We start from the raw sequence: 72089 nt of genomic DNA, 5'->3' as shown, positions 1-72089 counted from the left end.
GGAAAATGCTGGGAAGATAGGAGAGGGCAAACAATAAAAATATATCAAGCAACAGAAACAAACAAAAATCAAATCAAGCCAAGTTCAACCACTTAGAGCTTTCTCATACGGTGTGGTAAATGGCTAGGTGAGAGAATAATGAATGAACTTATTTCTCTGAAGAGCAGGTAACAAGAAGAGCTCATATGGGGAGCTCCATGGAGGTCGAATTGGGTTAGGTGTTTACATCGAGTATTTTATTAACCCTTATTAATTTGCTGATCAATACAATGTTTTCAATGCAATTAAATGTGGGACCAAGTAAAGAAAACAAGGGCTCCACATGCTTCAAGTCAGCAGGTGAAGCCAGAAATCCTGATTTGTCCTAAAGGTTATTAGCTTCAGTTTCTATGCAGTTATTCGCCAGATGACTTTATTGGACACAGCTGGGGATTGGTAAGCCAGTGGGTGAACGGCTCTGAGGAGTGCAAAATAGCCCTCTTGGGAAAGAAAAACAAACACGATTGGAACATCTAGTGCTGTTTGATATTGTCACCGGTGACGTGGAGGGCAGAGCCATGAACACTCCCATCAAAATTATAAGGGAAATTGATGTCAGTCAGTTAACATTTGACTCCCCTGTTTGCGTAGTTCATTATATAAGGCATCTTGTAGAAGGTGGCTTCCCTGTCTCAAGGGAGCTTACAATCTATACACGGGGGGAAAAGAGTATTAATTCCCAAACATTTTTATTTTTAAGCTTATATGTTATCTCTAAAAAGTGGCCAGGGCCTCACAGACTGGGAGATAGGAATCAGGAGACGAGAAACAAAGGTACTGAGGCTCATGCAGCAGGTTAGAAGGGTTCCCGGCCTCAAGGGGATTGGTTAGGCATAAAGCGAAGAATCATGAAGAACATCTGAGACCACCTCGGCTAGAAAAGAGCACAATGGAAAGAGGAGAAAACGAAATTCCTGGTTACCAGTCTGGTCCCAGTCATTTTATTCTTTAATCCCCCAGATTTGTTTCCAGGGATTCAGTGATGTCTTCTCTTTGCACCACAGTCCTCAGAAAACCCCCTTTCCTATTCCTTCTTCCTGAATCTATGCAGCCGACTGCAGTTACTTCAACACCAGAGCCCATCAGCGGCACCAGCTGTGTGTGAGCTTCCCGAACTCCCGGAATCCAATGTCCCACTTCCTTCCTAACTCTGACCTTCCCCAGAACTCCGAGTGTGCCCCAGATGCCGCTGTGCACTGATATCCTCTCGGGAGCCAGCCAGCCCCTCTTTTCAGTAATGGCCAGGGGATTGAGTCCAGTGGTAACCAAGGAGCATGCCCACCTGTTCATCTTCATGGTGATGACAGCAGGATCAACATTATTGCCTAGCTATCCATATTCGGGGTAAGTGATGTGTGACAAGGCTGTGGTATCGGGGGCAGGTAAGGGTCTGTCATATGGTCACTTCCACTGATATACATTGTTCTTTGGTTTCCTGTTGGCTGCTTCTGTTCTTGGGCAGCAAGATCCACAAAGCTCATCCCGTCCTTCTGTATCACTCTGAGGCTTCTCCAGGTCCATGGCCCTTTTGCCACATCTTCTTTAGAGTGGAATAAAATCCAAGCTTCTGCTTATGACATTCTTACGTTGTGTTTTGGCACTAACATTAGTGTGTGAGTTCTCTCAGTTTGCCTTGATATTCACAGAGAAGATTTTTGGACCTTTAACAAAGAACTCAGCACATTTCTTGGTACCCTCAAACATCTGGCTCTTGAAATTGAAAATCATGTTTTGAAGATTAAAATGTCCTTATTGAGGTGACTTTAAAAATCACTATAGGAACCCAAAAGTCAATAATTTGACTCTTTGTACCATTCCTATCCTGAGAGCGGCCATGCCCAAAGCCACCTTTGCTTCCAGGACAAGGAGAGAAGTATATGGATACTGGGAAATGCTGGCATTGGGTTGAAGGCTACTTCAATTTAATATCTCCCGTTATCATCTTAGTGCACAAGGAACAAAACATGGAATTCAAAATTTGGTTGAATTTTCTTTCTTTTCTTCTCTTCTCTTTTCTTTTTTAAGCAAACTAATGAGGATAAAAGAAATGTCAAGGACAGGCTGAGAGAGAGTGGGTCAAAAGATAATTTATTACAGATGAAGTAAGGACAGATGGTACGTTCTTTCTCCTCACTCTTTATATTTCATATTGTTTAATCATTACTTTTACATAAAGAGTATTTAGTTCAGAGTTCTTAGTTGTAAGCATAAAAAACAAACTCTAGCCAATTAAGCAGAATAGGAATTTATTAAAGAATCCCAGGCAGCTCAGAGAAATGTTGGGTGGGCTAGGAAAACAGGCTCAAGGCTCTGGGAACAAGGCTCTGAACATCAGTGCAGAGGGGGCCTGACAAAGGGATCTTCACCATGACTGCTGCCCACAGAACTCCAGATGCTACTGTTCACCCTGTTGCCACCAAGAGGACTTTATCAAATCTCCAAACAACATAGTCACCTACACCACTTCTGCATCACAAACTGATCTTGGAAGCACTCAAAAGTCTCATATTCTTGTTGTCACCAATGCCATCCAAAGGGATATGATGCAGAACTTCTTCCCAAAGCACTTATTGCCAGTTCAGTTTGATTATAAGTACCTGGAAAATATGCGAATGCCATTTTGCAAGAGGGGTATGTGAGAATCGATTTTGCTGGCTCTATCTACCTTTATGAGGCTACATGCTCGCTAAAATAGAGCAAGACTAGAGAGGCACCTGGGTGGCTCAGTGGATTAAAGCCTCTGCCTTCGTCTAGGTCCTGATCCCAGGGTCCTGGGATCGAGCCGGGCAGTGGGCTCTCTGCTCAGCAGGGAGCCTGCTTCCCCCTCTCTCTCTGCCTGCCTCTCTGCCTGCTTGTGATCTCTGTCTGTCAAATAAATAAATAAAAATAAAAAATAAAAATAAAAAAACTTAAAAAAAATACAGTGAGACTATTCAAAAGATGTTAAGAAAGGGTAGAAATACACCACCATGGGGGAGATCCACAGGATACAGAGTTACAAATAAAAGCAAGGTAGAAGAAAAGCAAATAATATGCTACCCTTGTATAGGAAAGGAGGGCGATAAGAAAAAAATATGCACTTGCGAAAAAAAACGTTGGGAGGATAAAGAAACCATTGAAAATGATCACCTAAGGTGGGAAGAAATGAGGAACAGGATGGAGACTTGTCATCAGGATCTGATTCTAGACTAAAAATAGCATTTCATTTAAATATCAGCAGCTGAAATGGAGAACCAAATGAAACAAATGAACTAATTGCATATTAGATTACTAGGGACACTCCACAGAGGAAAGGTGTATTTTAAGTAACTTTAAAACAATGTACCTATACATTCTTATGAAAAAGACTATACATTTTTACTGGGATGCCTTCTAAGAAAAAAAAGAAAAAAATCTACAAAAGTTTTTTAAAACTTCTTTTTGTAGTAACACTGGTATTATTTTTAAAAGCATTGTCTTTATGTAATAAGATAAAACATAAGGGGAAAGAGATGAAGAAATTAGGTAAAAATGTTGTAGTGCTAAGATTGAATTGGACATATCAATGTGAATTCATGTTTTAAATATGTATATATTTTATAACTTTCTCTACTGAAATATCCTAGATGTAATGTCACTGCATTAGCATTTAGCCCCCACAAAGCAGTGATTTTGGTTTCTCTAACCAAGGACACAGATTTAGTGCCCCAGAACAAGCAAGAAAACTTTCACAGATTAACAGTCATGTCAAAAAGACCCAGGAGTCAGCCTCAAGTGTCTTCCACTGACTACACTTGTGACAATTTTGATGACCATCCCCCATGATTGCAATTAACTAAAATACATAGAATATATAACAATCCATAAGTCCATATAGAGCCTATTAAAAGGGAAAGTAAAAAAAAAATCTCGTCACAGCTTTAGACAATTATTAATTTAACTCTTGCAGGTGAGAAAAAATAATTTTCCCTCTATCCTTCTCAATTCTTGGCTGAGACACCCCCACCCCTCAGTAATAAAAGACAGCTTTACAGGAGAAAGGCAAACAGAACATATAGGAAATGATAAACATAGGAATTCATCATTTTGCGATACTTAGTCCAGCCATGGGCTCAAGCAAGGAACTGGTATTGATCCCGCTAGAAGAATGATTGATGGGGAACTGGACACCTGTGCAGGGCCACAGTTATAACACAGAGATTATTTTTGGTTGCCACGGAGGGATCAGGATGTTGCCACCACACCAAGGGGGTTCATTCAGCATCCCATGGGTGGACAACCAGATGTTATGAGTCCCTGATGAGATCCAGTGCTAAGTAAAACACCATCTAGGACATATTGTTGTTAAAAAGATTTGGATCTAATTGAGCCTTTATATTTAACTCTGATTTATAGGGAACAGATAAGTGATATGGCAAGGAAACAATTAGATAAATTCAGTATCTATTTCTTCAGGTATTTTGCTCAGTGTGAGCTATTGTCTTCAGAAAGACAGTTCCATTAAAATGTGACTGGCCAGATTAAGAGATTTAAAGAACCAGCAATCAGATGTAGTATGTGGGCTCAAATTGGATCCTACTTTGGAGTGATACATGATTTGGGGGGACAGATAGGGAAAATTAAATGTAGAGTGGTTATTAGATAATACCAAAGATTTTGAAACAACATTTTTTTTTAAAGATTTTATTTATTTATTTGACAGAGATCACAGGTAGGCAGAGAGGCAGGCAGAGAGAGAGAGAGGAGGAAGCAGGCTCCCCGAGGAGCAGAGAGCCTGTTGCGAGGCTCGATCCCAGGACCCTGAGATCATGACCTGAGCCGAAGGCAGAGGCTTAACCCACTGAGCCACCCAGGCACCCCTTGGAACAACATTTTAAAATGAAATGTTATTGTAGCTGGATGAGAAAATGCTTTTATTTTTTAAAGATTCAATTTATATACTTACGGGGGAATGTCTTGATGTCTAGGCAGTGATGAGCCCCAGGTGATGTATGAAGTGTTAAATCACTATATTGTACACCTGAAACTAATATTACACTGTATGTTAACTAACTAGAATTTAAATAAAAACTTAAAAAAAGACCTAAACAATTCCACATAATAATAAATATTCACAAAGCTTCTGAGTGTAGGGGAGGAAAAATCATCTTCTAGTTTATGGGAAGTTACTGGGCAAAGCGCAGTAAACAGGGTATGGTTGCCAACTGATTAAAGTCTCTGCTGAGCAGAGAGCTCGATGTGGGACTCGATCCTGGGATTTCAGGATCATGATCTGAGCTGAAGGTAGTCGCTCAACCAACTGAGCCACCCAGGTGCCCACAAATTGCCCCCCTTTTTATAAGATTTTTATTTATTTATTTGACAGAGATCACAAGTAGGCAGAGAGGCAGGCAGAGAGAGAGGGGGAAGCAGGCTCCCTGCTGAGCAGAGAGCCCAGATTCGGGCCTCGATCCCAGGACCTTGAGATCATGACCCCAGCCGAAGGCGGCGGCTTAACCCACTGAGCCACCCAGGCACCCCAATTTGCCCCTTTTTTATAAAAATACCAGTTGTGTTGGGTACCAGAGTGCAAGGCTAACCTGGGTAACTCCGTGAAGACCCTATCTCCACATAAGTCACATGCTGAAGTACTGGGCATTAGGACTTCAACATATAAATGGGGGAGGGCACCATTCCACACTTCTTGGGAGGGGGGGAACGACATCTGTAATCATGATGTCAAACCATGGTTCTGAGGAGTTGAAGAATTCGTGGAGGACACAGCCTGAGCAGCTCCCCAGAGGAGGGTCCAGTTCACAGAATGTCATCACCCCACCTTGCCTTTGATTAGAGCAGCACTGTGCACACCTCTCCGGATAGTGATGGGGGAAAGAGGAGCTGTTGTTCCCTGGGTTTTGAGCCTCTTTGGCAAGATGAGAAAGTTCTAGAAATCTGTTGCACAACGGTGCGCAAGTATTTAACTCAACTGTACACTTAAAATATGGTTAGGAGAGTACACTTTATGCTCCATGCTTTCTACCACAAATTTTTTAAAAAACAAAATTTGTCAGAAGACTGTGCCCTATATGACGTCGTCTAACAACGTCATCAGCCTGTGCCAGCCTCACACAGTGACAGCAGCATTTACACAGGAGAAACAAGTGTCAACCACATTCTGTCCTTCACTGGTCTCTAAATTTTCTTCCTGCCTGAAAACTCGAAGAACCTAGGAGAAATAATTGTCCTGTTTTTCAAAATTTTTCTTCCGTTGTCTCCTGAGAGGGCATCTGATTTTCTTAAGTGTCCTGACGCCTTCAAGTGTTTTTTGTTCACTGACCATCATAGGCATAGCAAGAAACCTGCAAATTTCAATCTTGCTCTTTTCTATAGTTTTTATTAAGTATGCCTTTGGAAATTCAAAAAGACAACAACAACACACACCCACAAAAAAGATAAAATAATGCCACTCTCCAATAACCATATTCCTTTAGATTTAGAAAGTGAGTCCCAAAGTTTGTTATTAAAACTTATTACACAAGGGGGCGCTAGATTAACATATAACAGAATGTTTGACAAAGGATGGACAAATATAAGTTAGCTTTAGTATATAATTTAACCTAAAACAAATTTAAGCCATTGGGTTTTCAGGGCTGAAAATTGGCGGCATTTACTAATTCAAGAGTCTTTTCACATTCGACATGGGATTTAATCTCTCTTTACTGATGAAATTCCAAGTTTCTCTGAATGAATCTTCCAAACTCACTCACACACACACACACACACACACACACACATACACACACACACACACATTTACACAGACACACCCACAAATGCCCGGCAAATGGATGCACACACATCTCATTAGATCTGAAACAGCCCAGAGGTGTTATATTATTATGCATTTTTCTTACCCATGTAATGTGTTATATCAAATAATTAGAAGCAGTTGCCAAAATAAATTAAGCAAACCCTATTGGTGATGCAGCATGTCCTTGAAAAGGTTGCTCATTTACACGGTTGCTTAGCTTCAGTCTCTAAGGGAATTCCATGTTGTCACAAATGGACAGGTCATTCTGGTGGCCTTGTTCCTCCTACACGTACACTTACCCATCCCACAGAGTTATTTATAGAAAGTGTTAGGCCAATCAGCAAAATTTTCAGGAGTGAGAAGACATATCCGGAAACATTCATGTCCTCATTTCAGATTTATCCAAGAAATGTCCAAAGCATAAGCTTTTGAATTTACAGATAGCAGAAAAAAAAAATCATCAAACCAATTAAAGTCCAAGGGTAAAAAGTGCTCACAATTCTAAATGTCATTCTACAGACTGGGTATTCAATGACTAATGTCGAAAAGATAAGCAGAAATTTTACGAAGTTTCTCCCCACCCCTATCACATACACTAAGTTCAAAACAGTGTGGGGTCTGGGGATAGGTATATAAGGCTTTAAATCCTAGACCCTAAGTCTTGGTTTCTCATCTCTAAAATGGGGTCAATATTCTTAATGTATTTGCTATAACAATAATAACATTTTATTTTATTTAAATTCAATAGCCAACATATAGTACATCATTAGTTTCTGATGTAGTGTTTAATGATTCAGTGTTATGCTGCACATAATACCCAGTGCTCAACACATCACATGCTCTTCTTAATGCCCATCATCCAGTCACACTAGTCCCCCACCCAACTCACTGATGACATTTTAAATAAGATAGTGTTTGTACCTCCTGAAGGTCAAATAATACTTATTGTGTCAGATATTCTTCCTCTTTCCTTTTTTTCTTCTTCCTTCTTTCCCTCCTTCTTTCCTTTGTCTCCTCCTTGGTCCCCTTCCAAATTCTCTGATTTCAAAAGGCTTCAAAGAGTGGCAACCTTTCTATGTGGCTTTTACCACCATGTTTAAGATTTGATTGCTTTTCTCTATTAACCTCTTTTTGTGCCTTCCATTGTCACCTCTTACTCACCCTGTGTTTACAAACTCAAGTGAGAATACGCTTGGGGAATGTATTGCAAGTACTTGGCATGACATAGAAATTGACAGGGAAATTGAGAGCAAACCATTATGTAAGGCTAACAAAGCACTGCTTTTCAAAATATGTAAAGAGCTTCTATAAATCATTCATTTCTTTGGTTTCATCAAACAAGACACCATGAATAAGAGAACTGATAGACATGATTACATGAGAATTGACTGTTGGGTAACAACAGACACAATAAATAAAGCGACCGGAGACAGAGAGATCCGTAATAGTGAATAACTGACAGAGTACTAAGTTTGCAGAAGATAGGGAATGAAAAGGACTTATGGTTTCTAAATCAGCATCACTTTGAAAATCAACTGGACAACGTCAAGTAAAACTGAAGATGCTTATACTCTCAATGTAGCATTTTCTAGATATAGTCTTTGGAGAAACTAGACTTGTGTGCAAGGGGATATGTTCAATAATATTATTGCAATACTGTTTATAATTAAAAAAAAAACTTTACAATAATCCAGTTTGGCAATAGGAGGATGAATGAACAAATTGTGGCATAGTTATACATTGAATACTAGAGAGCAATGAAAATGAATGACTAAGAGCTTCCTGCATCAGCATGGAAACACTTAAAAAGAAAACAGATACATCTCAAAAAAAAGCATTGAAGTAAACTATTGAAGGGTACATACAAGCTGATATTTTATAAAGCTTAAAAGCTTACACAATACTTTAGATTTTTTAGGCTGGCTACATGTATATGTAGTAAATGCGTAGAGATAGGCATGGGGAAAAAAACCAGACCAGATTCAAGGTAGTAGTTAACTTCTGGTGAACATGGTTGATGGGAGGGAACGGGGATCAGAAAGTAGCCCATGGGGGACTCCAATTATATTGGCAACATTCGGTTTCTGAAGTTGGATGATAGATACATGGATATTTATTCTATTATTCTCCATATCTTTGCGATGTCTAAAATGTTTTGGATTAAAAATAAAGCAAACATAAAACTAAAAGATGGTGGAATGAAGAGGCAGGATAATTAAGTAGTGAAAAGACACAGGCTCTGAATGGATATGGTCTTAAATTCCCTCTCCCCGCCCTCAACTCATGTGACCTTGATCAGTGACAACATCACAGCCCCTCAGGGGATAAGTAAGAGTATTAACAGTACTCATGCCATGCCACAGGGACCCACTCTCTGTCATACTACAGAGTAAGACCTTAGCAGCGTGTCTGACCTATGCTGAATATGCTGCCTTTGGTTCAACCACGCTGATCGTCCACAAAGCCTGATGCTTTCTCTGACCACAGGACCTGTGCACATACTCATGCCATGTACTTTACTCCACAGCACTCATTTGACCAGGTAATTGTGCACTATGAGAGCTGTTGTTTGATTAATAATCATCTCATCGCCAGGTGCTACATTCCATGAAATCAGAGTCACTATTAGCTTTTGATCTCAACGTTGTATCCCTGGAACCTAGTAATTTCCAGTCTCATTCAGTACATTCTGGAAGCATTCTCATTGAAAAGTGAATTCATAAGCACTTAAAAATAACTACTGATATTGTTATTTTGTACTTAGACCAGGGCCACACATCTACTAAGTGAAAGAGATGGAATTCAGAACTATCTGAAGGACTGGAAAATTCCTTATCCCTGGGCTGATGCTGGGTAGCCAGTTCTCCTGAAGGAGAGTCAGTTGGGCTGCCAGACACAATAGGAACTTGAAAAAGAAAGTTTAAGCCTCTGATTCTTAACTGGGGGATCATTTTGCCCCACATAGGATACTTGGCAACATTTGGAGACATTGTTCATTGTCATGAGTGAGGGGCAGGAATGGGCTCCCAGCATCTAGTAAACATTCCACAGTCCACAAGTTAGCCCCCAAAACAAAGAATTCCCTGGCCCAACGTGTCACTGGCACTGAGGTTGAAAAACCTGGGTCTCAGTTCATCCAATCATGTGTCTGGGAATTAAGACCACACTTTTTTTTTTTTTTATAAACATGTATTTTTATCCCCAGGGGTACAGGTCTGTGAATCAGCACTCACCAAAGCACATACCCTCCCCAATGTCCATAATCCCACCCCCTTCTCCCAACCCCCCTCCCCCCAGCAACCCTCAGTTTGTTTTGTAAGATTAAGAGTCACTTATGGTTTGTCTCCCTCCCAATCCCATCTTGTTTCATTTATTCTTCTCCTACCCACTTAAGCCCCCATGTTGCATCACCACTTCCTCATATCAGGGAGATCATATGATAGTTGTCTTTCTCTGCTTGACTTATTTCGCTAAGCATGATACACTCTAGTTCCATCCATGTTGTCGCAAATGGCAAGATTTCATTTCTTTTGATGGCTGCATAGTATTCCATTGTGTATATATACCACATCTTCTTGATCCATTCATCTGTTGATGGACATCTAGGTTCTTTCCATAGTTTGGCTATTGTGGACATTGCTGCTATAAACATTCGGGTGCACGTGCCCCTTTGGATCACTACGTTTGTATCTTTAGGGTAAATACCCAGTAGTGCAGTTGCTGGGTCATAGGATAGCTCTATTTTCAACTTTTTGAGAAACCTCCATGCTGTTTTCCAGAGAGGCTGCACCAGCTTGCATTCCCACCAACAGTGCAGGAGGGTTCTCCTTTCTCCGCATCCTCGCCAGCATCTGTCATTTCCTGACTTGTTGATTTTAGCCATTCTGACTGGTGTGAGGTGATATCTCATTGTGGTTTTGATTTGTATTTCCCTGATGCCGAGTGATATGGAGCACATTTTCATGCGTCTGTTGGCCATCAGACATTTCTGCAAATAAGACCACACTTTTAATCACCCCCAGAAGGCAAAAATCTAACCCAGCAACCTCCTCCTTTTTTCCTCAATCACCTCAGATCTGAGTAATCAGGCTATTCTGTAGAGAAAGTCTCAGATTTCTGGAAGTTCATCTGAGTTCCTTTCAAGCGCCAGAACTTTGGAGGTTTACCCATCAACTCAGAAGTCCAGGATCTCTGCTTCCTCCGTCCTCCCCTCCCTCTTCCTTTGTTCCTTCCTCCCTTCCTCCCAACTTTCCTTTTTCTTTCTTTCTTTTTTTCCTATAAATCATTCTTCTCTCTGGTTTCATCAGACAAGACACCATGAATAAGAGAACTGGTAGACGTGTTACATTAGAAATGACTGTTGTGTAACAACAGACACAATAAATAAAATCAATGTCCCTCCCTCCCTCTCTTTCTTTCTTTCTTTCTTCTTGATTTTTCTTCTTGACCCTTTTACAGGACTCTGTATGTAACCTATTTTTTTTTCCCATTAATTTTCAGGTTTTCATTTCTGGGTTTTTTCTTCCCTTCTCAATCTTAAGAAATACTTGTTCGTCATGGAAAGATGAGAATAAAATATTTTAATGAGCGTTTTATAGTACGCGGTTGGGAAGGAAATAACTGTGCCTTTTGCAGTTATACGCCCAATTCTTTCTATTGCTTTTTTGTATAATGTGCATTTTTACTTCACCCCAGAGAAGTGTTTTCTCTTCCGCCCACAGCAGTGCTGAGTGCTAATGGGCTGATTAACCGAAGCCTGTTGCGTCATCACAGGCTCAAGACATTAGCAGGCACTGAGAGTCAGGGGTGCAGAACGGGGCTCCAGGAGATCTGAATAGAAACAGCAACACCACAGTGACCTCCGGGGTACTCTTCTGGGTTCTCAGAGTCTAGCTGGAGATATTTTGGTATTATAGAGCAAGAGGAAGTAGGTTTTCCTCATAACGACAGAGCAGTTAATATCCCAAGCTATATGGCAAAGGCCTAGAAATGCCTTTGCTTAATAAAATATTCACTTGTAGTAAAAATTCTGTCTAGGTGACAGTTGCCTTGAGAACAAATGAAAAGGGTCTTTTACTAATGAAGATGAGTCTAGAATTTCCAACAAGCTCTAGAATTTCTTCCACTTCACCTTCACCATTTAGAAACTGAACAAATTAGTTTCTTTAAGTCTTAGATCCTTAATCTTTAGAATGGAGCTGATGATGGTACATACCTTACTAGACTATTGTGAGGATTAAATGAAACAATGAATCTGAATAGGCAGATCGCCATGCCTAATACATACTAAGTGTTCAATAATGACTATTATTATCATCATTATTATTGCCAGTCTCAGTCAGTTCTTAATACTTTCCCTATCCCTAGAAAAATCTAAAAGATGATCATTTAGACTAATTTATAACATACAATTCAATAAAGTGGAGGTTTCTTTTATTTTCTGAAAATTTCCTAGAGCACATTTTACTTGCCCAAGATAAAGGACAATGTTTCTTTACCAAACACTTTATTTATTTATTTATTACCAAACATATTTTGAAATATAGCAAGAAGAGAACTCACTGGTTGGAATTAATGTGTTCTTTTTCCTTCTAATTTGGCTAACTTGTGATCTGACAAGTTACAAATCTTTCATTGTTAAGATAAGCCAAGATACTCCAAGTAGAACCGAAAACTAATGTAAATTTAAGAGGACATTGATAATAGGTTGTCTTTGCATTAGATGAAGTGAGGCTAACCCTATCTGGCCATATTATCTCTAATTTAAATTTACAGATTTATGCCTCATACACATACATACACATCCATCTAATAATGTATCAGGTATTGTCAGTGTCCCGAGGGAAGGAAAACTATTCTTGTTTATCTTTGTGTTTCTGGCACCTAATTTTACACTTACCAGATAGAAGGTTCTTGGCTACTTGTTAAGGCAACAAAATAGTGTTTAAATGTTAAATATTCACAACACGTCTCACGTGACTATGTGAACTATTAAATTCTAAAAACATTATATTCTGAGTTTTAACTTAATATGCTCTTTATTACCTCTGGTTTTATTACAAAAGTTGTTAAGGCAAAATTGGGTAGAATGAAACTGAATATTCTATTTATAAAGTATGTCTAATGGTCTGAACAGGACTAGGGACAGTGTGTTGTCATGGTGACAGAATGTGGGGTTGTTAGGCACAGAGACATTATCAGTGTATAAAAGGAGATTATTTGGAGAAATATTGAATTATTTTTCTCTTATTCAAAGGTCTTAACAACTGTCATCTAGGGATGATGATAAGGTAGCAGAGTGCCCAGGGATCTGAATTCAGGGGGATGCACTATGAACTCCACAGTAACAATTAGAGGATGGAGTCATTTGCCCAGTGGGCATGTAATGAGTTCCCCTGTGTGCTAGACACTGTCTAGTTTGAGATTAAATAGCTAGGATTCCCTACTACCTAGACTCACTTATTGGTATTCATAAGGGGGTGTCTTAGTCCGCCTGGGCTGCTGACTGGGTGGCTAATGAACAACAGAAATTTACCACTCTCAGTTCTGGAGTCTAGTGTCCGGATCAGAGGCCCAGAGTGGTTGGGTGAGCGCCCTCTTCTGGACTGCAGACTTCTCACTGTATCCTTCTACGGCAGAAGAATGGACGAAGGATGTCTCTGGATCCCCTTCATAAAGGCTCTCATCCCATTCCTGAGGGCTCTACCCTCAGGACTTAATCACCTCCCAAAGGCCTTACCTCCACCTCCTAATACCATCCCGAGGGCTTCCTATCTTGACATATGAATTTGGGGGGGCACACCAGCATTCAGATCATAGCAGGGGTCACATCAGAAAGTTACTTGGCTTCTCACTATACCTCAAACAGAGGCAACTGTAAGAACTAAATAAGATACATACCGAGCTACTTCACGCAGCATCTGTTGACTCATGATCAGGAACTGGTGATCCCCATGGCCAGGGGGAACGCATGGCAAATGAATGGCAGAGACACCAAAGACAGCTGAAGTGCAGGCAAAGAGGACATCTGGTGGGGCCCTGAATGGTCCTTGACAATCATTTTCTTTTACTTTTTTTTCACTCTCAAGCATTTATTGCCTATTACATTTAGAAACTCCGTCCTTCACTTCTTGCGCCTAGTCATTATATGGTAGAGTTAAACTACAGAAAACTTTTATGGAATTTTTTTGCTCTTGAAAGCAGCCTGACTTGATGACGCATGAACTATGCTCTGAAGTCAAACAAGAGCCAACTATCTCTTAGACAGACCATGGAAATTTTTGTAAATAATGCAATTAGCCCAAATTTAGCTGTTGGTCATCTTAAGGAGCCTAGAGACAGTTCATTTTATACAACACACATGATGTATTAATTAGGATGCTTGTGGCTGCAAGTAACAGGTGAAACAATTGAAACTCGCTTAAGATAGAAGGCTATTTATTAGCTCACATAATAGTAGGACAGATTTCTGTTTTGGCTAATTTCACAACTTAACCTTGTCAACAAGGTCCCAGGGTTCTACTGGGCCATCTACAGTACCAGCCTCATTCCGAGCTTGGTTTCATATTTATAAAGTATAGACCTGCAGCAGTATGAATTTTCTTCTTCTCGCCTAGTGAAAAAGACAGAAAACTTAGCTTCCTTTCCTACTGTCTTCGCTTAAGAATCCAAAACCTTCATTTTCAGGCACCTGAGTGGCTCAGTTAGTTAAGGGTCTGCCTTCAGTTCAGGTCATGATCCCAGGGTCCTGGGATCAAGCTCTGCATCAGGTTCCCTGCTCAGTGGAGAGTCTGCTTTTCCCTTTCCCTGCTCGTGTGCTTTATCTCTCTCTGTCAAATAAATAAGACCTTTTAAAAAAATAAAAAATAAGTAAATAAATAAAAGCTTTTTTCAGGTGACCCTGGAAGGCCTCTTTTTGCTTGTCATTGCAATTGTTCTGGGCCTGCTTCTGTTACAGGCTTATTGGCAGGGAAGTGGGATTATTATGGTCAGTTTAGGTTAAGTAGTTGGGGTGGGCTGGGTGTTGGTGAGTAAATAACAATGTGCAGTACATATAGAAGATTTGAGAATTTATTAAGCTATTCTTCACTCATTTCGGTTTTTATTTGATTTTTATGAATTGGCTCAGATCTTTATCTCTTTTCAACATGAAATAAAAATCTTAACAACCGCACCTGATACACAGTAAGAACCTACAAAAGATTCAATATAGTGGCCTCAACATTTTTTCATCCCAGACATACCTGAAATAGCAGTGATTCAGCCATACAAGAGATCATGGGGTCTCTTTTCTTTTCTTTCTAGACTCTTCTAATGATTTCATCCAATCTCATGACTTTAAATATTAACCATTTATTGAGGGCCCCTGAATTTTTATCTGTGGCTTATATTTTCCCTGGCACCAGATTCTTACCAAAGAGCTTGATAACACCTTTACTTAGGTGTCTAATGGCTATTTCAAATTTCAGACATTTGCAACTGAATTCTTGCTCTTCCTCCTACTACTATTCCCATCCAAAATCTTTCACATCTCATTTAATGTCAAGTCCGTCCTTTCGGTACAAGTGAAGAGGATCTGCTCATATCTCCAGCCTGGTCTGCAGGCTTCAACCTCAGACTTCATCAGAGCACTGACCTTGGGTGCTGTCCAGGTGCTTTGAAAGAGCTGCTTCAACTCACAAACTATTTTTGATATTTGAGTGTTTAATCTCCCCAGGAACTCCTGGAGAGGAAGATCTCCTGGCAAGGCAGGATTCATGCATTTCAGGTATCTTTACAAAAGCACCAACATTTTACCACAATTTTAACAATATTAACTATTACAAGAGTCATTATTTGAGAGAATAGGGAGAGCACAAAGAACACAAAAAGATCCCTTCATATGGACCATGGGGAAAAAACTCATTGCTCTTGCTATGGGAAGCTCACCACAGCTCATCTCGAATTAATTTCAGTATCTCTCTGCTTTCTCCATATTTTCATGCCTACTCATCTCACTGCCAGCAAGAACTTACAACATAATAAAGAAAGTGCACAATTATCTATAATGTAAATCAGACCCTCTGACATAAGAGAAATAAGCAATTAATTCTGAAATTCTAGTTGAGGAAACATGGAATGGCCTTACAGGGAAGCCAGGCCAAGAATGATTCCGTAGCAGTGGTGACAACGTGTAGCAAGAAACAACACATTCAATGCACAAAGCAGTGGAAGTCTCAGAGGATGTTAAATTGGAATTTACTATTTGGGATTTCAGGGTAGATCTTCAAGGTGAGAATAATAGGTGAGAGCACACTCCCATTGAAATAAGAAAGCTATATCATCCTAAGGACCTACTCCTAAGAGGTGAGCAAGATTGGTTCCACAACCAGGATCCTTATATTAACTGTGTGTTTGTTTGTTTGTTTTTTAATTGGAAACACACCTGCTTAATGTTGTTCCACCTAGACTTTTCCAAATATATTGGATCCAGAATCCTTGTTTCACTCTGGTTACATCTGTTAACATCCCTGGCATGAATTTATTGAGTCATACCTTGAAAACCATCATTGGTCAATAAACAGATATGTGAGGGGAGAGAGGGAGGAGGGTTCACAAAGTGGAGGACTATTCATATGAAAGCACAATGAAGAAGGCAGGGGAAGTAACACAAGAAGGTAGAACGAATGAACTAGAAAACAATGAGATGGAGGGGAATCACTTCCCAGTACAGCCTATTGTATTTCTGGGCTCTGATACTTCTGGGTTCTTCTGGTTCTCTTCCTGTTCTTCTTCCCTATTCATTTTTTAAGTAAGCTTTTTATTTTTAAATAATTATAGATTTATGGGAAAGTTGCAAAGATAGTAGAGAGTTCCCATATATCTGTCTCAGTCTCTTAGGGCTGGCATAAGATGGCACAGATTGGGTGACTCAAACAACAGACATTTATTTTTTCACAGTTCTGAAGTCTAGAAGTCCAAGATCAAGGTGCTGTGACTTGAATTCTAGTGAGACTTCTCTTCCTGGCTTTAAATAGCCACCTTCTCACTGTGTCCTCCCATAGCCTGTCCTCTGTGAATGCACCCATGTGCACCTACACACATGGGGGCAGGGAGTGTCTGGTGTCTTTTCTTCCTTATAAAGGTATTAGTCCTGTTGAATTAGGGTAGCCTTTATGAACTAATTTATCCTTAGTTATCTCTCTACAGACTCTGCCTCCAAATACAGTCACAGTGGGGTTAGATCTTCAACATATGAATTTGGGAGGACACAATTTAATTCACCCTACTCCTCACCCAGTTCCCTACTGTTATAGTCTTACAGTACCATTTATAGTACTTCAAAAAAGTGTCATCCTGCCTGACTTCCCCTTCGTCACTGCACTCTGGGTTGTCAGACACATTCCTGGTGGCTCACACTTTTTCCCTTGCTGTTCACCTCTTTCAATCTTTGCTCAAATGTCACCATGCACCTCAAGAATATAAAGGATGAGAGAGGATTCTTTGAAGAAATAGTGTAGAAGCAAAGCACCATGACATTTTCCCTTCCGTCCCCACCTCAGGCCTAATGAGAAACCCCAAAAGAAACCCTCACTGAAAGCCTACACTGGCTAGGAGTGCCCAGAGGGTACATGCTGTCCTATAGACACCTGTTAGTCTGGATTTACTGGAAATGCATGGCCTCTGTGGCCCCTGACTCCTTTGTAGCTTCTGGAATAAAATACAAAGAGATCTTGAATGACTTTGACATGTGTCCCCATGAAAATGGAGCTGTATGAGATGAAGGTAGGGGCTGGTTGGAGCCACCTCTGATGGCAGCAGGAGGAGAGTGAGTTGCAATAGAGGGAACAAAGTAGAGTCCCATGGACTCACCTCTGGAGGGTGGTGAGGTTGTAGTCAGCTGAAAAAGACCTGACCTCAGGCTCAAGACCTGTTGGACCAAAGGGAGAGTAAGAAAACTGGGTGGAATGTACCACTAAGAGCTAAAAGGGGGTTACCAGCTGGAGAGTGCATCATTGGCATCAAGGTACCAGGTGAAGGCCCTTGCTGGAGAGAGGGCGTCCAAGGAAATGATAATATGACTTCTAGAGAAGTCAGCAGTTCAAAGTCTGTCCTGGAAGAAGGCATCCAACAACCTCATTAGAGGGATCAACAGCATCATCTAAATAAAAAGGCATTTGCCCTTCAACCATCCTCCCTTTTCCTTGATCTGATCCTAGAGAAGTAAGAAGCAGCAGAGTAAAAGAGAAAGAGTGGAAGAGTCTTATGGGCTGAATTGTGTCTCTCCAAACCCCACCCCCCATAAATTCATACACCGAAATCTAACCTGCAGCACCCTAGAAGATGAGAGTATTCGGTGATGGGGTCTTTAAGGAGGTGGTTGGGTTAAAATGGTTATTGGCGGTAGGGGGGCACATGGCTCACTTGGTTGAGTGTCCAACTCTTGATTTTGGCTCAGGTCATGATCTCAGGGTCATGGGATCAAGCCCGGTATTGGGCTCCTTGCTCATTGCAGAGTCTGCTTGAGATTCTTCTCTCCTCTCCTTCTGCCCACCCCCATGCTCACACAGTATAAATAAATAAGCAAGCAAACAAATAAACAAATAAAATCTTTTAAAAAAATGGCCATTGAGGCAGGCCCTAGCCCAGCATGACTGGTATCCTTAGAAAATAAGGGAATTGGGACACTGATTCATGTGGAGGGAGAACTGTGTGAAGAAACAGGGAGGAAAAGACAATCATTGACAAGCCAACAAGAGGGTTTTTGGAAGAAACCAGCCAACATCCTAACCTTAGACTCCTAGCTTCCAGGACTGTAAGAGAGTAAATTTCTGTCGTTTAAGCCCCCAGTCTGAGGTCTTTTGTTATAGCAGCTCTACAAACCAATACAAAGAGCAAGGAAGAGGACCAGGCATGCAGAATCATGGATCCTGTATGGACTGGAGGGAAGAAAGAAGCTCTTAATTTGACTGAGAGGTGAAGTTTTGGTATGCCATTGGACTTGTACTGCTCCAGGTAACACATTCACAGTCTAGGCCAGGTGTTGGCAAACATTTTTCTAAAGGGCCAGACAGCACATGTTCAGCTTTGTGGGCCAAACCGTCTCTTTAGGTCTGTTCAATGGACCATGGAAGCCTGAAAGCAGCCCATATGTAAACAAATGAGTGTGTGTGTGATATGTTCTGATAAAACATAATTTAGGGACACAAATATGAATTTCATGTAGTTTTCCTGTGTGATCAAATGTTATTCTTCTTTTAACTTTTTTGCAATCATTAAAATATATAAAAACATTTCTTGCCCACCTGTCCCTGCCCATTGACTCCTCTTTTGGGCAGATAGACAATAAAAGGGTATAAGAAAAGACTGCATATTCCTTTTTTTCTAATATAATTTAAAAAAATTTTTTATAAGCGTATAATGTATTTTTAACCCCAGGGGTACAGGTCTGTGAATCGCCAGGTTCACACACTTTACAGCACTCACCATAGCACATACTCTCCCCAATGTCCATAACCCAACTACCCTCTCCTTACCCCCCCTCCCCTGGCAACCCTCAGTTTGTTTTGTGACATTAAGAGTCTCTTTTGGTTTGTCCCCCTCCCGTTCCCACCTTTTTTTTTTTTTTTTTTTCCCTCCCCCCTCCCCCCCCCCCCCCCATGTTGCTTCTCCAATTCCTCATATCAGGGAGATCATGTGATAGTTGTCTTTCTCTGATTGACTTATTTTGCTAAGCATAATAACCTCTAGTTCCATCCACGTCATCACAGATGGCAAGATTTCATTTCTTTTGATGGCTGCATAGTATCCCATTGTGTATATATACCACTTCTTCTTTGTCCATTCGTCTGTTGATGGACATCTAGGTTCTTTCCATAGTTTGGCTATTGTGGACATTGCTGCTATAAACATTCGGGTGCACGTGCCCCTTTGGATCACTATTTGTATCCTTAGGGTAAATATCCATAATGCAATTGCTAAGTCGTAGGGTAGCTCTATTTTCAACTTTTTGAGGAACCTCCATGCTGTTTTCCAGAGTGGTTGCACCAGCTTGCATTCCCACCAACAGTGTAGGAGGGTTCCCCTTTCTCTGCATCCTTGCCAGCATCTGTCATTCCTGACTTGTTAATTTTAGCCATTCTGACTGGTGTGAGGTGGTATATCATTGTGGTTTTGATTTGTATTTCCCTGTGCATATTCCTTTTTAAGATTTCCCTTTAGCTGAGCAGTTGTGTGCCCTGCTTAAAATCAAGATGGCCTTCCTAAAGGAAAGAGAAGAATAAACCTTGAGAATCAGCCAACGTCTGCCACAGTGTCGAACACATGATAAGTGCTTAAAAACAAGAGAGGGTCTGAGCTTGAGCAGGTCAGGTGAATAGAAAAGGCATTGAGGGTAGAATTGATGGTGATTGATGGTTCTAAGAGGAAAGTGAGGAATGGCAAAAAAAAAAAAAATCAAAGTTGGTTGTGTGCAGAGCAAGAAAACTGGGCCAATGAGGAGTTTCTGGGTCCTGTGATAAGACAATAAGAGGATGGAAGAGAATGGTGTGGACAATTTCAACAGAAGAGGTGTGTGAACTATCCATGTGCGTGTGGTCAGGAAATTATAGATGGTGGCTATAATTAAAATGGTTAGACTTGGCTGAGACCAGTACATATGAAGGCATGGTAACCCGATTTACATGAAATACTGGGAAAAGTTTTATTTGCTCTGCAATTAATTCAATAAGGCAGATACTATGATCCCAGAACACTGAAACCAAGGAAGTACTTGTCTATAAGAGTCTTTTAGCTCTTGAAACCTGAGACAGACACCTACATTCCTAATTCAGCCTCACTTGTTCCCCCTAAGTTTTGAAAAATGGCAGGAAGATAGTTTGCTTTCCCAGTGACCTAAAAATTTCTTTCTGTCCATTACAAATCTGCTTTGCTTCAGGAAGGGAGAGATTTCACATTATGTTGGGGGAAATTCACAGCAATGATGGGAGAAAAAGTACCACTGAATAACAAGGTATTTCATAAATCTGAATTTAGAAATTTAACCTTCAAAGCAATTCTTTTCCTAGAAGTCAGGAAGCTCTTGAATTGCTTTAAAACAGTTTGACGCAGTCAGAGCTGGGTAGGTCCGCTAACCACCACTAATGTGCTCATTTCATCCCTTTCTGTCCTTTATGCTCCACTTACTCAAAATATCTTTAAATTATTCATTACACTGCAGGGAAATCACTCAAAAGGACTATCCTTGGATGTCGCTCATAATAAACGCAAAGTGGTCTCCACCTCTCGCAACTTCATTGAGTGACCTTTACAACGTTCCCACCACATCTGACAGCTTCCTGTCTACCATGTGTCCTACCCCCAATTAGGGGAGCTACAATATCCATGTTGAAAATTTACCACCCTGGTGTCTCAGCTCTTGGCCCTTATCAATAAATTGAGAGTACTCACAGAGCAAAAGAAATGAAGTTAATGACTTAGAAAGTGAACAGATAAGTAGAATTAACACATAAAATCAGAGCCGTTTCTTCCCTCCCAAAAGGTGATTAAAAAAGAAAAAAAAATAGCTAAGGTTGATCAAAGAAAAAGAGTTTAAAAATGTACAAATTTATCAATAAGAAAGGCAGTGAAACCACAGATAGGGATACATTGGAAGATTATAATAAAGTACTATGTGTAGCTTTTTGCCAATAAATTTGAAGATCTAAATGAAATTGCTGATTTTCTAGAAATACAAATTTTAAAAACTGACTCAAGAATAAATAGAGAATCATGAGGTGCCTGGGTGGCTCAGTCATTGGGCATCTGCCTTTGGCTCAGGTCATGATCCCAGGGTACTAGGATTGAGCCAACATCGGGCTCCCCTGCTCTGTGGGAAGCCTGTTTCTCCCTCTCCCACTTCCCCTGCTTGTGTTCCCTCCCTCACTGTGTTTCTCTCTGTCAAATAAATAATAAAAAATTAAAAATCCTTTAATAAAAGAATAAAGAGAAAGCCCGAATACAATAATCGCTGAAAACATTGAAAAAAAATTATCAAAGATCTACTTAAAAATGTGCACTGCCCAGGTGGTTTTATAGATAGGACCCCTCTATCTGACTTTCAAAGAACAGATGTCTTCTGTGTTATTTAAATTACATTATTGCTGAACGTACAAAGATGGAAACCTTTCTAGCTCGTTTTAGAAAATAAGCATGTTTCTTATAGAAAATCTAATAGAGATATTGCAAAAAGTAAAACATAGATCAATTTCATTTATGATAATGATGCTTTCTTAAACAGTGAAATTTTTGATGGCATTTCCATGTCAAATATTCCCAGATTTCCACCTCTTCCCTCATAAATCCTGTATTCCAATGCTGGAATATGAAGGAAGGTTAAAGGAACAGCAATTGGAATTTGAAACTTCAGGAAAGACCAAAGCAGACCCCAAAATGTAGTATAAATCAATTCTGAGGTTTTTACAAATGACTTGGGAATTATCACAACCAGTCTTTAAAATCTAAGCGTGTTTTGTGAGTTATCAGCTCACAAGGCAAACACTGACGATAAGCAGTTCATCTAGATTCTAGAGGTTGCAATGTAGAGACCAAGGTCTTGGGGGGCGGGGGGGAATAACCGCTAGCTTATTTCGTGTATGCCTGATGGACTTACATGTTTGATTCTCAGACCTGGGGTCAGCATATCACAGTAGTCAAGTCAAGGAATGCCCCTTAGCTTTGCCTCAACCTATTTTTTTCTGGATCATGTTCAGAGAATGTGATCCCAGAAGGAATAAGTGGCAATATGAACACAGAAGTACTTCAAAAATAGAAGAAGAGGATTGTCAAATTCGGGTGAGAAAGCATTAGAAATCTCTCTCTCTCTCTCTCACACACACACACACACACACACACGCACGCACACACACACGCACACAAAATCACGCCATGGCTAGGATGTCCTGAAAGAATTTAGAAGCCCGCTCGGGTACTGCAAGAGTATCTCCCATCCTGCGTGCAGTCTTGCATTTAACTCGTCATTCCCCCTTCAAAAGCTGGAGTCGTCTTCCCTCCCCTTACATCTGGCCTAAGCCTGTAATTTATTTCTTTTAAACTTTTAATTATAAAATAGTTTTTATTTATAGAAGTCTTATAAACACAGTATAGTGAATTCCAGTGCACCCTTCATCCAGCTTCCCATAAGTTAACATCCTTTTTTTTTTTTTTTTAAGACTTTATTTATTTAACAGAGATCACAAGTAGGCAAGAGAGGCAGGCAGGGAGAGAGAGGAGGAAGCAGCTTCCCCGCGGAGCAGAAAGCCCCCATGTAGGGCTCGATTCCAGGACCCCAGGATCATGACCTGAAAGCAGAGGCCTTAACCCACTGAGCCACCCAGGCACCCCCCATAAGTTAACATCTTAACCAGGGTACATCTCTCTCATATATTTTGATCAACAGAGGGCAGTGGTGGTGGGTCGCTTCTTAGACTGGACTTGGAATGCTTTCTTAGAACCCAATCCCCCATGCAGGAAAAGCCACAGACCCTTGCCAACAATCCCAACTGAGCCCCCTGCTGGTGGCTGGCATCAACTGCTAGCAATGTGAGTAAGGCTATTTCGGTCCTTCTGGCGACTCAGATCCTCAGTTGACAACTCAGAACACCGGATAACCACTTGGTCCACTCATAGAGTTGTGAGAAATAATAAATTGTTATTGCTTTAAGCCACTACATTTTGGCTGAGCCTAAGCATCAACTCTAACTAGCTTTACATTTGTACTCTATATTGTGTACTAAATAAAATTAATCCGGACATGCTGGGTGCCAAAAAAAAAAAAGTTTAGATAAGCAGTATTCTCTCTCTCTAATTCAAGCCTGCTAGTCTCTTTTGTTATCAGCCTAAATATAAAGCAAAGGTGTTTTTCAGTGATAACACTCAGTTTTAACATTAGAAGTTTCCAAGATCAAGCTGGTGAGTGGAGAAAAGGCTGATAAGGAGCCTTTTAAATTCTGATTTGAATGAAAAAAAAACACATTTACCTATTCAAAAATTACATTCAAATAAAGAATATGCAGACATCTGAACTAATTTGGTTAGTCTCACATTTCCTCTAAGCTTAGTTGTGAAATTAGCAATTATAAAAATGGCTAATAAGCAGCACCCATTATGAACTTACTCTGAGTTATCAGGAGACTGCAAACTTTTTCTGTCAAGAGCCAGGGTTTTCAGATCAAGAGGTGAAAATGAAGAATATTTTATAGGGGGGACACAGTTGGCACAGTCAGTTAAGTGTCTGACTCCTGGTTTCGGCTCAGGTCATGATCTCAGGGTCTTGAGATCAAGACCCACACCAGTCTCCAAGCTCAGAGAGGCGTCTGCTAAAGTTTCTCCCTGCCCTTCCCTGTGCTTGCTTGTTCTCTTTCTCTCAAATTAATTAATTAATTAATTAATATTTTTAAAAAGATATTTAATAGGAACTTACATAGCAAGAGTATTTTTTGTTGATGAAATTCAAAGAATTTTATGAATAATTGATTATACTCCTTTGTAACATGGGTCTACTAATAAGAAGAATGAAATTCTCTTTTGTGGATGTAATAATTTTCTTAGTTAGGTTCAAATGTAAAAATCATTTTTACCTTCCAAGTTATATAGAAACAAGTGGCAAGCCAGATTATAGGCAGACTATAGTTTGCCAACCTCTGGCCTATTGGGAGAGTCAATTTTGCCACAGGCACAGTGGGCATTCCTGCACATTCTTGGTTGGTATGCTATGAATACAAGAGTCCGGCTGCTGTTTACCAGGCCATTCTCAGGATCCCATTTGTAGGAGATGAAGTACATCTCCCCCAGACTAACAGTAGACTTATTATAAAAGTGGTAGATTCCCCAAAATCAATGTTCCTCTTCTGTAATGTAACTCAATGCACCCACTGGCACCCCTTATGGGCTTTTTGTATTGCCCCTGAGGGATTGGGAGGGGGGTCCATGAGAAACCAATGGAAATGAACATGAAGATCTATCTACCACTTTTGCTGTGATTGATAATCTTCTTTCTTTCTGATCCGGGAATCTCGTGTCTTCTGCCATCATCCATGCTAACTCATTAATTTGTAAGTAGGAAAGGTCTCAGGCCCACCATGGTTCTTGCTGTCCATCCATGAAACAAGAGCTGAGGTTATTGTGGGACAATCAATGCCACATTGGATGAAGTTCAAATGCAGGGAAGAGACTAGCCTAAGGGCAATATGCCATATCCTGGTCACAAGGGAGAGCTGTGGAAGAGACATTTGGTGTGAGGTGAGGGCATAGATTGGATGAATCACCCTGCCATATAGATAATTCTATAGCCCAGGCCATAGAAGTAGCAGAGCCCTAACGTTCAAAATTTTGCGAGTCTCAATTTAGTTTATCATTTTTAATTGTGTTTTAGCCAAACATGTAAAATATACTACCGGAGTCCCTGAGGTGGTTCAGTCAGTAGAACATCTGACTTTTGATTTCAGCTCATGTCATGATCTCAGGGTTTGTGCTGGGTATGCAGCCTGCTTAAGACTCTCTCTTGCCCCTCCCCTGCCCCCTTGCACATGATCTCTCAATCAATCAATAAAATAAAATAAAATAAAATAAAATATCCTACTGATAATCCTTAAATAAGAGAATCCCAGAATAAAGAATTCTAAGTCAAATTCCAGAAAAAAAAAATGTTAGTTTAAGAATCAGTTGATAAGGGGCATCTGGGTAGCTCAGCTCTGCCTTCAGCTCAGGTCCTGATCCCAGAATGAAAGCTGGGATCAAGCTCCGAGTTGGGTGCCCTGCTTAGCGGTGAGCCTGCTCCTTTCTTTCCTCCCTACTTGGGTTCTCTGTGGTCATCTCTCTCTCTCTCTCTCCCTCTCAAATAAATAATTGAAATCTTAAAAAAAAAAAAAAAGGAATCAGTTGTTCAATACTTAGTACACTAAGGGGCAGAAAGCTTCCTTTCTATCAGGAACCTGAATATTTCCTTCCTGGAACTTTTTCTACAACAGGGAACAGTAGATAAAAAATAAGAGGGTTGTAATAGTTTCCTAGTGCGGCCATGACAAAGTACTACAAAGTAGGTGGCTTAAAACAAAGAAATTTACTTTCTCGCAGTTCTGGAGTCTAAGAAGTCTAACATCAAGGAATCAGCTGGGCCATGCTCACTCTGACCCGGGTAAGGGAGATGGTGACAAGTCCTCTTCACCCATGTGTGCTCAGGACATTCTCACTGCTTCCCTTCTCCCTTGTCCTCTCTCCTTAGCCCACACTCTGGTTGGCTCAACCCAGCTACAACTCTCTTCCGTGGCCATCCTGCAGCCAAGAATGGTCTCACAATGCCAGTAGTGGAGGGTTGTTGAGTGGGGCATCTAGAAAACCGGGCTTATAGAATTAAAAAAGGACAGGCTCAGCTGACACATCCCATTTGCTCTTCTTAGAGATTTGATGTGGATGGGGCAAAGTAGCTGGCACACTTGGCATAAGGAGTTCCCACATAAACCCTAGTGCACTCTTGGTGTGGATGCAAATTGATATAGCCACCATAGAAAACAGTATGGAGGGCCCTTGGCAGGTTAGAAATACTGGCATGATGTAACTACTATAGTGCTTGGCACCATAGTGCTTGCTGAGTAGATTAGTTCAGATGGGTGGTTTTTAAAAAATCCTTTATTGTCTGACATGTCTCCAAAGAAGAAATCCAAATCGCCAAGGACACATGAAAAAAATGTCCACATCACCCGGCATCAGGGAAATACAAATCAAAACCACAATGAGATGCCACCTCACATAAGTCAGAATGGCTAAAATTAATTATTCAGGAAATAACAGATGTTGGCGAGGATGCAGAGAAAAGGGAATCCCCCTTACACTGTTGATGGGAATGCAAACTCATGCAGCTATGGGAAAACTGCATGGAGGTTCCTCAAAAAGTTGAAATTAGAGCTACCCTACGACCCAGCAATTGCATTACTGGGTAGTTACTTCAAAGATACAAATGTAGTGATCCAAAGTGGCACCAGCACCCCAATGTTTATAGCAGCAATGTCCACAATAGCAAGACTGGAAAGATCCCAGATGTCCATCAACAGATGAATGGATAAAGATGTGGCACACACACACAGGAATATTATGCACCCATCAAAAAAGAACTCTTGTCATTTGCAAGATTTAGGGGATGGAACTAACATGTATTATGCTAAGCAAAATAAGTCAGAGAAAGACAATTATCATATGGTCTTCCTGATATCTGGAATTTAAACAAGACGAGGATCAGAGGGAAGAAAGGAAAACAAAACAAGATAAAACCAGAGGGAGAGACAAAACGTAAAAGACTCTTAATCATCGGAACCAAACTGAGGTGCCTGTGTGGCTCAGTCATTAAGTGTCTGACTTTGGCTGAGGTCATGAACCCTGGGTCCTGGGATTGAGCCCTGCATTGGGCTCCCTGTTCAGTGGGAAGCCTGCTTCTCCCTCTCCCAGTCCCCTTGCTTGTGCTCTCTCTCTCTTGCTGTCTCTCTCTCTTTGTCAAATAAATAAATAAAAATCTTTAAAAAAAATAAAAAAGGAAACAAACAGGGTTGCTGGAAGGGATGAGGGTGGGGGACGGGGTAACTGGGTGATGGACATTAAGGAGGGCACGTGATCTAATGAGCACTGGGTCTTATACAAGATTGATGAATCACTGACCTCCACTTCTCAAACCAATAATACATTACATGTTAATTAGTAGAATTTAAATTTAAAAATAAATAAATGAAAAAAGAAAATAAATTAAAAAACAAAAAAATTTAAAAATTAAAAAAAAAATCCTTTACTGTTTGATGATTATGGTTGGATAGCCCAACATATGGATATGTTTAGTGTGGATGGTCCAGCAAGTTTAAACCTATTAATCCAGAAGAACTGGCAGGACACTGGAATAAGACAATGTTTTCCTTTGTGTGTATTAATAGGTATATATGTTTTGATTTTACACTAGTAATTGACATTGGAAATTCTGTGCTTCCTTCAGTAATGTAACTGTAAGCTGGAAATTACTGAGTTAAAAGATCATGGAACAAGTTAGTGGAGGGCGCAACTGTGCTAGCAACCTTGAAGAACTCTAGGGAAATTGATCAGTGCCAAAGGACAGGGTAAAGAGGAGACAGAACCCAGCAGTGCTCCTGGATAAGGGGATCAATGTCAGGCAACAATCTCTTTTGCATAGTGGGCTAGGGAAAGGCCCGTTGTGTTCAGCTTTCAAATCCTAGCTGATAAGAGTTTAAAATTTTTGGTAAGTTAGTACCTTTCTTTCATAAGTTTTTCTGCGTAAATAATTTTTTGCAAGGGAAAACAACATTGCATCTAAGAAAGGGAGCACTGGCAGGAAACACGTGAGACTGTGACACCTGGAAATATCTGGAATCGTAGAAAAATACTGCTCTTGATAGGTTGGCCTGCTATTAATGAAGGAAACTAGTGATACCTACTTTAAAATGGGCTGTTTTTATTCTCATTTCAAGTGACAGTTTAGAAAAGAAATACTATTTTGTATGCTATTACCCATTATGGCATCAGCTTTTCTGGCTTATGAGTATTTTGTATTCTTTTACCAAAAAAATTATTTTGAGAGAAGAAAAGATACATATTCATTGAAAAATGAATTCAATTACAGAAAAGTACAAAGAAGAAAGCAAAAAGCATGCAAATTCTACCATCTAGAGACATTATTATAGATATTATTTGATTCCTATAATACTTCTAAGCATCTCCCTAGGAGCGTGTATATGCATGAATCTCTCTTTTCTCAGTGTGTGTGTGTGTGTGTGTGTGTATAAACACATATACACATTTATACATATATATTTATGGCATGGTATACATATAATTGTATGCTATGTGAAGTGGGCAACTTTTTGTGTCCATAAATTTGGACGTAACCTCCATTTAACCAAGAAACACAAAAAGAAAACTTTGCATGAGCTGAGCCAAAATCAAGAGTCAGATGCTTAACCAACCCGGATACCCAGGTGCCCCCAGAACATTCTCTTTTTAAAATCAAGATAAGTATACTCTCAATCCCCTTTATCTAGTTTACCCATACTACCCATCTCCTACCCACCTCCCCTTTGATAACCACCAGTTTGTTCTCTCTATTTAAGAACATTTTTTGTTTCTCTTTATGTTTGTTTTATTTCTTAAATTCCACATATGAGTGAAATCATATAGTACTTGTCTTTCTCTGGCTGACCTATTTGACTTAGGGGCATGTCCTCTAGGTCCATCCATGTTGTTGCAAACAGCAAGATTTCATTCTTGCTCGTGGCTTAGTAATATTCCATTGTATATAGGTATGTTGGTGTGTGTGTGTGTGTGTGTGTGTGTGTGTGTGTGTGTGTTATACACACCACATCTTCTTTATCCATGCATCTATGGTTGGATTTTTGAGTTGCTTCCATACCTTGGCTATTGTAAATAATGCAGCAGTAAGCATAAGGATGCATATATCTTCAAATTATTGTTTTTATTTTCTTTGGGCAGATACCCAGTTGTGAAACTGGAAGTGGGTCATATGGTAATTCTAATTTTTTTAGGAAACTCCACAGTTTTCCGCAATGGCTGTACAAGTTTGAATCCCTACCAGTAGTGAACAAGGGTTCCTTTGTCCTTCAAATAAATTCTTTAAAACAATTTTTTAAAAAATTGCTATTAGAAATTGTTTTAACGTCTATATGTATATACATAGAAACATATATTTGCTTGGCTATTTTGATTTTTAAAATTTGTGCTTATTTATTTTTCAAAATATTTTTGTGTTCACATTCAGAAAGTACAAATCTCCTCTGCTCCTGCTCCACCAACCTTGTTTCCTTCCCTGAATGCAAAAAAAGTCATCATTTACTCACGTAGCCTCCTAGAGATAGTTTACAGTTGAGTAAATGCATATATTGTAAAAACCATATATTTATATAACATAAAATCATATAAATACAAAAATATTATTGTCTTCTTTTATATGAATGTCTCATTATATACACTTCTCTCTACCTAATTTTTTTCAGTTAAACTACATATTTGGTATATCATTTAAATTCTTTTTTTTTTTTATTTTATTTGTTTATTTGACAGAGAGAGATTACAAGCAGGCAGAGAGGCAGCAGAGAGGGGGAGAGAAGCAGGCCAGGCTCCCCGCTGAGCAGAGAGCCCAATGCGGGGCTGGATCCCAGCACGTGAACCAAAGGCAGAGGCCCAGCCTACTGAGCCCCCCAGGTGCCCCTGGTATATCATTTAAAATCTTTGTATAAGGAGCTCTCAATTTCCATAGTATTCCATTGTATAGATATCCCATCATTTATTTAACTAGTCCCCTGTACATAGACATACAAATTCTATCCAGTCATTTATTACTGCAAGCAATACTGAAAGGAATAAACTTGTGAAAATCCAAGTTTACATGAGTGGGAATATGCAAATATTTCTGATGTGTTCCAATTTTATTTTAACTGCTTCTTTAATTTCTGGCAAAACAAAATATCCTGGACTCACTTTTTGGACTTCTCTGTCCAATCATGAACTCAATCATTCTCTAAGGACATTTGCTTTCTTTTAGTGAGAAAAAGATTTAAAAACCAATATTTGGACTGAATCCAAATATCCTTATATTAAATATAATAACACAGGTAGGATAAAAGAGAAAGGTTGAAAAAATTATATCATCCAAATATTAATCATCAAGAAGCTGGCATAGTTATATTAATGTCAAATAAGATAGACTTAAAGATAAAGACTATTATCCAGAGGGGCTCCTGGGTAGCTCAGTGGGTTAAGCCTCTGCCTTCAGCTCAGGTCATGATCTCAGGGTTCTGGAATCAGGCCCCGCATCAGGCTCTCTCCTCAGCAGGGAGCCTGCTTCCCCCTCTCTCTCTGCCTCCTGCTCTACCTACTTGTGATCTCTCTCTGTCAAATAATAAAAAAAAAGACTATTATCAGAGATAAAATGGGATATTTCATAATTATAAATGGGTCAATTTATTAGAAACACATAACAATCCTAGTTATGTATGCATCTAATAATGATGCTTCAAAAGAAATGAAGCAAAAAAAAAAAAAGGAATAAAGAAATGAACAGATCCAGTCATCAGAGTTTTTAGCATATATCTTTCAGTAACTAATAGGACAGGTAGGCAAAAATCAGCTAGAATATGCAGTTTTGAACAATATTAAACAAATTAACTGATGTTTTAGAAAACTACAACAAATAGCTACAAAATATATGTTATTTTCAAGTTCACAATGTAGACCATGGGTAGGGTTATTAAGAGAAATTAAAATTTTAAAAGTGTGTTTTCTGACCACAATAAACCTATACATGAGTAAGATAAAAAAACAGAACAAAATAAGAAAATGTCCAAACACTCCTTGTTTGGTTGGTAAGTAAAATATTTTTAAGTAATTTGAGGGTCAAAACCAAAATAATAATAAAACTTAGAGAATGTTTTTGAATAATAATGAAAACATAGCATAATAAAGTTTTAGAGATGCAGCTACAACAGTGCTTAAGGGAAATTTATAGTAACAAATATATATAAATTAGGGGAGAAAAGATTTAATACCAATCATGTAGACTTCCATCATCTGAATGTAGAAAAGGAAGAATAAATTAAAACTAAAGAAAGCAAAACTTACCTTTCTATAAAGATCTCCTACCTCTACTCTCATCTATTCAGTTCTTAAAAACGAATGCTTTGGGTCCCAACTTTATTTGTCTTTGTCCTGTGTCCCAATGGCCATAGCTATGAGTCAATGAGAAAGAGTTCCATTATCCAACCTGCATTGTTTGGACTCAGTTTTCTTTTTTTTTTTTTTTTAAGATTTTATTTATTTATTTGAGAGAGAGGCAGTGAGAGAGAGCACGAGCGAGGAGAAGGTCAGAGGGAGAAGTAGACTCCCCATGGAGCTGGGAGCCCGATGCGGGACTCCATCCCGGGACTCCGGGATCATGACCTGAGCCGAAGGCAGTCGTCCAACCAACTGAGCCACCCAGGTGTCCCTCAGCTTCCTTTCAATTATGCTTGTAAATTAGGCAGTTATTATTTTTTTCCTGAGGTCATTTCTTTTTTACAACAGTGTGCTCATGTTACCCACATTCTCTCCTGGAATACCTTTCTAATCCCATGAGTTCATTAGGACATTTTCTGCCTTCCAGTGTACAGCAGATGACAGTTTGGCCATATATTTTGCCAGTACATAACACAGATTGCAAGTTTTCCAGCTTCCTGTATTAGTTTTCATACCACCTGGTCCCTAACCCCATAGATAATACCACATACAATAGGTTTTTGTAAAGGCAGCAACCCACTTCTAGTACCACTGTCTATATTAGTCAATATTTACTACATTATACACAAACCAGAATTTCAGTGGCTTTCAAAAATTAACATTTATTTTCATCCTCAGGGGCCTGCACATTGCAGTGGTTTGGCTGATCTAGGCTGGTCTCTGTAGTGCCAAGCGCAGCTCCAGGTTTTAAGGTCCACTTTATTTTTGTGACAAGTGTCTTTATTCTCAGACCTTTACAAAGGGGATTACCAGCAATCTGGGGCAGATCAAAGGAACGCTTCTGAAGTCTTGCTGAAGTCATGTACATTAATATCCCAATGGCCAAAGCAGGTCACATAGTCAAGTCCAATGGCAACGGGGTAGGGAAGGGCACTCTACCAACCATGACACAGTGTGGGCATGTATCTGGGATGGAAGAAAATACTCGAAACAGTTATGTAGTCTATCTCAAAACCAAGGAAACATCAACTTAAATAAAAATACACTAAATGCCTTTCCACTAAAATCAAAAATAAGACTGTGATCACTAATAGCAATATTAACAAAGGCAGCTTTGTAAAATAAATCTAAATTGAAGAATTTATGACTGCATTACCTGAGTGAAAACCATGTAGAAAACTAGCTGAATCTGGGTGGCTCAGTGGGTTAAGCTGCTGTCATGATCTCAGGGTCTTGGGATCGAGTCCTGCATTGGGCTCCCTGCTCAGCAGGGAGCCTGCTTCCTCCTCTCTCTCTGCCTGCCTGTGATCTCTGTCTGTCAAATAAATAAATAAAATTAAAAAAAAAAAGAAAATTAGCTGAATCAGACAAATTCACATTCTTTGGAAAGGAAGCAAGACCAGGCTTAGATTTTTTATTTATTTATTTATTTATTTATTTTTAAGTAGGCTTTATGCCCAGCATGGAGCCCAAAGTGGGGCTAGAATTCAGGACCCTGAGACCAAGACCTGAGGGGAATCAAAAGCTGGATGCTAAGCTGACTGAGCCGCCCGCGCTCCGTAATTAGAATTTTCATACATGAAAATGTCATATATATCACAGTTTTAGGCCCACCAGATTAGCAAATCTCCTTTCTCAAACCTAATGTTTCAAGGAGAAAAAAGGGTTTTATTCCCCCCCAAAATGACTACTTACTAAAATCTCAAGGACCAGTTTGAAAAAATGTTCAGGAGCAGATGTTTGTCCAATATACAGTGATGAAATTCTAGGAAAAGAGGACCCGAGAGACCTTGATTTTTCTCAAACGGCCACACCTAGTTTGCCTTACTGTTAAAAAGGATATTATTTATGCATAGGAATGAATCATCATTTTGAGCTTCTGCTCTTCTCTGCCCAGTTTCATTTCTTCCCAGTGTTCATTTCTAGTGTCTGAAAATTAGGTAATAAATAAAAAATAGCTAGAGGCCCTCTTACCAGGAACCCTTTTTGTTTTTGAACGATAGTGAACATTGACACCCCAGTCACTTACCGCACTAGCAAAAGGAGAAAACATATCCATCCGCCCATGCGACTCCCTCGGAATGGCTTCCCACCGAGATACTGCTCGTCTTGCCAACATACACCTATGAAACTCATTTCACATTTATTCCTCCCCTCTGTTCAGCGCTCCTTCCAGGCTCTCTTTTTTTTTTTTTTTTCCTTCCAGGCTCTTGAAAGCAAGACACCTACCACAAGCTAATCCCATTGTAAACACCTTTTTTCCAGCAAGCAGACTATATTTAGAGGGCATTTGAGAATTGAAATCATCACCCTAAATCACGGGGATAGCTTTTCCTCTTGGGCCCTCTTCACTGAAATAGGTTATTTTCCAGAGCTGCACAAGCCTTGTAAGACAAAGCAAAGAGAACTCTGTATCTACGGGGGGAAAGGGAGATTAATGCGGAGGTAGGGCCAACCAATGAGATGTGAAAGGTAGGGCAGTCTTGCAACTTTATATAAATCCCTGGTAGATCAAGCAAATCTCTCTCCGGTCCACATCATAAGACACAGCTAAGTGAGATCAAAACCAGCTGAATTTAGGGGAAGGTGATTTTGTGATACTATCTTGCCTCCACACATCAATTTTTGTGCCCTCTTCGGTGCTTTTCACTGAAACTGAGCAAGACTTTATTCCTGTGGATATTTTATTTCTATTTAACTACAGCAGCCACTGAGAAGAGCTGGTAATAGTTTGCATGTCCGTGAGCTCACTCTGAATTCTTGGAGTCCTGACTTTCTACCATCTTACTGAGACAGAAAACACAGTAAGAGAATTCTAGTGCATGCCTTTTTATCTGGAATCAAAACATTCAAAAAAACAAAATAAGTTGCTTAGGGAAAACAATGGTAATTGACTATTTATAATGATGACCTCAAGGTCATCTAGAGGAGGTAAAATCCTTCTGAGTCTTGAAAAATTAAATCATGAGCGGTATAATTTTGATGTGAAGAACTGATTTATTAGATTCACGTTCCTTGAAAATGGGTCATTCATTTATGCAGTCGACAAATACTTATTCAACATCTACTAATTCTTGTTTCAATGAGAAGCAGTGGAAATAATTGACCAAAAAGTAGAATCAAGATTAAGATCTCTGTAGAAGTTAACAGTTAAAATAAGACACACAGGGACTCGCCCCCTGAGCCAGACAAAAGCAGGTTGCAGACCTACTAGCTTCTCTTCCTGGAACAGTCATCCTGCAGGATGTTGGATGATTTCTTACTTCAGTTGTTCATCTTGTTCCATTTATCTTGAAGGAGTTCTTAACGACCAATCCTAATAAAATCCAAACCTTCCTTGAATATGTACCTCACATCAAAAGGTACTCATTTTATATAAGAACATAAAATATTTTCCATGCACATTTATCATTCAAAAAAATTCAAGAAATCATTAATGTAAAACCAGGACATTTCACAGTCAGAGTTCATCTCAAGAGATAGCCAACTGCAGCTCATCAGTGAATAAAGTACAGAGATTTTCTTATAAATGATTTCATCAAATAGAATGATCTTGCAAGGTCATTTTACCAAATAGAATGACCCTTTCAAAGTCATGCCCAGATTGTCAGACACTGCCATGCAAAATATCTAGAATTTATGCAGATATTGTTTTAATAAGCCAATTGTTCATAAAATACAAGAAGCATTTGAGAATACACATCAAATTCAAAGACCTTTTGATGTAAATGGAAAAATCTTTAAATATTTTAAGAGCTTTGGTGGCAGTTTTAAAAGGTGGTCACCTATTTGTTGACACTTTTGCCATAGAAAGGAGGGACTCTGTCCCTTCCTCTGGAATATGGATAGTGCTTGTGACTTTCAACCCATCAAGTCTAGTGACAGTGAACACTATGCGACTTCCAAGATTAGATCACAAAAAGTCCCAGTTTCCACCTTGGTTACAGGTTACAGGAACACTGTCACCGAATGCTCTTAGAGGGCATGTAAGAAGTCTGATTACCCTAAATCACACTGCTAAAGAAGACACAGGTAGACACTCCAACGAACAGTCTCTGCAAAGCCCAGCATTCCAGCCATTCTCCCAAATGTGAATGCAACCTTCTTGAACCTTTGGGCCATTTAATTCAATTTCATAGTTTTCAAGGTCAAGAATGCTACAGGGTGCAGCTGGACGATCCTTCTGTCCCATATGATGGTATTAACGAAGGTCCTTTGGTGGCACAGAAGAAGGAACCCACTGATTCCTGCCCAAATGCCTGGCCCACAAAATTGTGAGCTATAATAAGATGGGTTTTGTTTAAGGCACTAAGTTCTAGAATAATTTACTATGTAGAAATATGTAGCTAGAACAGGACCCCGCTCCCAACACCGCATGAAAGAACAAAAGGAAATAAGAGAATTATTTACACAGCTGTTGACAACAGTCTCATAGTCTGTGAGCAGATACAAGAATTGAGTAACATTTAGCCTCAGCATAAGAACATGGAGCATGAGGGGGGGCCAGACCAGCCTATTTAGAGGTCATGATATAATAGGTCAAAACACGTCCCAGCAATTTTATCAATAAGAATCCAATCAGTGTTCTCGCTGAAATCTTCCACCCTTTAGGAATTTCAACTAGCAGAAAAAATAGCCTTCAAAATTGTCTGCAGTGGTATAATTATTTCCTTGATAGTTAAGCATTTTTCAATTCTATAAAGATTTAGAGTTAAAAGTAGATATGCTTAAGTCACCAAAACCACAGGATTAATATTTGTGTTAATAAACCTGTGCATTCTTAATATTTTCATACTCATTATGTTTCAAATAATTTGGCTAATTAGAGTAACAGAGCAGTCTTGCAATTCCAATTAAAATGTATAATTGAGTACTTAATTTGGAATTGTGATTTCAAAATGAAATCTTCTTAATTTTATGTACTGTTTCAATACCTTGAAGAAAATCCAAGTTTCTTCAACATCATAAGTTTAATATTTTAAATATCTTTAGAGTACTTAGGAGGACTTCTTTTAGTTAGGTCACATAGTTTATGTACCAAATGAATTAAAAATATCTGGAGACGTCTCACTAAGTTTTCAAAATGGGACAAATGTTATTTAAAGTCAGTATACCTCCTAATTTAAACTCCTTACAAAAGAATTTCCTCTTGCCATCCATTTGCTGAGATCTATTTTTATTCTTTCTCCCCTTTCACAAAGCTGTCTACGAAGTATGACTGGTCACCACTACAGGCAAGAAAGAAAAGGAAATTCTTCCTGAATAGGGATGAAGAGTCTGTTAATTATCAGCAACAGAGATCAGCTCAGCAGATTGGGCACAAAAGAAAACTGCCTTGAAAACCACCTGTCACCTGCCCATGCTTTGAACCACCACTAGCTGCAACCAGGTAATTAAATGAGCACCTTTCAAATAGGGATCACTACATCAAAAACTAATGATGTATCATATAGTGACTAATATAACATAATAAAATTAAAAAATAAAAATAAACAAAATATGGACCCAGCAAATAGCCCTCAGGGAGATTACCTGAAGTGAGAAAGGGACCCAATTTAAGTGACCATAATAACAGAACCTTTTGTTCCTTGAATGCAGAGGTCCTTTCCATTCCCCCTCTAGATATCAAGAAGGGAAGGAATTAAATCCATCTGAAAAAATAAGAGTAAAGAAATAAATTCCTAAAATCATCAGGTCTTGCTATTGGACCCAGCCTACCCTTCCCATATGCTTCTAGAAATATGCACATACACTTGCATGGGCAACAGCCCCATCTCTGGCATTTTTCTAAGTCACACCTCTTTCCTTCTATGTTTCCTAGGTTCTTCCCCCAGGTTCCTCTGTACTTCAGCTCTCAGTGTTCGCTCAAGTGAAGTTCTAATGATACATTTAGATACACTTAGATTCTCTCTGGCTTCGACAGCCAGAGATATAAATTCAGATTCACTGGCTATTGCTATTTGTAGATACAGAGTCTCACGTGACCTGGGTAAAGGAGCTCCCAGCTTTCCCTCACCCAGCAGAGCAATAGATGACCATTATCACTACAGCTTTATTTCTTCATGTGTATCTTAAATATTAATTTCCTTAGAATTCTTTCGACTTTATACAAACCACTGTCAGTGTGGTAGACTTATAATATGGTCTGAGCAGGTCCCCTTCTGCTCCTGGGAGATAACACAGACCCCAGTGCATGCTTATAGAAGGCTTGGTCATCCTCTTCCACCAGCTTAGAATCTTGGTCCTCTTTGGCCCAGAGAAGCACCTTATCTCTGGTTGGGCTGTTAGAGTCCGTCTCAGTCTCTAGGTTGCTTTCTAAGTGGAACTGAGAAGAAAAGAAGAGAATTCTTGTGATGGGATGAATTGTATTGTGTAACAGTATGTTGACTAATTTCCTCAAACTGGTGAATTTTCCAGTTTTCCTTCTGTTACTTATTTCTAGTTTAATTCCATTGTGGTCAGAGAAGACACTTTGGATGATTTCAAACATTTGGATGAATACAAACCTTTGTATTCTAGCATATGGTCTATCCTGGAGGATGGTCCATGTGCACTTGAGGAAAATGTGTATTCTGCTGATTTGTGTGTCTGTCAGTTCTACTTTATTTATAGTGATGCTCAAGGCCTCAGTTTCCTCCCTGATCTTCTGTTTAGTTATTCTGTTCATTATAGAAAGTAGAGTATGGAAGTTGTCGACTACCATTGTGCGCTTGCTTATTTCTCCCTTGAATTCTGTTCATTTTCACTTCATACATTTTAGGGCTCTATTTCTAAGTGCATATATGTTCATAATCATTTTTTTAAAATTGTATTTGTCAGAAAGAGAGAGAGAGGGCACAAGAAGGGGTAGTGGGAGAGAGAAGCAGACTCTCTGCTGAGCAGGGAGCCCAATGTAGAATTCAAACATGGGACTCTGAGATCATGACCTGAGCTGAAGGCAGTTGCTTAACTTACGGAGCCACCCAGGAGTCCCTTCATAATTTTTCAATCTGCTTAATGATGATGCCTCTCTATCCATTCAGAAACCTAAAGGGACCATCACTTTTTCCCAAGGTGCTCAGGCAATCTAACAATAGGTTGGGTCATCCTCTGTCTTACAGTTTGATATTTAATAAAATATTTGGGGTATATACAATAGTTGCCACCATGCAAATGAAATATTTGTATATAGTTTATTAATTCACATAAAGGAATATAAAATTTTTTAGAACAAGAAAAGAGAATGACAAAGACAATAAAAGGGACTTCTAATCATCCTCAACTCTATGGTCAACTAATCTTTGACAAAGCAGGAAAGAATGTCCAATGGGAAAAAGACAGTCTCTTCAATAAATGGTTGGGAAATTGGACAGCCACATGCAGAAAAAATGAAACTGGACCATTTCCTTATACCACACACAAAAATAGATTCAAAATGGATGAAAGACCTCAATGTGAGAAAGGAATCCATCAAAATCCTTGAGAAGAACACAGGCAGCAACCTCTTCCACCTCAGCCACAATAACTTCTTCCAAGAAACATCGCCAATGGTAAGGGAAGCAAGGGCAAAAGTGAACTATTAGGACTTCATCAAGATCAAAAGCTTTAGCACAGCAAAGGAAACAGTCAACAAAACCAAAAGACAACTGACAGAATGGGAGAATATATTTGCAAACGACATATCAGATAAAGGGCTAGTATCCAAAATCTATAAAGAACTTATCAAACTTAATACCCAAAAAACAAATAATCCAATCAAGAAATGGGCAGAGGACATGAACAGACATTCCTGCAAAGAAGACAACATCCAGATGGCCAACAGATACATGAAAAAGTGCTCCACATCACTTGGCATCAGGGAAATACAAATCAAAACCACATTGAGATACCACCTCACACCAGTCAGAACAGCTAAAATTAACAAGTTAGGCAATGACAGATGCTGGCAAGGATGTGGAGAAAGGGAAACCCTCCTTCACTGTTGGTGGGAATGCAAGCTGGTGCAGCCACTCTGGAAAACAGCATAGAGGTTCCTCAAAAAGTTGAAAATAGAGCTACCCTATGACCGCAATTGCACTACTGGGTATTTACCCTAAAGATACAAATGTAGTGATCTGAAGAGGCAAGTGCACCTGAATATTTATAGCGGCAATATCCACAATAACCGAACTATGGAAAGAACCTAGATGTCCATCAACAGATGAATGGATAAAGAAGAAGTGTTACGTATATACAATGGAATATTATGCAGCCATTAAAAGAAATGAAATCTCGCCATCTGTGACGACGTGGATGGAACTAGAGGGCATTATGCTGAGTGAAATAAGTCAACCACAGAAAGACAATTATCATATGATCTCCCTGATATAAGGAATTTGAGAGGCAAAGTGGGGGGGTTAGTGGGTAGGGAAGGAAAAAATGAAACAAGATGGGATCAGGAGGGATACAAACTATAAGAGACTCTTAATCTCACAAAATAAACTGAGTGTTGCCAGGGGGAGTCGGGAAGGGAGAGGATGGTTGGGTTATGGACATTGGGGAGGGTATGTGCTATGGTAAGTGCTGTGAAGTATGTAAACCTGACAATTCACAGACCTATACCCCTGGGGTTAATAATACATTATATGTTAATTTTTTAAAAATTTTTAAAAAGAAGAATGAAATATTGCCATTTGCAACAATGTAGATAGGGCTAAAGAATATAATGCTAAGCAAAATAAGTCAATCAGAGAAAGATAAATCTCATATGATTTCACTCATATGTGGAATTTAAGAAACAAAATAAATCAACAAGGAAAAAGAAAGAGAGAGAGAGGGACAAACCAAGAAACAGACTCTTAACACTGGAGAACAAACTAATGGTTACCAGAGGGGATAGGGGTCGGGGGATGGTTGAAATAAGTGATGGACATGAGGGAATGCACTTGTGATGAGCACCAGGTCATGTATGGAATTACTGAATTGCTATATTGTACACCTGAAACTAATATAACACTGTATGTTAAATATGCTGGAATTAAAATTTAAAAAGTAAATGAAAAACACACAGTAAAAAAAAAAAAGGATTTCTAATCACATGAGAAATAAAAATCAATTGTAAAAACTCCTACAGAACTTCCTCCTTTGTCAAAAATGCAACATGAAGCAATTCATATATATATATATATATATATATATATATATATATATATGATTCTTTGTAAGAAGCACCACTCCCAGTGAATGAATTTACTTATATAGATGCCTGTCACAATGTTCTTAATTTTTAATCCAAAAAAGTGATTTATACCCTACAAAATATAATCAAGTGCATTCTCTAGTTCTCTGTCATGAAAAGGTAATTTAATCTAGTTCAAGCAGCAAATATAAAACAGCTATGTTCTGTTCCTTTGCTATTTCTTTCTGGTGCTCTCCTGTGTCATTGATCCCAGTGTCCAGATAGGAGGGTTTTTAAAGAATACAGATTAGTTTCCCGTGCTTTGGATGCCTGTCAGAAAACTTCAGTAGGTTAGTTAAGAAGCCTGAATGAGTCAGAGAATCTGACAACCAAAGTTAGAAGATATTATAGCAGCTTTTTTTAAAAAGCAAATACAAAAATAAAAGGTCCCATTTGATGTTTAAGTATGGACTGTATTTTGGTGGTACAAATAGGTGGGAAAACCCCCAGGCTCACAAAGGGAATATAGGATCCCTAAGTATGTTACTGCTTTGACTTGCTCTGCTTACGACATCTCCTTGGTCCATATTTCCTCCATTTGGAAATGTACCATCCCCTCCCTGGAACAGTAAGGGAACAAGGGAGGGCCAGATATCATTAGTAAGCTAATTCTCCCCTTCTCCCACCTCCCCCAACAAGGATGGACACACACACACACACACACACACACACACACACACACACAATTTCTAATTAGCCCTCATGGGAATGTGAGACTGTTCCAGAAAGGGCTGGGGTTTCCATCACCAGATTTGGGGCTAGGCAGGGAAGTGGGATTGGGCTCCTTTGGCAAAGTGGGTTGATCTGGGGAGGGCATAGTCAGCTGAATCCTGCAGGCTCCATTGAGCTACAGCTGGCCTGCACTGCCAAAAAGCAGATTGATGTAGGGACATCTGAGTGGCTTAGTTGGTTAAGCATCTGCCTTCAACTAACATCATGATTCCTGGGTCTTGAGGGTCCTGGGATCAAGCCCTGCATCAGACTTCCTGCTCTTCCACCCTCCCCACTGCTCATTCTCTTTTTATCTCTCTCAAATAATATATATTTTTTAAAGCAGATTGATGTTGACAATAAGAGTAGAAAGAGTACCAGCCAGGAGAGTCTGAGAGGGAAGGGGAAACAGAGACTGGCCAAGCCTATATAGGCAACAAGGACATTTACAGAACACTTTACAGTTTATGAATGTTTTTCATACTCATGATGCCATTTATTTTTAGACAACTGAATTGTGTAAAAGGCAGATAATATGATTATTCCCAAGTAATGTAATTAACCCCATTTATTTTCATAAATGAAGAAGTTGATGCTTGCCTAAGACCAGTTTTAGTATGGATAGAGCTATATCTCAGACTGACATCACTTCCTGCCTCTTGTGTTGTTTAGAGTATCAGCCCCAAATAGACCTACTTAGACAGCTGCAGTTCAAAACACAAAGCAGTAATGTAAGTCTTTTGATATGGCTGGAGCTGAGTTCATAATGAAGGTCGGTGGTAAGAGATATGGCTGGGCTTGTAGGCTGTTTACAAGATTTATCCTAAAGGCAATGGGAAGAACGTGTTTAAGTTAATGTTTCAAAACAGGGTCAGCAACTTATGGCTCATAGGTCAAATCTGGTCCACTGCCTCTTTTGCAACTAGTTTCACTGACTCATATCCATGCCCATATTGTCTGTGGTTTATTTCAAGCTACAATGGTGTTAGAATATTTGCAACAGAGACAGGGCTTGGGAAGCCTAAAATAATTACTATCTAGGACTCATTCAGTTAAGTGTCAGGTTCCTGATTTTGACTCAGGTCATGATCTCAAGGTTGTAAGATCAAGCCCCGTGTGAGGCTCTGTGCTGAGTGAGGGACCTGCTTATTTTTCTCTCTCCTTTTGCCCCTCCTGTCCCTGATCACCCTCTTTCTCTCTCTAGAAAAACAATAATAATAATGATAAAAAATAAAAATTAAACAATTACTATCTAGACCTTTATAGAAAGTTTGTTGACCTCTATTTTATTTTATTTTATTTTATTTTTTCTACCACCATCAACTTTTTTGCTTTAGATTCTATCAACCATATAAACTTTTTAAATTTAATTAATTGATTTTTTTTAAATTAACATATAATATTTTATTTGTTTCAGGAGTATAGGTGTGTGCTTCATCAGTGTTGGCCTCTATTTTAGAAGACTCTCTCTCTGGCTGTGATATTGATTGGAAGGAACCAAGATGAGTCAGTAAGCCCAGCCAGAAGTTTACCCTCAAAATCTTGGTAAGAGATAGCAAGAGTCTGAGACTAGTTTGGGACAATGACAATGATTTAAAATATGCTGATGTGAAGACTTGAAAAGACTTGAAGACTGGATAGGTGAGCTGTGGAACTAGAAAGGTAAGACACAATCCAACGACACTATGAGATTTTTAAAATGATGATAATTGAAGGGAAATCATATGGTATTTGTTTGTCTCTGTCTGACTTATTTCACTCAGCATTATACCCTCTGGGTCCACCATGTTGTCACAAGTGTCAAGAACTTGTCCTTTTAAAAGCTGCGTAATGTTCCATTGTATATATACATATATACATATTACATATACATATACATATTACATAAACATAAACATTCATCTATTGATGGACACTCAAGTTGCTTCTATACATTGGCTATTGTAAATAATGCTGCAGTAAACATAGGGGTGCATATTATCTTTCTGAATTAATGTTTTCATTTTCTTTAGATAAATACCCAGTAGTAGAATTACTGAATCCTATGGTGTTTCTATTTTTAATTTTTTGAGGAACTTCCATACTGTTTCCCTTTGTAGCTGTACCAGTTTAAAGTCCTATCAACAGTGCAGAAAAGTTGCCCTTTCTCAGCATCCTAGCTAATGCTTGCCATTTCTTGTCATTTTGACTTTAGCCATTCTGACAGGTGTAAGGTGATATCTCATCGTGGTTTTGATTTGCACTTCCTTGAGGATGAGTGATGTCGAGCATCATTTCATGAGCCTGTTGGTCATCTGTGTGTCTTCTTTGGAAAAATGTCTATTTTCAGGTCCTCTGCTTATTTTGGTTTTTTTTGGAGTTGTATACGCTCATTAGATATTTTGAATATTAACTCTTTATTGGATATGTCATTTCAAAATATGTTCTTCTATTCAATAGGTTGCCTTTTTGTTTTATTGATAGTCTCCTTTGCTGTGTAAAAGCTTTATTTTGGTGTAGTCTTAAAAGATTATTTTTGCTTTTGTTTCTCTTGCTGTAGGAGACATATCTAGAAAAATGTTGTTATGGCCAATGTCAAAGAAATTATTGCCTTTATTCTTCTAGGATTATTATGGTTTCAGGTCTCACGTTTAGGTCTTTAATCCATTTTGAGTTCATTTTGGTGTATGCTGTTAGAAAGTGGCCCAGTTATATGTGGCCAGTTAAATGTGGAATTTAAAAAAATAAAACAAATAAACAAACAACAAAAAGCAGAATCAGACCCATAGAAGCAAAGAACAAACTGGAGGTTGCCCGAGGGGGCATATATGGGGAGAGGGGCAAAATGGGTGTTGGGGGGAGATATAGGCTTCTAGTTATGGAGTAAGTAAGTCACAGAAATAAAAGGTACAGCACGGGGAGTATAATCAATGAGACTATAATAGTGTTGTGCGGTGACAGATGGAAGCTATGCTTGTGGTGAGCCCCACATAACATAAAGAGATGCTGAATCACTAAGTTGTACATGTGTAACTAATGTAACATTGTGTGTCATCTCCACTCAGATTCAAAAAAAGTTAAAGATGGTAATTGAAGGTGCAGGATTAGAAATTTCAGCACAGAGATAATGAAGAGAGAAGAGGCTCCAGGTAAAACATTAAGCACAGGTTTGTATAAAGGCTGGGCAGAGAGAAGAACTCAGAGAAGATTTCAGAGGAGCCCCGAGAGAGGTAAGAGGACAGGGGATTGGCAGTGGTGTCAAAGATGGAGGCAAGGGCTCAAAATTTGCCAATGGATTTGTCAAGAAGGAGTGGTTTTGGTGGAAAGAAAGGCAAGGGATGTGCACCAGGTCCTGCTTGGTGGAGGGATGAGAGGGAGGTGAGAAGGTGGGGAGACAAGTAAACAAAACATGGTCAAAATGCTTGACTATGAAGGGAGAGGAAGAGAAAACAAGGCGGCTACAGGGAAACCTAAGATTGAGCAATGGTTCCTTTTTTAATAAAAGCTCTCTGTGCATAAGTTTAAACAAGGACAAGGAAGAGCCAGTAAAGAGAGAAGCAGACGAAACCTGGACTGTCCCAGACACCTCTCTGATGACAGGAGTATCAGCTCATAAATCAGGTGTACAAGAAACTTGAGGAAATTTCTATAACTCAGTTTAATCTCTTTTTGATATTTCTATGAGTAGCTCACCTGGTCGTTTCAGTGTTTCTCTCCTCCCATTCCTCTCAGAGTAAATGACAATGTTTGGGGACTTATGAGGCAATAAGTCACTGGGGGCCCCCTGAGCCTTATGTATCCACACCCGGTATTACTGTTAAGACAGTCACTATCCCACTCAATGTGACCCCTAAACCATGGGCCAAAATTTGTCAAGTAAAATAGGTCTGTTTCTTCTAACACCACAGTAGTTTTAAATGTGGTATTAGATTGTCCTTGAGCAGGCACACACTAGGATTTTGCACCAATCCCACTAGTTTCCCAGTTACACCACTCCAAACCTCACGTTCACATTAACCCACTTGGAACATGGCCACATGGGGTTATATCCCTGGTTGAGAACCTGTAAATCCTTGATCTCCATGGTCTGGCTGCAGTAGGCCAGACCTTTGTCCTTTTGCTCTTAGGACCCAAGATTTTCAGAGATCTCCCTGCCTTTCTGGTAGCACTAGCAGGAGGGTAGGTATGAGGCATTGCAACTCTCCCTCTATATATATATAGATAGATAGAGATAGAGAGAGAGAGAGAGAGAGATAGCCAGGGCCTTGGGGAATATTTCTGATCTTGGGGAACGCTTCACCTGCCATGCTTATTAAGGTCACTTTCCTTGGGCTCACAGCTTTTCTCCTCCTTCCAGGGTTTAGGATTTTTGGAGAACAAAAGCTAGGATTTCCAAGTTTATCCTTCCCCTTCCTCTCTGGAGACCAGGAGGGCCAGACAAAGAACATTTTCAACAAAGAAAATATAGAAAAGAAAAAAAAAGGGATAATATAGAAAAGACAAGACCAAAATAGTATCTTGTCACTCTTAAGTTCTTTAAAATAAAAATGCCACTCAGTTGTAAGGAACAAAGCATGGAACAAAGCATGGAATACAGCAACAACCCTTGGACGACTTGAGTAGCTTATTTTTCTGGCACAAACTCAACGACACACAGAAGGGCAGACTGTGCATGAGATAGCCAGCCGAGTGTGCTCACTATTCAAAAAAGTTAGGAACTGCAAAAGCTGTGCTTTCCCAGCATCCTCTGTGAGGATGAGGAGAGAGGACCTCTGTCCACCACATACCGGGCAACATTATCATAGCGTGCCCCATCGAGGGGTGACTATCTCTCTGCTGGCTTGAGGTCACAGAGTGCAGACACCCTTTAATTCATTGTCCCACTTCTAATGACTGCTGTGTCAACCCCGTCCGGAGCCATTTTCTTGTTAAAGCACAGGTCAGTTTTCTGTATCCTCTCTGCTTTTCTTCTTCTCCCAAGATGGCAATTGGAAATAAAGAAAATTTAAAAATGATGAAGGACCAAATATATGGGCAATGTAACATGGCTTTGGTAGCTTTTTGTGGGTTTTTTTTTGTCTATTTTTATTATTATTATTATTTTTTAAATTTTTTTAAACTTTATTCTTATTTTTATTCTTTTTGGTGATGTTGTACACAAGGTTGCTTTCTTAATTTCTTTTTTTTAATTTATTTTTTATTTATTTTCAGCATAACAGTATTCATTATTTTTGCACCACACCCAGTGCTCCATGCAATCCATGCCCTCTATAATATTTTTTGGTCTATTTTTATCAAGTGTGGCTCTGCAAGGCAGGGTCTTATGAGTCTATTCTCAAGTCCTTTCTATGAAATGTTTTCCTCCTGAAAAAGAGTGATAATTTCATTTTTCCTGCAATCTGGCCCTCGTTAAAGGCCCAGATGATCTTTTACCTTAAGACAATACTGCTTGCACTAAGTTGCACATGAAAATATATTCCAGGCCTGACTCTTGGGTTCAGAAGTATGAAACATGGAGATTAAAAAAGGTTCACTGAGGAGGCTGAGTGTGGAGGTTTGGGCCAGGGAGAGGTCAGGCAGGTAAAAGGTGGGGCGGAGACACAGTGAGGGTCTAGGTGGGCAGGCAGGGTTTCGCATCCCAGAAATGTAGCATCAGGGACCTGAAAAGAAGGAAGGATGAACACTGAGAACTGTCAGATGGTACAAGAGTCAGGACCCATACGCTGAACAATGGAAAGCCTGGACATTCCATGGATTGAGGACCCTGAGAAATGGTGAGTGCCAGTGGGCAGTAGGGCCTCACAAATGCTCTTTTATTTAACCTTGCACAACTATTTTAAGGGAGTCTTCCCTGTGTTCTGGGATAAGGGAACTAAATGTTGGGGGATTTAAGGAATGGCCTGCTCAAATATTTAAGAAATGGATTTGGACCAGATTTGACCCCAAGTTTATTTAAGTCTACTCCAAAGCCTGGAAGTTTTTCAGCTTCACCGAGGCTGGTGGAGTGTATCCCTGAGTCCTTTTCAGGCAGCATCTGATCCCAGCCAGTTTGCAAACTTGCTGTGATTCTCAAAACACGATCTGTGAACTCCCCTCAGTAAGAATCACCCTAGCAGCTTGTCTAAAAAGATACCAACTCTTTCAATTCTCCCCAGGATGTTCTGATTCAGGTTTAGAGTGGATTTCAAGGATTTTGTATTTTCTTAGAGCTCCTGATCCAGGATGCCCAATGATACTTCTCTATTATCCTGGCTACTGCAAGTGAATTATGGTTGGGATGAGACCTAAGCCATTGGTGTCTTCCCTAGGATTAATATATTTACATTTAAAGAGAGAAATATTCTTCCCACTGATATTGTCAAGCTTTGAGGTTGTGAGCTGGGTTGGCTGGAGTTCATCTCATCTACCATGTAGGAGATACCCTACAGAAGTTTGCAAACCGGAAGTAAGCTTTTGAGCTCCCTGGATGTACTTATATCTGAAGTTCACTTTGGATCTCCTACTCTGAACCCAGGTTCCATTTTTGTTTTTTCTTAAACTAGTTTGAGTTGGGTATCTGCCACTTGCAACCGGGTATCCTCCCTAGAGCTTGTTTGAAATAAACCAGAAGGTTTACGTGAGTGCAGTATGAACGGCCAGTGTGATGAGACTTGGCACTTATCTGAGCTCATCCTTGGGCTTCCTAACAAAGGTTCTAAGTTAATTGTTGTTTTTCTTGTTCTTCTTGAACTATCTTGACTATCCTTGACTGATATCATCCACTTCCATGCCTTCAGCTATGACATGATTCAAAAATCAATCTCTACCTACATTACTTTTCTGTGGTTTGGATCTTTGGTTGTGATTCAAATGTCTGCTGGAAATTTCCACGTGGGAATTCAAATTCAAGATGTACAAAAGTACATTCATGATCTTTTCTCCCTCATACATGATTCGTCTCTTGTTCTTGTTTCCGTGAAAGGCACTGCCACTTACCCATTTCCAAAGCCAGAATCCTGGGTGTTCTCCTTAACACCTCTTTTTCCTTCACCATCCCTACACTTCCATTAACACGTCAGTGTGGTTCTGCCATCTAATCTCAAAAAACACATCTAAACTCTCACATATAGCTTTAAAACCTATTCATAATTTGGCCATTGGTTACCTAGATTTTCCATTTTTGTCCTCCTCTCCTTTTGGATTATATGTGCTAGTCTTATTAAATTTTTCAGTGTCTTGAAGTACCTTTCCATACTCTCTTTTGCCTCTGGATCTTCTTATAATTTGATCAAGTTATCTGGGAGTCTGTTCCCTCAACTCTATATCTGCCCAGTGAACTCCTATTTATTCTCTAAGACTTAACGAAGATGTCACTTTTGGAAAGACTTGACTATAATCATGAGTAGGGTTTAGGTTCCACTATAATAAGTTCTCACAGTATCCCAGTAACTCCATTTGTAGGAATATTTCATATGTGTAGTTCACTATTCAGTTTATTAAAAGCTAGGTAATTTGTATAAGTGAAGAGAAATAATACTTTGATGGAAAAATTAAGTCATTTCTTCTCAAATTAATTTTTAAGCTTAACCCAATATAATTATCCACCGTTAGTTTTTTTAAATGATAAAATTATTCTAAAATGCATCTAGAAGAATAACTGAGCAAAAACTGGCTTAAGAAACTTTTTCAGGGGCAACTGGGTTGCTCAGTGGGTTAAGCCTCTGCCTTCGGGTCAGGTCCTGATCTCAGGGTTCTGGGATCAAGCCCTGCATCAGGCTCTCTGCTCGATGGGGAGCCTAAGCCCACTTTCCCCTTTGTCTCTGCCTGCCTCTCGGCCTACTTGTGATCTCTATCTCTCTCTCCCTGTCAAATAAATAAAATCTTTAAAACATTTTTAGAAAAGAAACTTTTTCAAAAAGAAAAAGAAATAAGAGGAGATTGACCTTATCAGGTATCTAAACCTGTTAAAGATAAAAATGGTAGAACACTGCTTAAAATCTTTCAATGGCTTTTCATTGCTTTAATAAAACTAATTGACAAAAAGCCTACTACTTGAGTAGCATTTACTTGGTAGAACTCAATTCCATCCAGAATACTACCTACAAGGCAGTCTGGGAAGTGTAGTGTTAGCTTCCAGGCTATCAGGAAAGGAATAGAAGCTAGAAGAAGGTGAAATGTTGAGGGCCAGTCAACCATCCACCATAACACATCTCAAGACTTGGACTTATTTTATTGACTTTTTGTAACTTTCTTTTGCAAGGGGAGTTTTCTCCATGCACCTCTACCATTCTCAAACATAAGCTTTGTAAGGATAAGAATTATGTCTGTTTTGTTAATTATATCCATAGTACCAAAAACATAAAAATCACCCAAATAAATATTTGTTTGATTAAAATTTAAAATTTAAATTCAAAAAACCTTCACTATGCTTTGAACTATTAGACCCAGCCCTCAAAGTAGGGATCCATTTCGAAGACTACATTTTAAAAGAAGCAATAACAAGTTAGACTGGATTACAAGAAGATGACACTGATGAATGAGGATCTACAAGTACCATGTCACATATGGAAATACTTCAGCTGAAGACAGAAACTCAAGAAAAATGGGAGCTCTGACTTCAATAATTTGAAAGTCTGTCACATGGAAGGAATAGACTGATTTTATTGCTTCAGACAATAGGACTAGAGCCTAGATGCTGTAAGGAATCAGAGTTCAACTTAGTATCAGGAAGAATTTCTGCCTGAGGCAGTCACTAGGAGGTAGTGAATATCTTCCCATGGGAAAAGGCCCTCCTCAGGGATTTGGTTCCTATACACTGGGCATGGGTGGTGGGGGACTAAATGGCTTTTGAACTTCTAGGATCTTGGGCTAACCTAGAAGGAGACATATTTCTTTCAAATTTTTATTGAAATGCTTGAACATGCAAGTGTTAATGTTTTATTTCTTTGGGACCAAAATGAGTTATTCATGCTCTTAGCCCATAACAAAGCCTTCAAAAGACTTCCAAGCTGCAGTGTGGCTGAACCATAGATCTAGAAATACAGCAGGCTATTTGTCATCAGCTCACCTTCTAGTCATCCTACACTGAGTAGGGTTATCACTGGATACTTCACGTGGCTCTTCATAAGTATTAGCGAAGCATTTTCAATTATATTCATTTGCTATTCACCCCCATACTCTCTTGTAAGGAGACTGATATTATTCCCCTCACCTTAAAAGCAAGCAGAGGCACGGACTCACTCTCCAAGTAATTTTCACAAGGTCACTAAAAATTAGATTCAGGCTCTGGGACCTCAGCTCAATGCTTCATTCTCTGAGTCACACAGCCCCCACCCTCCACCCCCTGCCTGCCAATGGCTGCTCGGCAGGAGGTCTGGGTTATCTCAGGAAAACATGGTGGTAGCTTGATGATTTATACTTTTCTGTTCCTGTTTTTGAATGGGTAAAACAATCATTGTTACCTTAAAATGTTTTTAAGGAATAAAGAAACTCAGAACCAGGAGTGTAATTCTTTGACAGGATGCTATTTTGTAGTACAATGCCTGGATTCTAATTACTCTGTCCTTGTTCTGTAAGATTTCAAAGACATATCGCTTAGCTGGGAATGGTTTTAATAAATCCTCGTAAATGTGGTATTTTAGTGGAGAAGTTGATTGTGTTGATTCCTTCTATGTACTGCTTTAACCACCATGGAACTGAATAGGGAATATTTCACAGAAGGATGCTTATATGAAGGGACATTCGGTTTGTAGCTATATGTGCACTTCCATCTGCCCATTCGTGAATTATTCAGACAACATGAAACAGCACTGTTTGGGGGTGGGTTTTTTTTTTTTTAATGGTGAAATTTAAATGAGTTCCATTCCCTGAAATAACTAAAAAAAGGAAACTATATCACCACCTCCAACACAGGCAAAGCTGGCCAAGGGCTGTATTTATCATCACCAGCTCTGCAGGGTTTTAAAATTTTTCCAAGAAAACTCAAAGAAGTTGGTTTTCAAAGGAAAAAACACACTTAAAAAAAGAGCTATTCAGCTTGTAAATGTATTATCCAAACTCTCATATCTTTATTCTCCTTGGAAGAAGAGAAATAATAGATTCGTTCCCTGTAGATGTTTAGTTCTTTGGGACTATGCTAATGATCCAAGGACAAAGCATGAATCGAGAGGTGAGCAAGGAAGAAGTTAGTACCGGATCTCCCCCTTTCCATAGGCAGCATCACCTGCCAGTAGATCTTGTCTCTCATCTCAAAAAGTATTTTTAATGTTTTGGAGTTAAATAGGCATATCACACGAAGGAGAAAATCTTTCTGGAATAGCTCCAATTTTAAAAAATCAGAATGATATATATCTTTAGAGACACACAAAATGCTATCCAAACAGTATCTTCTATTAGCCTTTTCTAGAGACCTAAGACATAAATTGGTAAGTGTGACATGTAACTTCTCAGAGTGTGAAAAACATCTTATGAGATTAAGAAAAATCAATCACAATTACATATAAGGGCAGTTTATTAAGTTATTAATTTTATGGAGTTTTTTGTCTGCTTTCTTTGCTACTTTTGCTTGCTTTCTCTTTTATTTGCTTGCCTATGAAAGAATCAGAAAGAATGAGCAGTTTTAGTTCTTCCCCATGTCCCAGGCTTGATGACAAGCAAGGATTTAAGCTCCTTGACTCCCATTGTAGAATTGAAAGATTTTGAAAATATTTGCCTTATGGGGGTGCTGGGTGAAGAATAGAGGTCTATAGGGTTGGGAGTAAGGATGCAAAGTGGCCAACTGAAAGAGCTTGTTCTGACCAGGAAAGCAGGTGGGTCTAATGGAGAAACAGGGACGCTGCCCATCTGGGCAGGTGGCAGTGAGAGGACAGAGAGAGAACAGCTACCTCAGCATTCTGGAGAGATGGCAAGACCTCTGAATATTTGTCTGGTGCACCTAGAGAGGCTAGATTAGATCTGGGGAAAGGAGCCTCAATACTTGACAAAGACTTCTCAGTCCCTTTGTTAAGAACTATAGAACCAGAACCATCTCTCTGCCCTCTATGTGATGCCACTACATTTGGTAGTAACCATAAAGATCAAAGACTAAAGGGCCTTTCATGTAAGACCCTACCTGTATAGGAATCCTTAGCTCTTTGGGTAACCCTAGTGGGACTAGGGGAAAGGGAATCTGATAATGAGTGAGATAAAATTTCCCTTTATTACAGCAAAAAAAAATTTAGAAAATACAATATTTAAAGAATGAAAGAAAATGGCACATTTCGTATCTTGATGTTGAAGTAAAGGATTTATGTGGTGCCATATATATATATATATTTCAGATTATTAAGAGATGGCAAACCAAAAGTCCCATCCTAATAATAATTCAATATTTTGGAACTATGAACACATTTCTCCATACTTATTAAAATAATTTCATCTAAAATATATATTCACCACAGAAAATATTATTGCAATATGGAAATTAAATAAAAGAGGGGAAAGTTGGAGCATTGCTTTATTGTGAATGCTGGCACTTGAGGAAAAGCAGATTGCTAGGATTGGTTTTTGTTATGTCTAATTTGCTTAAGAAAGTGGTTAGCAATTTTCAGGTTTAGGTGGTTTGCAGCACTAGTTACCAGATGGTGGTACTGACCCACTGTTGCTTGGTTGCTACTTAAGGAAGGTCATAGAAATGTTATCTGGGGGGAGTATGGTAGAATACTGGTCTCAGGGGCAGGGGGTAATCATCTGGTGTCCTGACTCAGGAAACTTGGACATGAGTTCCTCTGGGGAACTTGGTATGACCCTTTTGACTCCGATGAGCTGGACGCTCCACACTGTCTGACCATCAGAGTTTGCACACAAAACTGCACTTTCATGTCACTAAGTGTTCAGGACAAACTGCATACAAAGACAGAGCAGGCAGCCATCTTGCTGGGTGCTTTAAGACACATTAAAAACCTTTGCCAAAAAAACACACTAAGCCAGCCCTCAGTGTATAGGATATACCCTGTTTTTGGATCAAGACCCCTGGTAAAAATGCATATATTTTCTGGGGAGATAATCCTTTTTTTAAGAATTTGAATTAGTATCTTGCTTTTGTATAGACTGGGAATTCTAAAAATGCACATATTAGATGACCAAATATCAATAAGGGTTATGTTAGAGGGAAAATTTCCTTCTCAGAGTTAAAAATATCATAAAACTACCAACTACGTTTGGTGCAGACATCTTTCCCCACCTAAACAATCTTAAAATGGTTGGGAGAACCCATAATAATCGTACCACTCACTGAGAAGCACCTTCCACAGCCAAGATCCGGGCAGGCCTCAAACCCCCAGGGTAGGGTCCAGGCTTCTGCAGATATCCAGGATATCAAGGACTCTTTCTGCTCTCTGCCCCTACAGATGGAGCAAGCAAGGATGGTGCCCAATAGGCAGGCTGAGAGCGTATCATGAAAGAAGAAGGACGATGAGGAAAAGAAAGAGAGAATTCATATTTTAATAATTAAGAAATTCACAAATTCATGTGAGACAATGACTCAGTCTTTGCCCCCTGTGCAATTATTCTCACAGCAAGATTCTTGTCTCCTTAAATCAAGTTTCAGTAAATCATTATGTAGCTTCTTTATAGGAACTAACATATTCAGTAGCCAATTTGAGATTATATAAATAAGCCCTTACCTGGAACTATTACTCATGCCTTCACTTGCTTCAAATTTTAAAGCAATTCTCCTAAAAACTTTTTTGGAGCTTCAAACAAATGATTATTAGCCTTTTGTTGCATTATTTTAAGTCTTACCAGAGTACTGAGGTAAAAATTCAGAGTGCAGCTAGGAGAGCAGTCGCAGGATGGGACTGAATTCTGAGTGTTGAAGGAAAGGAGATAGGGTAGCTTAGGGCCTATTGTCACTTCCTAGGGCTGCCGTAATAAAGTCCCACAGTCTGGGTGGCTTCACAGAACAGAAATTGATTGTCTTAGGATGAATTAGTTCTGGAGGCCAAAAGTCTGAAACCGAGGTGTCAGCAAGGCCATCTTGCTTCCTTGCCTCTCCCCAGCTTATGGTAATTAAGCACCCCTTGCTTGTGGAAGTTAGGGTAGCCAGCAGTCTTGGACATTCTTTGGATTGGAGACGCATTATTCTAGTCCTCCAGCCCCGCATGGCTTTCTTCCCTCTGCCCGTGTCTGTTTCTATATCCAAATTTCTTCTTTTTATACAAATACTAATCATACTGGATTATTCCCCCCTCCCAGTATACATCATTTTATAAAATCTTTTGTATATTAACCTCATTTTAACTTGAACACCTCTGTGAACACCTTATTCCCAAATAAGATGACTTCTGATACAGGGGCTTAGGATATTCGTATACCTTTTGAGGGGGGAGGGTGACACAATTCAATCCATAACAGGGACGTCAATGTCTAAAATTAAGATCTGAGTTGCAAAAAAAAAAAAAAAAAAGAAAAAGAAAAGATAGAAAAGAAATCAACATCCAGCCATACTACCTCAATAAACACTAAGGGGGAAAAATAAAAGCAGAAAATGTCCTGAGGAATGTGGACAGCAAGGTTAAAAGTATGCAAAACTGTGCTGGAGAGCTGCCAGTAGATTCTGGCAGCATATAATAGCGAAGGTGTGCTGTGCTCAAAAGGAAATAGGGTAACAAGAAGGCAGGGGCAGAGGCACACCGTCTGTCCCACACCTTTACAAAGGGCCGGGTTGGCCTGATTGTTGAGTACATATGGCGAAAAGTCAGTTTAGGTTGATCCCAGTCACTCAAATATCAAATTGTATTTGTGCCATGTGGTTTAGATGAATATTTCCTTTTAAAAAGTAGGTTTTTGAAATATTGGCCTCTAAATGGCAATCGCAGACTTAGCAGTTTAACTGTGAGTCAGAAACACTGAACTCTCTACAGTGGACCTCTAAAAAGGTATGTCTGTGTCTTCAACCCCAGAACCTACAAATGTTACCATAATGAAAAATGTCTTTGCAGATATAGTTGAATTTAGGATTTGGAGGGGAGGGTATCGCCGTGGTTTATCCAGATTGACTCTACATCCCAGAACAAATATCCTTAGAGCGGTGAGACACAGACTCAGAAGAGAAGATGATGTGAGGATAGAGACCGACACTGGAGTCTGCCAACAGCCACCAGAAGCTGGAAGGAGCTAAGAAGGCATCCTCCACCCCCTGGAGTCCCAGAGGAGTGTGGCCCTGCCAACATCTTGGTTTTGGGGCTTCTAGCCTTCAAAATTGTGAGGGAATAAATTTGTCATTTTACGCCACCTCATTTGTAGTAATCTGGTAGATATAGGAAATTTGTCCGTAATCATTTCTTCATGTAACTTTGAAGAAAGCCACTCACACTCAATTTCCGTAGTGTCAGTTCTGATGGTCCTGGGATAGTTATAAGCCTTTCTCACAGTTTAGCTTATAATTCACATTTTCAGATTTCCATGCAGATGAGATACATCACGTGACCCAAACAAAAATGTAAAGCAAGTAGAGTAATACTCATTAGTTCAAGATTATTTATGGATCATGTGCTGAGTGTTCAAGGTGCTGGAGAAAAGCCGTAATAAAATCCCTTCCCCAATGAAGGGGAGAAAAGTTAATACATCAGGCAGGACTTAGTGCCTTAAAGTCCAGAAGTAGAATCGGTACATTGAAATGGAGTAGGGTGATTGGGTAATGATACTGTGAGCTGTTTTAAGTAGGATGATCAGGAAAGGTCTCTTTGAGGGTGCTGTATTACAACAGAGACCTGAAAAAAGTGGGCAAGTGAGCTGGGCATGCATCTGGGGGAAGCTATTTCCAAGTAGAGGGGCCAGCAAGTGGCATGACCGAGGCAGATGTGAGTTACCTTGTTTGAGTAATACCAAGTAGTTCCCCTAACTGGGGAGCGGGGTCAGAGGTGATGCCGATATGGACTTTCAGGCACAGTAGGGACTTTGGATCTATTCTCAGTGCGGTGGGATGGGGACCAGCTTCTGTCCCAGAAGAAGAGTCATTCACAGGTAATTACTCCTCCTTACTCAGCAGCTCCCCTCATCCCAACTGTGGAGATGCAGGTTGGTTACCACTCCCAGTTCCCCAAACTATGTGCTGCCCGCAGATCAGACATGGTGTCCCTAGATCCCATGTCTCAGAACTCTTCCAGTGGCCTGATTTCTTTCCAGTAGGGACTGAGGAAGCCTGATTATGAAGTGAAACTTTTCCATTTACCAGCTGGGAACCAGAACAAAGATGGTGAGTCAGACTTCAAATCCATTTTCTCAGAGCCTAAAATGCTCTGATGAATGAATTACAGAATTCAGGGGAAAGTGAGATAAAGAGAGTTACATCTGGAACATGAAGCTCTGATTTTTTTTTACAAGGTTAGGACTGTTGGTTCTAGAGACCTCAGTGTGGAAAAGACAATAACAGCCTTTAGTCCCTGCTACTGATCTCAGGGCAGGTAGCCCAAACACCTTTTGACAGGACAACTAACCCAATCTAAAAGGTCTGAGGAAAAATTTGCCATCTTCCATCATAACCATTTAATCATATTGTGTGCACAAATAGGAAACACATATTAGCACATTTATTCAGCATTCAATGAATATTTAATAAGCACCAACACGTGCAAACACAAATCAGTGAATTAGGTAGGCTTCCGTTGTCATTCCAGTTGTGCAAAAAATGACTCAAAGGGACAGAATTATTTATGTCTCATCAGGATGGGGTTGAGTGGAAGTCCAGCCAGGGAAGAATGGAACAGCCATTCTCCCACTGTCTGCAGCTAGCCTGCAGAAGCCCTGATGTGGTGGGGAAAGAGAGAAGCTGAAACTCGAGTGTATATAAATCATTGTGTATTTCTATTACTGAATTGAGATAGTCTTTATTACTCGAATATGATTAAAGAAGTCTGTAATTTTCTGTAAGGTAAGTATGACTTACCTTACATTTCTGTTAGACAGAGGAAGAAGCAAAGCTATGGATTTAAAGTGATGGTGGGAGAGAAATAATAAAGTTTCTTTTAATTAAACCCATGGATTTTATTGGTTTAGTTTATGGTTCTATTAGTGGTCAACTATAAAAATCTTCTTAAATTTTCTGATTGTTTCTTTCTAACTGGAAAAAAAAAAGTGCCTAAATATTATTAACTTATATTATTTGCATACACTTCCCATTATTAGTAGGAATCCACTTAATTTCTATATTGCCATAGTACGGTCATTTGAGGGAGAGCTTATATTCATATAAGTCAGCAAATTATTTTGTAATACAATAGAATTTTAAAAACAATCTTCATAAAATGCAGCTATTTCTGCTTAAGAACTTGAATCCAAACTCTGTATTAATGCCTAATAACAATAGCAACCATTTAGTCTGTGCTTCTAAGTAATTTAGATATAACAATTAATTTGACTCTTGGGACAACCCTATGAAGTAATAATAATTAGGGTATATCTATTATGCACATATCTATATATTCATGTGGGCACTCATATTCCTCTTAATGGACAATACATAATGATGGTGCACACAGAAATGTTATTTCTCATGATCTTCCTTATTCATTGTGCAGTCTGTTTATTTTTCTTCTCTACTAAGTCATCTTAATTGAGAAAGTATTCAACTTTTCACAGAAACCTTTTTTTTGCACTCAAATGTCATTAGTTTATATAATATTAACTAAATCTTGAATTATTAAAGAAACAAGTACAATAGGCCCAGTTTCAGGTTTGATAGCAAACACAACTGACTGGTAATCACACACCCTAATGAAGGGAAACATGTTGAGCCTGCTAGCGGAGTGTTCAACATACTGTGGACATCTGTCAGAAGAGCGAATAGAGGGAGAAGTGCATGGCAGTTATCCCATCAAGTCAGGTCAGAGGAAGTCATTTAAGACTCTAACACTGACAATGTTAGTGTCTATTTTTGTCCTTGTGTTTCCCCTATCTGCAGGAGTTCAGCTTTCTGAAATACTCCATCCTTCCAAGAATTTCAGTGTCTCTATGGGGGTATTTCATATGTTTTATGAATAAGTCTCATCAGTTAATGCACATACACAACAGAACATAAATCGTCTATGTACAATTTGAAAGACAATAAAATGAATACATTTATGTAACTGGATAAAGAGGAGAATATAACTGAAATAGCAGAAAACCCCCTGTACTCCACATCACTACCCCCTTTATATACCCCAGAGGTAGGCACTATCCCTTTCAACTTGTCTAATACAGTATTAAATCCAAATACTGAGCTCTTAATTTCATTTATTAAAATTTTCAATTTCACAGTTTACCTTTGATTGTTTTTTAACCTAAGCTTCTGGTTCTCTCCTAAAGTTCTCCATCAGCATCAAGTAATTTGTTGAACTTATTAATTAATTTGTTAAACTCCAAAAATACGGATCTTCTGTGGGTCAGTTTGTATTTTCTGTTTTTTCTCTTGGCATTTAGTCATTTTATCTATTTCCTGTTACGTCTGATAATTTTTTTTAACTGAATGTCAGATATTGGACATGAAAAACTTCTAAATAAAATTTAAGTTTTGCAATGATTCTTTTCCTTCTGGCAAATGATTAGAGGGCAGAAAGCTCACGTTAATCAGGCCTTCTCCATCTCCAGCTTTTCCTGCTCCCAGTGTAGAGCATTTTCTAGTGCCAGCTAGTGTCTGTCCTCATTGATAGATTCCAAATCCTTTTTTTTTTAATTCCAGTATTGTAAGACAGAAGTTCTCAATTTTAGTTTCTTATTGCTGTTCATAAATTGACAAATGCCATAAAAAGGAAAGCTGGTGAATGTTGGGCTCACATTATTGTGTTTTTCTTCTCTCTGGGATTTTTGTCCTATAAGCCACAGTGACCTTGGTCGGTCTCTGATCCTTTTAAGTAGGTGTTTTGTAATATTTTATCCAGTGTTTCTAATTGTTCTTGGCAGGAGTGTTAGTGAGCAAAAAGCTGACAGGATAAAAAATATGCCTGTTGTTGTTTGTGGTTTCTCATGATTTTTCTCAAAATGCAAGTTTTCTAGCATTTAAAACAGATTTTCTGTAGTATCATATCACGGTTTTGTCCTCACTAGAGTTGAGGCGTGGTGAGAGGGGAGGCAGTGGGAGGGAGAAGCAAAAATCCTGTTCTTGAGAGTGCAAATACTTATTTGGGAATTTCTGTGTATTTGGGAATTTCTGTGTATTTCTCATGGTGGAGTTCATTTCTAAATTTCCTGCTCCAGTGCATTGCCTGCAAAGAGATTAGGTTTAAGTGTTAGAAAAAAATAGGAGACTTATGGATCCAGTCAGCCTCCTGACAGGCAGGTGGAGCCCAGTAATTCCTTGTGTTTCCGCCATTCTTGATTAGTAGGTTTACTAATATACTCTCTGGTGTGAGCCCTCAAGCATTTTATTAACTATGCCAGAACTTGTAAACCAAGCATAAGAATGGCTTCGAATTTACCAAGTTCAAAGCAAGAAATAGTACCTCATTCGAAATCAATGAAGTGCCAAGAAAGCGTCTCACTGATACTTTCCTGTGCTTTGCTTTTTTCTTTTTCTGTGCTTTTTATCTCTGTCAACCAACTTTCTTTTAATTATTTGTTCCCACCAAAGTGACAGATTTGGGTCATTCCAAATTCTATGCAGCAGATAAAACAGCTCTTGTGCAAGCCAGAGAAGGAAAAGCCTTTGAATCCCAGGTGCTTTCAATAGAACAAAATTAACATTCAAGGCTGCACTTGGCCTGATAGTGTGCCTCTTTCAGTGAGGAGAAAAATTAGGGTGTTTATTTATAGCTCTTTGAAAAGAGCAGTGTCCATTTTTGACCAAAGAAAGAAAGAAAAGAAAAGGTTTTCTTTCCAACTTAACATATCTTTCTTTTAGACCAGTACTCTTTCCTAAATTAATATTGATTGCCAGTTATGGCACATGTATAAATTCGAATGTCAAGTGATGTGACAATGTTATTTAATACAGCAATAAACTACAAGGATAATTGATTTTATTTAACTCCACATACTCTTGCTGAGTCCTTATTATGTTCAAAAGTCACTTTTCTAGAAGATTTGAAGGATGCAAAGATAAATAGAACAATTTTCATCTCAAGGAACTTCCAATAAAATAACATGAAGCCTAATGCAATTGAAATTACATGTAGAAACAAAGAGTTATAATACAGAGTGGAAACAGAGATTATGTTTGTTTAGTAACAAAAATGAAGGACGTAAGAAGTAAAATTTGAGCTGGATCTTAAAGGGTGTGTAGGATTTCACCAAACTCATCTTCACAGTCACTTTCCCATGAAGCAGTTCCTGATGCTTCCCTGAGGTACAATGTACCTCCCTTATCACACACAAAGAGATACACACACACACATACTTCATTTATGCCCTACTTTTCCCTGAACACACTTCAACCCTAGGGACTATAGCTTTTTTTTTTTAAAGTATACTTCATCTGAATAAATGTAAGTCCCTTCAGGGGTCTCCAGAGCCTGACATGGTCTAGGACTATTCCAGCCCAGCATGAGCATTTATAAATATTACTTAATGGGGGCCTTAAAAAGAAGAGACTGAAGAGTCTAGTTTCATGGTTCCTATTACAGATTGGGATCCCCAAGAAGTGGACTGACTGCACATTAAAATCACCTTGGATGCTTTTGTAAAAAAACATTTTATTATGGAAAATATCAAATGTTTGCAAAGTAGGCTGAACAGTAGAATGAACTCCCTTGTACTCATCACCCAATTTCAACAGCTATTAAGGTTAAACATCTTTCGTTATCCCTTGACACCACCCCACCCTCTCCCCCATATCTTGTTAGCATTTTGAAGCATCCTGGAACGCTTTTTAAATAGATACTGATGCCTAGAGAGTCAACTTTAATAGTTCGGGGGTGGGGTTTAGGCTCCTCAGGTAATTCCAGATGCATCCAGGGTTGAGAATGCAAGTAGAACAGCAGGAATGCAAGTAATTAGAGTACCAGAGTTGAGAAATTTCAGGGTGAACTCAAGGGTTGGTGAATTTCCCTGTCTAGCCAAAGCCTGTTTTATGTCTGAGATAATAAAAGAACTGGCAAAAGAGACAAAAGCCTAGGGGAGGAGGGGAGAGTAGTCTTATCTGTTGTACAGAGACTGGATTTCGCACTGGAGTTTATCATCATCACCACAATCATCACCATTTTGAATTGATTATTTATTGATTATTAATGTCACTGATGCACCGATGCAATTCAAGCAATTGAATGACATCTAAATATGAGTTTGAAATTAACATTGAGAGCCAAACAATTAAACCAGACTCTCATTTCCAGGAAATCTCTGATTTTTCATGATCTTTACAATGATTTCTAGTAAAGAAATTATTTCAGTAAAGTAAGGAAAAGAGTGTAGGTTAAGTGTATACAAGTGCATAGGTATCATTGGCTTAAGAAGCAGAGGCTCCAGAAAGATCCAGTAACCAAAAGGAAAGTAGCAAGGACTATACAGACATCTTGGGATGTGGGGGGCAGAAAGTCGTGTCTTCTCGGTTCTTATTTTACTTCTTTTACTAAGTTCTATTTCTAAGTTCTGAGTTTTATTAAGTTCTAAGTTCTGTTTAGTGCTAACATTTCCTTTGCGTTCCCCTTCCAGAGTTTTGGGGCAATTTTTTTTTTTTTTTTGTATTCCTCATACCTTTTTACTTATTTCATATGTTAATATGTGCTATCCTGTATTTATTCAATACTTACTTGAAAAATACATGACGACAAATTGGTGAATTAAAGTCAATTGTAAATTGACGATTGTAGAAGTTCAGCCTTAAAGTTCAGTCTATAAAAAATTTTAGCCAGGGGCACCCAGGTGGCTTAGTGGGTTAAAGCCTCTGCCTTCAGCTCAGGTCAGTTCAGTGGGTTAAAGCCTCTGCCTTCAGCTCAGGTCATGATCCCAGGGTCCTGGGATCGAACCCCATATCAGGCTCTCTGCTCAGCGGGGAGCCTGTTTCTCCCTCTCTCTCTCTTTCTGTCTGCCTTTCTGCCTACTTGTGATCTCTCTCTCTCTGTCAGATAAATAAATAAAATCTTAAAAAAAAATTTAGCCATAATACATTTAAAACTTATAATCAGAGTAGAATAAATAAATTACCACCAGATATTGTTAAGTCGAGATGTTTTTGAACTGTTAATTCCCAAATAGCCAGGAAAGAGAATGTTTCCTTTATATTTGTTTCTATATATAACTTTGCTTCAAGAAATACTACAGAAAGAAATATTACCAAAGTGCATTCTTCAAAAACAGTTTTGCTTTTAGAATATGATTCAATGAATATTTATTGAACATGTATTATGTGTGAATTTAAATTAAGTTTTCTGGTTTCTTCTCCGTATTTTTGAAAGTTATTAAAATTTCTTACGCGTTTTGCATACCCGATTAAGTATTTGAGCAATATTATGGCTTTGGCATCTTGTCAGATTCAAGGATAAAAGAAACCAATTCTCATACTGTTATTTCATTCATGCTTTCTGACAGCAAGAAGAAAAAAAGCAGAAGCAACATGATGAACAAAACAAAAACAGAGATTGCTCACACCCTGCAGCTGTGTCTTAGCCTTGCATAAAGCTTTTCTTCCCTTAGTTTTTAACCAGTAGGGTGTTCTCAGAAATGTAAAATGTCCTTTAAAATAGCACATTTTATCAACCCAAACGTCATTCGATAATCCATGCTTTAAGTGTTTTGAAACCTTTAGGTGAAAATAATGTGATGACAGATATTTTGTTAATGTGTGAAGAAGCATTTTGTTGCAAATGCTTCCGTTTTGGAATGCTCCCAAAAGTACTATTACCGCTTCACATGAGGATGGTTTTAGATCCAAGAAACCAATTGGGGGAGGGTGCAGAGTGGCAGATGCACTACCTTTATCTCCTTTTTCAAAGCTTAAAGCAGATGAACATATCAATTTAAAAGTCATCCTCCTTTAGAATCTGCTGATAATTGGGGGAAAAAATGGCTTGAAATAAGAATTGGCAATCTTTATGGCACCATCAGCTATAGAGAAGAATTCTATATAAGGGAGTCTGTCTGGGATCACATCTTATGAATTTAGTTAGTGAAGTTTTTCCTCTTTGCATTAAAAGAAATGAAATCGCATGAGTGCAGGGATGCATTCCCTCGGGAGTTAATGAAGCTTAAGCTTCCATATTCCTCAAGTCCCCCAGCCCTTCCCAAAGTCCTAGGGGAGGCCTTTGCAATGTAGTCAATTAGTTACATGTTCTGTAGCATTTGTAATATCAAGCTATTTTAACTAAAATTGCTTAAGATCAAACTCTCTTTCCACTCCACATCCCTTTCCTTTTTGAAATGCTCCAGCGGTATTATTAAGATATCATTTACAAGTTCAAGGGAGTAGGACTTTATATCTTTGGATGGCCATTATTCAACCTACGTTGATGTTTTTTTACCTGGATAAAGTGTTTTGAAACTCAATATCCATTAGTTGAGGTGTCAGTCAGACCTGAAGTGGCTGAAAAGGGAAATGAATTTAAAGTATGTGAGGTACGGACATGGCATTGTTGAGGAAAACTGTTTACCTGTGAAGTAGGGGTACATCCTGCACCAACTAGGTGACTGACTCCTTAAAGGAGGCAGATTTATCTCTGTCCTCTGACTTCCATTTAGTGGTCCTGGAAACATTTTGCCCACTATGAGGTTCAAGTTTTCTCAAGAAATATCTTCTCTAGGCGCACCTGGGTGGCTCAGTCAGTTTAAGCGTCAGACTCTTGGTTTTGGTTGAGGTCATGGTCTTGGGGTCCTGGGATTGAGCCCCACCTTGGGTTCCATGATGAGCGCAGTCTGCTGGAAATTCTCTTCCTCTCTCTCTCTCTCCATCTCTGCTCCTCCCCCTATTTGTGCTCTCGCTCTCTTTCTCTAAACTAAATAAATAATACAAGCTTTTTTAGAAAACATAACTAATTGCTGTGATACCACATTATTTTTTTTTTAAGATTGCATTTATTTATTTCAGAGAAAGAGAGATAGAGGTAGAGAGCCAGCATGAGGGACGGGTGGGCGGGGGGCGAGGTGGAGCAGACTCCTTACTGAGTGGACAGCCAGATGTAGGGCTTGATCCCAAGACTCTGGGATCATGACCTGAGCTGAAGGCAGACACTTAACTGCCTGAGCCACCCAGGTGCCCCCACCACATTGTTACAACACCAGTCAAAAGAAAGGATTCCAAGTCATGCATTGTTCTCTTTAGTTATAATTATAAGATGTCATTATCAGCATTATATAAAAAACAAACATATGTACATATGTGTTATTTATTTGTATGTTTTTGATAGAACAGTTGTTTATAAAGTCCGGGTTCAGTGTTCACTAAATGAAGGGTAAAGTTTACAGAACTTTTCAGTAGCCAAAATGGTATATTGTATATTTTAATGGGTTGAGAAATCACATTGACAGACAGATAATTCAATATTGCAGTTATTTTTAAGTCTACCTTGGAAAAAGGTTAGGCATTGTCTATTTACATAAAGTTATTGAAGTTCAAAATCATATAAGCATTTCCAAAGTGTCCTGTAAGTGTCTATATATGGTTACTATTGAAAATTTACTTTGTGTAGTTCATAAAGAGAATGTTAAAAACTCAGCCAATTTCTTTTAGCCATAAAATTTTATTAAATCGTCTCCAATGGGATGCCTGAGTGGCTTAGCTGATTAAACATATACCTTCAGCTCAGGTCATGGTCTCAGGGTCCTAGGATCGAGCCCTGCTTCTGTCTCTCTATTCAGTGGGGAGTCTGCTTCTCCCTCCCCCTCTACCCCTTCCCTTCTGTTTGTATTCTCTCACTTTCTCTTTCTCTCTCTAAAATAAATAAATAAAATCTTAAAAAAAAAATCATCTCCACCAAGCGATAAAGACACTAAGGATAATTTTGGTACTAGCCAAGAAAGTATAATATAGATATAAATAATTTATATGCAAATATACCATAAAATAGTCTTTCAGTGTTTTAAGTTCAACATAACTTATTTATTTTTTTTAAGATTTTATTTATTTATTTATTTGACAGGTCACAAGTAGGCAGAGAGGCAGGCAGAGAGAGGGGGGGGGGAAGCAGGCCCCCTGCTGAGCAGAGAGCCTGATGCAGGGCTCGATCCCAGGACCCTGGGATCATGACCTGAGCTGTAGGCAGAGGCTTTAACCCACTGAGCCACCCAGGCACCCCAACATAACTTATTTAAAAGCAATAAATAGACACTCATGCAGTATTATCAAAGCCGTTTATGAAAAACCCACCGCAAATATCATTCTCAATGGAGAAAAACTGAAAGCTTTTCCGCTAAGGTCAGGAACACGGCAGGGATGTCCATTATTACCACTGCTATTCAACATAGAACTAGAAGTCCTAGCCTCAGAAATCAGACAACAAAAGGAAATTAAAGGCATCCAAATCAGCAAAGAAGAAGTCAAACTATCACTCTTCGCAGATGATATGATACTATATGTGGAAAACCCAAAAGACTCCCCTCCAAAACTGCTAGAACTTGTACAGGAATTCAGTAAAGTGTCAGGATATAAAATCAATGCACAGAAATCAGTTGCATTTCTCTACACCAACAATAAGAGAGAAGAAAGAGAAATTAAGGAGTCAATCTCATTTTCAATTGCACCCAAAACCATAAGATACCTAGGAAAAAACCTAGCCAAAGAGTCAAAGGACCTATATGCAGAAAACTATAAAGTACTCATGAAAGAAATTGAAGAAGACACAAAGAAATGGAAAAATGTTCCATGCTCCTGGATTGGAAGAATAAATATTGTGAAAATGTCTATGCTACCTAAAGCAATCTACACATTTAATGCAATCCCTATCAAAGTACCATCCATCTTTTTCAAAGAAATGGAACAAATAATCCTAAAATTTATATGAAACCAGAAAAGACCTCGAATAGCCAAAGGAATATTGAAAAAGAAAGCCAAAGTTGGTGGCATCACAATTTCAGACTTCAAGCTCTATTACAAAGCTGTCATCATCAAGACAGCATGGTACTGGCACAAAAACAGACACATAGATCAATGGAACAGAATAGAGAGCCCAGAAATAGACCCTCAACTCTATGGTCAACTAATCTTCGACAAAGCAGGAAAGAATGTCCAATGGAAAAAAGACAGCCTCTTCAATAAATGGCTTTGGGAAAATTGGACAGCCACATGCAGAAAAATGAAATTGGACCATTTCCTTACACCACACACGAAAACAGACTCAAAATGGATAATGGACCTCAATGTGAGAAAGGAATCCATCAAAATCCTTGAGGAGAACACAGGCAGCAACCTCTTCGACCTCAGCCACAACAACATCTTCCTAGGAACATCTCCAAAGGCAAGGGAAGCAAGGGCAAAAATGAACTTTTGGGATTTCATCAAGCTTTTGCACAGCAAAGGAAACAGTGAACAAAACCAAAAGACAACTGACAGAATGGGAGAAGATATTTGCAAATGACATATCAGATAAAGGGCTAGTGTCCAAAATCTGTAAAGAACTTAGCAAACTCAACACCCAAAGAATAAATCATCCAATCAAGAAATGGGCAGAAGACATGAACAGACATTTCTGCAAAGAAGACATCCAGATGGCCAACAGACACATGAAAAAGTGCTCCATATCACTCGGCATCAGGGAAATACAAATCAAAACCACAATGAGATATCGCCTCACACCAGTCAGAATGGCTAAAATTAACAAGTCAGGAAATGACAGATGCTGGTGAGGATGCGGAGAAAGGAGAACCCTCCTGCACTGTTGGTGGGAATGCAAGCTGGTGCAACCTCTCTGGAAAACAACATAGAGGTTCCTCAAAATGTTGAAAATAGAACTACCCTATGACCCAGCAATAGCACTATTGGATATTTACCCTAAAGATACAAACATAGTGATCCAAAGGGGCACATGCACCCGAATGCTTATAGCAGCAATATCCACAATAGCCAAACTATGGAAAGAACCTAGATATCCATCAACAGATGAATGGATAAAGAAGATGTGGTATATATACACAATGGAATACTATGCAGCCATCAAAAGAAATGAAATCTTGCCATTTGCGACAACATGGATGGAATTAGAGGGTATCATGCTTAGCGAAATAAGTCAAGCAGAGAAAGACAACTGTCATATGATCTCCCTTATATGAGGAAGTGGAGATGCAACATGGGGGGTTAAGGGGGTAGGAGAATAAATGAAACAATATGGGATTGGGAGGGAGACAAACCATAAGTGACTCTTAATCTTACAAAACAAACTGAGGGTTGCTGGGGGAGGGGTTGGGGGAAGGGGGGTGGGGTTATGGACATTGGGGAGAGTATGTGCTATGGTGAGTGCTGTGAAGTGTGTAAACCTGGTGATTCACATACCTGTACCCTGGGGGATAAAAATATATGTTTATAAAAAATAAAAAATTTAAAGAATGTAAAATAAATAAAAATAGACACTCATGCGACATTTCCCAAAATGTGTTTCTTGAAAACCTAATTTTAAAAAAAAGAGAGAAAAACTAATTTTATGGTTAGGAATACGTAGAACGTAAAAACAGAGTTCTTTATTGCAGCATTGTTTACAATAGGCAAGACCCGGAAGCAACCTTAGTGTCCATTAATAGATAAATGGATAAAGAAGATGTGTCTGTATATACGATGGAGTATTACTCATTCACAAAGAAAAATGAGATCATGTCATTTGCAACCCAAATCCTAGAAGGAATTATGCTAAGTGAAATAAGTTAAAAAAAGACAAATACCATATGATTTCACTTGTTTGTAGGACCTAAAAGAACAAAGCAAATGAACAAACAAACAACAATGAAAAGGCAGAAAGAGATCCGTAAATACAGAGAACAAGATGATGGTCCCCAGAAGGATGTGGTTGGGGAAATGGACAAAATGAGCAAAGGGGAGTGGGAGGTGCAGGCTTCCAGGTATGGAATGAAAAATCAGGCAGATGAAAAGCACAGCATAGGGCATATAATCAATGGTATTGTAGTAGTGAGTATGGTGACAGATGGGAGCTATGCTTCTGGTGAACACAGCATAGTGTACAGAGAAGCCAGATCACTGTTTAACACCTGGTCACATGGTGTGGCAACTATGTTTCAATAAAAAATAATAATTTAAGAAACAGTTCTGTGATCCAGTACAATTGGAAAACACTAAACTTTCTCAGTGAGAGCTGATTCTGAGACTTTAATATAAAATATGTATGTTTTGAGTCTTCAAGGAAATGGTGGAGGGAGATGTAGTATTTCTCAAAATCACATAAGAATGAACACCTCACTGAATTAGTGCCCTACAGTGCACACTGGGAAATGTGGGCTAAGAGAACAGCACTTTTACTAGTCAAATAATCAAGATTTAGACTCAAAACTGGGGGCCGGTTACTTCCTGAGCTTGCTGCCTGGGGCCCAGCTAGGGAAGAGGAAGTGAGGTAACAGTCTGCTGAGGCCATGCTTCCCCTCCTTGAGATACCACAGCAACTCCCATTTCTCATATGATGAACCAATCCTTGATATAAGGTATATTCAGCTCATACCTGGAGAATCCATTCCACACACACCAGTCTGGCTTTAAAATTCTTAATTACCCTACAGTGTATTGCTTTTCCATATGGTAACAATTGTACCATTGTTATTTTCTGTCCTGAAAGTCTATGGTGGTTTTTAGGGAGAATTTTAAATGAATTCTTTAACCTGGAGACTGAAGAAAGAGGCTTTGCCATTCTTTTTTTTTTTTTTTTTTTAAGATTTTATTTACTCATTTGAGAGAGAGAGATCACAAGTAGGCAGAGAGGCAGGCAGAGAGAGTGTGGGGGGAAGCAGGCTCCCCGCTGAGCAGAAGGTCTGATGCAGGGCTGGATCCCAGGACCCTGAGATCAGGACCTGAGTCCCCGAATGCAGAGGCTTAACCCACAGAGTCACCCAGGCACCATGAGGTTTTGCCATTCTAATGGCCTCTTATAGGGAACTTTTGCTTTAAAAGCTCAATTAAAATTGCTATAATAGGAAACAATTTTTTAGGTCTTTAAGGAGGGTGTTTATTAATAATGAGAAATAGATGCATTTTTAAAAAATCATTCTCCTTTTCTTCCCTTCCTTTTCTCTAAGTGACATTCATGTTGGCCCTAGGCTTCAGTCATTTGCCACTATAGCAGGCATGGCAGAGTGGGGGGGAATGGGACCTTTGAAGGAAGAAGACCTGTTCCTAGAAAGACTAACAAGGAAAATAAAACTATCATGTTATACACACAATCATAACTGCTAAGGACCTGAGAGAGTCCAAATGGTAGAAATTCATATTTATTAGCATACTGGGTATTAATTTCATAGGCTATAAACTGCAGTTATTAAGAAAGGTAACTATCTGGTATTTTCTATAGTTGAAGCAAACCCTCTCTTGGCCACTGTTTCCACAAGATGGTGGAAAACAACCTGGTCACTTCTGCATCAGTCAGTTTCTGAAATTTCATAACTTCGTGGTGTTTTTCCCTTTCCCTTCTTTTACAAAAATTGGATAGGATTCAGGCTTAAAGTCAACTTGTTTTAAAAAATTATTTTTATTAACATATAATGTATTATTTGCCCCAAGAGTACAGGTCTGTGAATCATCAGGCTTAAACATTTCATAGCACTCACCATAGCCCATACCCTCCCCAGTGTCCATAACCCAATGAGCCTATCCATACCCCCTATCCCCCAGCAACTTTCAGTATGTTTTGTGAGATTAAGAGTCTCTTATGGTTTGTCTCCCTCCCAATCCCAACTTGTTTCATTTTTTCCTTCCCTACCCACCACGCCCTGACCTGCCTCTCAAATTCTTCATATCAGAGAGATCATATGATAATCGTCTTTCTCTGATTGACTTATTTTGCTCAGCATAATACCCTCTAGTTCCATCCACATCATTCCAAATGGCAAGATTCATTTCTTTGATGGCTGCATAGTATTCCATTGTGTGTGTGTGTGTGTGTGTGTGTGTGTGTATCTATATCTATGTATCTATATCTATATATACATATATCTTCTTTATCCATTCATCTGTTGATGGACATCTAGGTTCTTTCCATAGTTTGGCTATCCAAATTCAAAGTCAACTTTTTAAAAAGCTCCATGCCAGCCAAATATGACATGTCTCAGGGGGCATTCGGTCTCCCCATGAGGAGTTTTCCATCATGGTCATCATTTTTTATGTTTTATAGTAGACTCATGGCTTCTGCTATAGTTGCACACACAAACACACAAAAATCAAAGATCCAACAGAAGGGTATCTAACTCCAGATTTGAAACCCTTTTCTGCTACACCTTAAAAACTTTTTTCAACTACATCTCTACTACCTCTTTATCTCCCATTAAATTATACCTATCTACAACTCCATCTTTCCTTAGATTCCCATGCATGGTGGTAGACGTAATGGACTGTTTCTTTGTTTCAAGTAAAATATTTGACTCCACAAGAAACAAGCTTATTTTGAGCCCCTCCATGTACTTAACTAAGTTCTGCAGGAATTTGTACAAGACATGATTCTAGCCTTTAGATAGAACGGTCTATGTAAAAAGTCTTTACAAATTGTAAAGCAGCCAAAAACATTTTTTTGTCATCACTGAGTCTTGGCTATATTTTTCAAGGAGTGAAGAATCTATTCCAATATGTGTCAGAATTAAATTACATGCAGCCAGTTTCTTCCAGCGGTGCCTCTCACTCCTCAGTCAGGGAATGGCAATCTCACCCTCTGTTACCATCCCATCTCTCAATCCCTACAGGACTCCTCCTACTATGGGTTTCTTCCCCTCCCCTGCATTAATCTCCCTGGACTCTGATTTGATGTGAACATCTCTCCCTCCTCTTTTAGTAAGATAGGGGGTAGTCTTTTCACTCACTTCACTCGCCTGCCTTAAGTGAACCCTCATGGCTACCATCTGTCCGTCTTCTCACTTGTCCTAGGTTACTTTGTCCATTCCTTTTCATACCTGTCTAGCTCTTTGCCGTTCTCTTAAATCCCTTGTTTAACTCTGCCCCAGCTTACTCTCAACATAAGACAATTGAGGCTGTTAGGCATGAGCTGTGTCAACTCTCTGCCCTCTTTACCTACAAGCTTGTCTCCATTCATTCCCATCCTCCTCTCTTTCTCAGTGGATGAGGTACCTTTTCTCAAGATGAGCTCCTCTGTTAGGGTGGTTTTGGTCTTGTTTTTGTTTTCTTTCAACATCAGTCCCTCTGGTAGGGGTTGAATGGTGCCTTCCAAAAGGATATGTTGATGTCCTAACCTCTGGTACCTGTAAATGTGACCTTGTTGGAAATAGGGTCTTTGTAGATGGAATCAAGTGAAATGAAGTCATTAAGAAGAAAGAAATTTGGACACAGACACACACACACGAGGAGACAAATGCCATGTGAAGCCACAAACACAACAGTCAAGAGTACTAAAAACCAATGGTCACCATCAGAAGCTAAGAAGAGGCAAGGAAATGTTCTATCCAGAGTCTGAGGAACCATGGCTTACCTTGATTTCAGACTTCCAGCCTCTGGAACTGTGAGATAATAAATCTCCATTGTTTTAGGCCATTTAGTTTGTGGCATGTGCTACAGCAGCCTTAGGGAACTGTTAGGATGTTTTTAGGAACTTAGGAAACATTAAGATGTTCTTCATCTCTTCTTTTGAGTCCATCCTTTCCTGATAATTC

This window comes from Mustela nigripes, chromosome 5 (genome assembly GCF_022355385.1).
Source record: "Mustela nigripes isolate SB6536 chromosome 5, MUSNIG.SB6536, whole genome shotgun sequence".
Lineage (NCBI taxonomy): Eukaryota > Metazoa > Chordata > Mammalia > Carnivora > Mustelidae > Mustela > Mustela nigripes.
This window is presented reverse-complemented; position numbering follows the sequence as displayed.